We start from the raw sequence: 72,089 nt of genomic DNA, 5'->3' as shown, positions 1-72,089 counted from the left end.
CATCACAGAAATAAATTCTATTTTAAAGTATATTAGAAAAGAAAACCATTATTTTAAATTGCAATAATATTTCACAATATTAGTTTTTTCTGTATTTGTAATTAAATAGAGCAGATAAAACTTTTGAATGCCAGTGTGTATATTTTTGCTAAAATAAGAAGGACGTGCATCATTTTGTCACAGAACAAGCGGACGGATTATGTCGAAAACTAGAGAAACCATGCGAGAAGCCAAAAGCACAGAAACCTTGGGACAAAGATGCATGGGAAATCTCTAAAGAATCCATAAAGATGGTGAAGAAGCTCGGAGCAGGGCAGTTTGGAGAGGTGTGGATGGGTGAGTAAAGGAAATGAAACCCTTAAGCTTGACAATGATTTACAAAAATATCTGGAATTCGCCTAAAGTCACAAACATGCGTTTACTCGCGGAGTGTTTCCCTCATCAGAAGTCCATTACATGTTCAACTTTGCTAAGCTACAGAAAAGCGCTGCTTCTTTATGGTCTTGTTATTCAAATTCCCTCCATCTCTAAGATTCCCCCAAGCGCTTGATCAAAAAAAAACCACCGTTTTATGTGCTCTTCAGTGGGCTTAGAAGTGACGTCCTTCGGTGTTTGTATCGATTAATCAAGCTCTTCTTTGAACATGTGTAGGCTTATTGTTATTATCTAATTCTTTGAGCCATAAAAGCTTTGACAACTCGCATTCAAATCTCGAGTCTTCCTGCTGTGGCTTCTGGCTGGCATGAATGGCTCCCTTATAGCTCAGACTGATAGTACACAGAGAACCGGCACAGACGCGACTCTTATCAGTCAGATCTGAGGAGGAAACTGCTATGCAACTGACGCAGGATTTGCATTTGGATTTCGTTATTATTCATGTGCCTCTTTCCCTTTCAGCCGACAAGATGAATTGCAGGAAGCGGCCTTAGCAAATATACAAATGGCTCTCGACCGCCCGTGGCCAAGATGTTTCCTTTGCCGCTCCGTGACCTTGCTGGCACAGCATTGCCAGTCCTTAAACACACTATAAGTCCGTATGATGACAGACGCACTCAACAGAAAGACTTCCTTCTGTTTTGGCGTGCCCCACTTTGTTACGTCTTAGCAAAACTTCGTCAAAAGTCCAGTAGAAAACTAGTAAGCAAACCACTTTAGGGTTGTCTGCAATTTTGAATGAACAAGGAAATGGCAGTTAAGTAGAACAAGGGATGAGCACAACACAGTGCAAGTTGTGCAACATATCTAATGACTTTTTCGCTTCTCTGTGGTCAGTAACCGTCCTTCACATAGTGGCGCTGTGTCATCACTTCTGAGAAATGTAGTTTATGGACAGCTGTGAGTTGCATAAGATCCTTGGGTGAAAAAAATGTGAGGATTCAGAGGAGTCAGTTCCTATAAAAGGTTTTTTGACAGTTAAATCTACGCTGATAAATTCTGTCGCACGGTTGCGTTTCTCACAAGGTTTCGTGTTAGACTCAGGCTTTAGTTCACTGTTTTGTGGCTGGACCACGACTGTGGAATTGGAACAGGAAGATTATTAATAACCACAGAGAAGTATCTTGCATGTTTAACTGTGGTTTCATTTTGTTCACAGCCTATTATAATAACAGCACAAAAGTGGCAGTAAAAACACTGAAGCCGGGCACAATGTCAGTGGAGGCTTTCCTGGAGGAGGCCAACCTGATGAAAACCCTACAGCACGACAGACTTGTGCGCCTCTATGCTGTCGTCACCAAAACTGAGCCCATCTACATCATCACAGAGTTTATGGCGAATGGTACAATACATATTCTTTTAAAAGGATAGTTCACCTAAAAATGAACATTCTGTCATTAATTACTCACCCTCAAGTCTTCCAAACCCATAAGACGTTCGCTCATCTTCAGAACACAAATTATGATATTTTTGATGAAATCCGAGAGCGTTCATAGCTCAGAAAGCTGTCAGATTTCATTTAAAATATCTTAATTTGTGTTCCAAAGAAGAATGAAGGTCTTACGGGTTTGGAACAACAATTAATGACAGAATTTTCATTTTTGGGTGAACTGTCCTTTTATAATTATTAAAATGAGAAAACAATGAGAGTTACAGTTTGATAATATTGTAAGAAAACAGTAACCTCTATAACTCTGTTTCTTCTTCTGCAGGAAGCTTATTGGACTTCTTGAAAAGTGCGGCTGGCTGCAAAGTACAGTTACCGAAGCTAATAGATTTTTCTGCACAGGTAAAAATATTGGTTCAAGCCATGAATTAGCCTTCTCTTCTCTTAGTCCTCCATTTCCGTATTTCTGGTGCAACTTTACAGGTTTTTGCATCATGACATCACTTTTTCCATTAGCTGAAGAAAAAGAGGAACAGATTCTATTGTCTATGCATGTTTGAAAATAGAGAAGAACCCAGCAGTAGATTTACAAATAGAAGTTGAAGTTAGAATTTCTTTATTATGTGACGAGCAGAATAAGGCTGCCGTGGCTTGTATTATTGAATTGGACAAATGAAAAAAAAAAGCCTGATTAAGGCATCATGGATGTCATACAGTATTTACAGTCATACCAGCTTCAAAAGACAGTCCTTTTGATTGTTTTTGTAAAACTAAATCTAAGGAAACTAAATCTAAGGATGACTATTAGTTTTCAGTATGAGTCCTTAGGACATAAAGTTTGCCTGGAATCTGATTTCTGGTGAAAAGGCACCAAATGGCAAAATTACACATCCTGTTTCAAAGAGTGAAAGAGGATGCCAATGGGGAAGTGAGACACCATAATTTTCCCTTTGTTAAAGCAACTTTTACTCTGTTAAAACTAAGTGAGAAATGTGACTACACCCATTTCTGAAGTGGAAAAAAACTGTAACCTGCTGATTTACTGTGATCTACCGTCTAATTTTTGTATTCACGTTCATGCACTACCGTTCAAAGGGCAAAGCTGACTTTACAGCAGCCATTACTCCAGTCTTCAGTGTCATATGATCAGATCTAATATGTTGGTTTAATGCTTTATTTCTTAATATTATCCATGTTGAAAACAGTTGAGCTACTTAATATTTTCTATTAATAGAACGTTCAAAAGAGAGCACTAATTTGAAATATTGTCTTTACTGTCATATACGTCCAGTTTAATGTATATGACAGTAAAGACATTAGTTAAATTATATTGTAAAAGTTAAATTACATGGTAAAGGCAATTCAGAGAATTGTTTCTAAACATTCTAAATGTATTGCTGAAACACATTACAAAGACTGTGAACTATGTAGCACTGAATTTTGGAGTTGTGTTCAGGATTTTTTGGGAGGCCCTAAAATCATAGGTGGTAAAGATACGTACTTGCAGTATTTAATAAGATATTAGCCTAATATTTCACTACCTGACCGGAAATGATAACAACAAACATGATTGTCAAGATTCTTGTCCTGGAAGTCCTGGTTTAGTTAAGCCAACCACAAATGCCTTTCCTCAGACAGTCTTTTGCACTCTTCTTCTTGATATGTTATAACTTTTGGCAGTCTATCCCTTACGAAAATTAACCATGGTTTTATTATAGTAGAAGTGTAGTAACTATGGTTAAGGGTTTGTACTCCGTACGTTATTAGTACAGCCTAAAACATGACAATACCTGACCATTTTCAGTAGCAATAATAAGCTAAATTTGCCATTTTCGTTCGGTTCGGTGTTTTTGTTTACATTTTGTTTACATTCTATGCCGCCACTTCCGCTGTAAACAATCAATGAAAGGATCGCTTTATGAATGCAATAATATGTTTTTTCTTTAACTGGGTACAATGAAAAATGGCAATTGTAAAAGCATAAACAAGGTACTTCCAACAGACCATGAATAAACCCCAAGACACGATTCTTTCCACGGTAATAAATGACGGGTGAAATATCACTGTAGTTATATCTGTGTTATGTAGCGAACGTTGCCTAAATAAAAAATGAATAACTCCCTCATTGTTTGATACTATTTAAAAGTGATTTCCATCATTTTGACAGTAAATACATTGTATTTACCTGTGAAAACAAACAAACCTAGAAAGAGACGTGAGGATTTGAAGAGAAAAACGAGATTCTTCTTCAGTGAATTATTAATGGGACATATCGTAAATTAAATCGGGAGAACAGACCACAAATGTGCATTAGTTCTTTTTCATTCTATAACAGCAAAATGCAAAGGGAAAAAAAAATAATCATGAGGGAAAGAACACATTGACTAAAAAGAGCTCTTGCCATAGATATTCTTGTTGTAACGTGACACGTTAAAATACCAGGCGTTACCCTGGTGAAGAAAACAGCATATGCTGGTAGGTATGTTTTGATGCTGGGATACTGGTTAGGTAGGTTTATGCTGGTCCTTAGCTGGTTTATGCTGGTCCTTAGCTGGTTTATGCTGGTCCTTGACCAGCAACATGACCAGCAAAAACCAGCAAAGGACCAGCTTAAACCAGCTAAGGACCAGCATAAACCAGCAAAAGACCAGCTTAAACCAGCATCAAAACCTACCTAACCAGCATCCCAGCATCAAAACATACCTACCAGCATATGCTGGTTTTTTCACCAGGGTACGTTATTCTCGTAATGTCTGAAAATAAAACATGAAGGAAAATCGACAGCTCATTCAGTCATAAAGACGGGCGAGCTTTATTATAAGACAGCCTCAGTAATAAGGTGGACTAAAGCGTATTAGCATCAGTGGTTCCCCCATTTAGTTTTACTGTCATTATTGTTAGTTTGCAAGCTAGCTATGCTTTCGTCACGTAAATTCATCTTACCTGGTTGCGATAATTTACAACGTACCTCGGTCATCCATTCAGGTTGTGGCGGTATTTCACAGTTGAGAGGCGGCAACTTATTTTGTTTACTTACCGTTTTTTTATCATCCAAATCTGACACGGTGGTTAATAACACATTTTTCTGTGGAGTGATAAACTCGAACGCATATTTGATATTGCTTTACACAGTCTTTAATTAAAAAAAACAAACAAACAAACATATGTTTATATGTCAGTGATGCTGAGTTTGTGTGTGTCTCTGCAGATAGCTGAAGGTATGGCCTACATTGAAAAGAAGAACTATATCCACCGAGACCTGAGAGCAGCTAATGTGCTGGTTTCAGACAGCCTGTTGTGCAAAATAGCTGATTTTGGCCTGGCCAGAGTAATTGAGGATGACCAGTACACAGCCAGAGAAGGTGAGTGTGACGCCTTTCAGTGGTTTAGCAGCACATTTATTTTCTACAGCACTACTACGTCAGATGCCTATCCAAACTGTGCCTGCTATGGCTGTTATGCATACTAATACTGTAATAGTTTTGAACCTGAATGATCTGTGTGAATTTGTGTGTTCCATGTCTCAGGAGCCAAATTTCCTATCAAATGGACAGCACCTGAGGCCATCAACTACGGTTCTTTCACCATCAAATCTGATATGTGGTCCTTTGGGGTTCTCCTGTATGAGATTATAACATACGGGAAAATTCCTTATCCAGGTAATATAATTGTGATAATGGCACCTTGATTACATTTGAGTTTAAAGCATTCCAACCGCAGTATATTGAGAGCTATCAGCATTACTCTGAGAGAGAGCTGAAGTGGAGTCGTAATGACAAAACAGATTGTTTTGTAAGGTCTTTGTCGACATCTACTGGTCAAATCGTGTTAGATACATTTGAGTGTTTCATGCTTGGGCAATTTGACACATCTGAAAGGTGAACTGTGTCATTTCTGTGATGCGAATGTTACAGAATGTAATTGTAAAAATAATGACTGGCATCCTAAGCATTCATTATATTTTTAGGTCTATATTAATTAAAGGAGAAGTCCATTATTCTTCCTCTAGTCTAAATGAAGAAATGTTATTAAAGCAAAAAAGCACTTGCCTTAAAGGAGAAGTCCACTTCAAAAACAAAGATTCACATATAATGTACTCCACCCCCTTTTCATCCAAGATGTTCATGTCTTTCTTTCTTCAGTCATAAAGAAAATATGTTTTTTGAGAAAAGCACTTCTGCATTTTTCTCTGTATAATGGACTGATATGGTGCCCCAATTTTGAACTTCCAAAAGGCAGTATAAATGTGGCTTCAAACGATCCCAAATGCGGTTGTAAACGATCCCAGCCGAGGAAGAAGGGTCTTATCTAGTGAAACGACCCGTTATTTTCATTAAAAAATACAATTTAAATAATTCTTATTCTGAAACTCTTGTCTTGCTCTCCCTGAACTCTGTGTATTCTGACTCAAGACAGTTAGGGTATGTTGAAAAACTCGTATTTTCTCCCTCAACTTCAAAAATAATTTCAAAATCATCCCACACCACTGCAGAAGTTCCGACCCAGTCTTTGCAAAGTGAACATGGTAAGAAGATCAAACACCTTTAACAAAAAAAGGTAAAACAGCAATATAGGATGATTTCGAAGTTGAGGGAGAACATGAGATGGGAGTTTTTCGATATACCCTAACTGTCATGAACCAGAAAAAAAAAACAGTCCAGGTAGAGTAAAACAGGATGAGCGTTTGGCATGAAAAAGTATATAAATTGTATTATTTTTATTAAAATAACCTATTATTACGCTAGATAAGACCCTTCTTTCTTGGCTGGGATCATTTACAACCACATTTGGGATTGTTTGAAGCCACATTTAAACTGCATTTTGCAAGTTCAAAATTGGGGCACCATAGCAGTCCATTATATGGAGAAAAATGCTGAAATGTTTTCCTCAAAAAACATAATTTCTTTACAACTGAAGAAAGAAAGACAAGAATATCTTGGATGACAAGGGGGTGGAGTACATAATATGTGAATCTTTGTTTTGGAAGTGGACTTCTCCTTTAAGGCAAGACACAATATAGGCAAAACCTTTCAGTTTTGCAATTTAGTGCTTTTTTGCTTCAATAACATTTCTTCATTTGGACTAGTGGAAAGATACCATCCAAAATACACATTTAATTGCCTAATTTATTGCACTGAGCCCGAAATGTCCCCTTTAGTCATACTTACATAAATCAAATATACAGCTTTATTCCTATTTGTATTCTGAAGGTTTTGTGGGGGGTTTGTTCATGTATCATTAACCTGATCCACATAACATTTTATTACAAAAAACATGGTGAAATTTTATTTTCTGATTTATGGAGTGGTAAAAATAGATTTCCAAAATCCCCTCTGTAACAATCATTCATATGTCAAAAAAAATGAAACAAGATTTTTAAACCCAGTTTAATCCAGTGTTACAATTACTGTTTTGAAAATGTATGCAAATGAATGCATATTTAATTAGATAATGTACCATTTGCGTATTTAAACTTCTGTCATCTTGTAGTATGATTAATCAACTAGGAAAGTATAGTGATATCTGTTAGTTAAAAATAGTTACAACACCTTTGGGGTCTTGCATCAAAAATATCTTTCTGAAACACTCTTTGTGACACTTACTACATCATTTACATCACTGAACCTTTCACTTCCTTCTTTTTTTCTTTACTTCAGGTATGAGTAACAGTGAAGTCATGAGCTCTGTTCAGAGAGGTTACCGGATGCCCCGTCCTGAAAACTGTCCCACTGAACTTTATGAGATCATGAACTCATGCTGGAAGAGCAAACCAGAAGACCGGCCCACATTTGACTATATTCAGAGTGTGCTAGATGACTTCTACACAGCCACTGAGGGCCAGTACCAGCAGCAGCCATGAGAATGCAAAATCATCCATCATATTTTTGTACAGTTTCAAGATGATCAAAAGATCGTGTGATTTATCTGTGAATCAGTGTACTAATATATAACTAAAAATGGGATCAATCTGCTTACTTATGTGTAAGCAAGGTTCAGATTTTCTATTTCTGCTTCAAATTGAAGTTTTAATAGCCTTTTTGCTACTTTCGCTCTTCACGTTCAAATTTCAATTGCTGCATTTCAATTTGTAAATAATTGTATGTTTCAAAGTACCCTATCAGTTTAATTGTTATTTTTACACATGAAAGCATTTCTTTTTTTTTTTTTTTTGAAAAAACTGGAGTCTGGGGTTCCGCTATCGGGTCTGCAAATAAATTCTGAGAATGATTTTACTTTTAGGGCTGCCCAAGCTGTAAAGCTGTGTTTGGAAGCATATTTATTTTAAAAGGAGCTATAAATCTAAAATGAAATGTTTATTTACATACACAAAGGTAAATGCTTAAAATGACCATTGTAAAACACCAGTATCACACATTTTCTCAGATGGTATGAATAATATATAAATGACATTATACAGCTGCCTATATATTTTTGTAAAAGGGTCCTTAAAAAGGTTGATCATATTTTGAGGTTTTTGGGAACAAAAGGTTTAAAAACCTCTGGTCTAAATGTAAATAATTGGATGACTAAATGAAATCCATGCACTGTAAACCACTGTAAAAAGAGTGTGATCTTGACATTTTTTTTTTTTCGTATTACACATTTTAATAAACATATTGATGATGTTATAATAATGAACAGGGCAGAGGGCAATATTTTGTAATTAAGCATTTAAACTGCCCTCTCTTTGATTAGCTTAGAATTAAATGCTTTGTATATTTAAAATATGTTGTATATTTGTACATTATCTAGAAATCTAATAAAGAAGAAATTTTTCATGATTGGTAATGCAATTCTAGATTGTACAGAATTCTGGCTCATAAAATACAATGTTACCAGAACTAAGAAAAATACCTTGAAAGTAATTTATCTAAAAGTCTTCTATAAAGGAGTAGTTCACACTGGACCCTGGTGAAAAAAAACAGCATATGCTGGTAGGTATGTTTTGATGCTGGGATGCTGGTTAGGTAGGTTTTGATGCTGGTTTAAGCTGGTGCTTTGCTGGTTTTTGCTGGTCATGTTGCTGGTCAAGGACCAACATAAACCAGCAAAGGACCAGCTTAAACCAGCATCAAAACATACCTACCAGCATATGCCGGATTTTTCACCAGGGGAATAGTTACGTGATCATTTACTCACACTCAAGTTGTTTCAAACCTGTGGAGGTTGTTGAACACAAATGAGGAACAGACCCTCCTGAGAAAAAGGCAGCTAAAACCGGCCTAAGCTGCCTGGATGGTTTTAGCAGGTCATCCAGCCTGGTTTTAGCTGGTCATAGCTAGTCAGCAGGCTGGTTTTAGAGGGGTTTGGGCCACTTCCTTAGCTGGTCAGGCTGGGAGACCAGCTGGAACAACCTGCTAAAACCAGCCTGACCAGCCTAGCCAGCGTGGGAAACCATCTTAAACCAGCCAACCAGCCTGTTTTTTTTTTTTTTTTTTTTTTTTTTTTAAGCGGGGAAAATTGTTTGGATACCTGAGTTTTTTAAAAATATCTTCTTTTGTGTTAAGCAGAAAAAATAAACTAAAACATTTTTGGTGAACTCTACATTTAAGTCACGTCCTCTCTAAGTCCAGCCCATTCGTGGTCATGTGACCATTTCAAGATGGCCGCGCCCTTTAGTTTGGAGGCGTGACGTTTTCATTTTGTTATAACACAGTGTCAAGCAAGGTAAAACAGCTTCTCAAGCCTGCAAACTTTTATTCAAGCTCTTCTTTGACGCTGGCAATAATGGATAAGGACAGTCTGATTCTGTAAGTTAATGATGAATGAATGCTGGTTGACGTGGTTTAATGATTTCATAATACGTGTTGTTGTAGAAGCAGAGCTTACTGACATGATAAATTAATTCTGTAATCTTGAATTCTGTAATACGACTGACATCCGTGCTATAATACAAACAGGTAATACAAATTAGCTAGTTGCTATTGTGAGAAAAGTAGCATGTAATGCAGTTTCGTAACTAAACTGTGAGACTCATAATCAGCCGCTTCAACCGTCAAATTTGTTGTCTTTAATATATGTATTTTTTTAATGTATGCAAATGTACCTTGGACGTAATTATACAGTTCAAAGTGTTAAAATGTCATATATAAGTTTAAAAAAAAATGCAATAATAATTATAAATGTTTTAAAATAACAAAATAAATTCTACTGTATAAAAGAGCATTTTATCTCAGCATTGATAATACAATTATTATATATAATTATAGATTTAAATTATATTTACATTTTAATGCACAACACATACACTACCGTTTAGAAGTTTGTAATTATCTTGTCATTTGTTTGTAATATTGTCGCAGTTGAAAACAATTTTGCTGCTTAATGTTTTGTGGACACTTTTATATAGATTTGTTGAAGAATATATAGTTTTAAAAAATTTAAATAGAGTTGAACAAAAAAAATTGTAGCAATGTAAAAAATATTCACTGTTTTGTTCCATTTTGATCCAATTTAATTCTTAAAAAAAATAAAAAATAAATCTAACCAAATTTTTAATGGTAGTGTTTATCTGCATACTAGGACACTCATATTCAGCCGCTTCAACCGTCAAATTTGTTGTCTTTAATATATGTATTTCCCTAATGTGTGCAAATGTACCTTTGATGTAATTATACAGTTCAAAGTGTTAAAATGTCACAAATAAAGTAAAAAAAAAAAGCAATAATAATTATAAATGTCTTAAAATAGCAAAATAAATTCTACTGTAAAAAAGAGCATTTTATCTCAGCATTGATAATACAATTATTATATATAATTATAGATTTAAATTAGATTTACATTTTAATGTACAACACACACTACCGTTCAGAAGTTTGTAATTATTTTGTCATTTGTCTGTAGTATTGTCGCAGTTGAGAACAATTTTGCTGCTTAATGTTTTGTGGACACTTTTTTATATAGATTTGTTGAAGAATAGGTCGTTTTTAAAAGTTAAAATAGAGTTGAATAAAATAAAATATTCACTGTTTTGGTCCATTTTGATCCAATTGAATTCTTTAAAAAAAAAAAAAAAAAAATCTAACCTCAAATTTTTGAATGGTAGTGTTTATCTGCATGGCTTTGTAATTTAGACAACGGGGTGTGTTTTGTGTGGTTCTCTCTGCACAAATGCTTATCAAACTGTGAAGAAAGAGTAAACCGTTAGTCTCCTGATCTCAAAAGCCCTTATCTACTCTCTTCACTTGGTGTTAAAAACATCTGTGAAACCTGATGATCACATCCAAAGGGAGGGGCTTCAGAGTACAAATGATGCATGAATTCCACTACAGATTTTAATAATTACTGAAAAGTAATGTGTGAATTGGTAATAGATGTATTTCAACTCTGCTGTTTTCTATCTCAGCCCCAAAGACTTTCCTGAGCTGAAGAACGACACATTCCTAAGAGCTGCTCGAGGAGAAGAAATTGAGCACATTCCAGTGTGGTGCATGAGACAGGCTGGCCGCTATTTGCCAGGTTCGTACTAATCTTAGGTGCTAATAAATATGTGATCGCTTTTTATTCACTATATGCACTGTATTTATTATCTAGTGTCTCTGTGGCTCTTTTAACAGAGTTTAGGGAATCGAGGGCAGGGAAGGATTTCTTTGAGACATGCCGCTCTCCTGAAGCTTGCTGTGAGCTTACGCTACAGGTCAGCACCACTGAGCACATTCTTTCTTACTTGCTTCTTTATATAGTATACTGAGTTTTAAAACTGTCTCAATTTTCTGTTTTAGCCACTCAGACGATTCCCATTTGATGCTGCCATCATCTTCTCTGACATCTTGGTTGTGCCTCAGGTAAATGACGTTCATAATTTGATGAATTGCCAATGAACATTAGCGTGCATGTCTATTCATATATATAATGTGTATGACCAGGCAATGGGAATGGAGGTTCAGATGTGTCCCGGAAAGGGCCCCACATTCCCAGAACCACTAAAGGAGCCTGAAGATCTGCAGAGACTGAAGACAAAAGTGGATGTGTTTTCTGAGCTCGACTATGTGTTTAAAGCCATCACACTGACACGACACAGAATAGAGGGGAAAGTTCCTCTCATTGGATTCACTGGAGCTCCGGTGAGCAAAAAAAAAAAAAAAAAAAAAAAATTATGGTTTCCACAAAAATATTAAGCAGCACTGCTGTTTTTAACGTTAATAGTAAGAAATGTGTCTTGAGCGCCAAATCAGCGTTTTAGAATGATTTCTGAAGGATCATGTGATGCTGATGCGCAAAATTCAGATTTGCCATCCCACAAATAGATTAAATTTTTAGTATATTAAAATTATAAAATAACTAGTGCTGTCAAATGATTAATCGCATCTAAAATAGAAGCTTTTGTTTACGTAATATATGTATGTGTACTGTGTACATACGTTATGTTTACATAAATACACAAGCACGTATGTATATTTAAGAAAAATTTTATGTTTATATATTAAAAATATTTAATTATATATTCATTATATGAATATAAATATATACATGTAAATACATGCAAATATTTTCAACATATATACTGTATGTGTGTGTATTTATACATAAAAAAATATACACAGCGCACACATATTGTGTAAACAAAAATTTTTATTTTGGATGTGAATAATCACAATTAATCATTTGAAACAACTATTTTGAAACATAATATTTCACAATATTACTGTTTTTATGGAATTTTTATCAAATAAATGTAGCTTTGGTGAGCATAAGAGACTTCTTTCAACAACAAAACGCAAAAATTTTTGAAAGGTAATGTACATTAATGGTCTCTATCATTATTTTTGGTGTTTCTGAATGGCAGTGGACTCTAATGTCCTACATGATTGAAGGAGGAGGCTCTACGACGCACTCAAAGGCTAAACGCTGGCTCTACAGGTATCCTGAAGCCAGCCACAAACTCCTGAGCCAGCTAACAGACGTCATAGTGGAGTATCTTCTCGGGCAGGTGAAAGCCGGAGCTCAGGTGAGAGTTCAACTGAATTGAGATCGAGGAGGAGAACAGTTTAAAAATCTGTAGCACCATTAAGATGTTCAGTGAAGTTTTTACAGACACAGAACGTAACGTACAGTCAATTTTTACTCATTTCCTTAATGTGTTTTTCCTTTAGGCTCTGCAGGTTTTCGAGTCTCATACTGGTTGTTTGGGCCCAGTGGAGTTTAAAGAGTTTTCTCTGCCTTATCTGAGAGACATTGCTCGCCGTGTTAAAGACAAGATCAAAGAATCTGGTTTGGACAATGTCCCTATGGTGAGTAAAGTCAAAGTCCCTTTAAAAAAGTCTGTTCACTCGGCGACCACAATTGTGACGCCTCCAGGCAGCACATCCAAGACCAAGTCCTATCTAAATGAATGGGATGTCCTGGAATCTCAAAAACAGCTCACTGAACTTTCAATTAAATTACATATTTTAAATCAGTGACAAAATCTGAAATGAACTGCCCCATGAATCTTGTTTCTTATGCTCAAATAGCATTTAAAAAGCTTATTTTTCAGGCTAGACCAGCCAATGTGCATGCGTAGTCATAATGCGCTCATGGCTGGTCTAGTCTTAGGTTTCTATGGGAACCAGAGCTTCTAATGTCCGCTGCAGTGATGCAATTACTTTACCAATCAGCGATCGGCTCTTTCATTTAAAAGGTGGGACTGCTGCGCCATATTGTGTGTTGCAGGTTTTCCCATTCATAAATATAGTAGTGAACCGTCTTTGTATTTCTAGTCTTTGGTGAAGTATGACATACTTATATATCTTGAACTTGGACACCCTTTTTAGTTTTTAGCTTTAACTATAAATTACAAAGTAACACTTAAAGGGATAGCTCACCCAAAAATGTAAATTACCCCATAATTTACTTACCCACAAACCATCCTAGGTTTATATGACTTTCTTCTTTCAGAAGAATACAGTTGGAGTTTTATTCAAAAATGTCCTGGCTTTTCCAAGCTTTATAATGACAGTGAATGGGTGTTATTATTTTTAAGTCTAAAAAAGTCCATCCATCCATCATAAAAGGTACTCCACTTGGCTCTGCGGAGTTAAAAAAGGCCTTCTGAATCAATGCATTTGTGTGAGGAAAAATATCCATATTTAAAACTTTATAAACCGTAATTCTAGCACATGATGTGGGACGTAGGCGAACGTGGAAGTGACAAATGCGGAAGCATAGAGGAGAGGGCAAAACAAAAAAACGGTCATGAATTAAAATTACAAAAGAAGGATTTGTGAAGAAAAATGTTTGAGGATTTCAGTATAAGCCACGAAGAGACAGGTTTTCCTTTGCTTTAAACAAAACTTGGTTGTCGTGAGACTAGCATGGTCTTACTAAAGCTTGCGCTACGCATACGTCCTACGACGTCCACTGCAACGCCACTCTCTCGTGAAAGACAGTTAGCGGAAGCTGGATATTACAGTTTATAATGTTTTAAATATAGATAATTTTCTTACGCATAGTCATTACTTCAGAAGGCCTTTATTAACCCGTGTGGAGTACTTTTTATGATGGATGGATGCACTTAATTTTGCTTAAAAATTTTGACAGCCATTATAATGCTTTAAGAGCTTTTTTTATATATATAACTCAGATTGTATGCATCTGAAAGAAGAAAGTTACATACACCTAGGATGGCTCGAGGGTTATTGTGTGTGTGTGTGTATATATAATTATGTAGCAACAATGGTTAATGTTCATTCAGCTAGTTAGAAATGCCTTAAAATTATATTTTCATGTATTCATACTAAAATATAAACAAACTATTAAGCTGTTAAGCATTATATAATTTCTTTATTGACTTTAATTCTTTAAAATTATTAAATAGTGCTAACATTTTCTTTTTGAGCACATGTGTCCATAGACCAGCCATGTTACACTCTGCACACTACACATGCACACTTGTAATAACACCATTTGCCACTAGTTGTCAGTATCAGGTCAGGTTTTCTTGCTGGCATCTCTTTTGAAAGTTAGTCCTAATGAGAATCTTTTTCAATAATCCCTCAGCTCCTCTCTAACTTTTGTCTTTTCTGTTTCATTTGCAGATCGTTTTTGCTAAAGATGGTCATTATGGGCTTGAGGACCTCTCTGAGTCTGGTTATGAAGTCGTGGGTCTCGACTGGACCATAGATCCGCGCTCAGCACGGTCAGTCACAGAGATATGATGCAACTTTGTTGTCAGAGTTTGTTTTCTGATTTCAGTGTTCACATCCATAAGCAATTCTCGCTTCCAGATCCTGTAGGTCTACTAAAGGTTTGTTCTTTGGTAGTTGTTTCAAAGAACTGAAACTCACATTTGTATAGGTGTGATTTTTGGCCTCTTCTTTCAGGCAGATTTGCTCCAGATTGTTCAGGTTTATTAGATGACACTTGTGCAGAACATATTTCAAATAGCGTCACAGCTGGAGTCAGATCACAGCTTTTGTTGGCCCATTATAAGAAGTTTTCTTTTTTGTTCTTTAGCCCTGTTTTTAGGATCACTGACCTGCTGGGAGATTGAATTTCTTCAAGTTTCAAGTTTAGGGGTTCAAGTGCGTAGCGTTGAAACCCTATTGTAGTTGTCAGAATGGTCACGCATTAGCGATTTCCACGTTAAACCGATTGTGCAGACCAAAACCTAAGTTGTAGAGACTTGAAACTTGGACAGGTGGTGGTACTCACACCGCTGACAACGTGACCAATCGGCCTGACGGAGGCGCTACAGTGATGGAAAGTGCAAAATCGCTCATAATTCCTAGATCGTCAGTTGCAGGCTCAAGTGTCTTATGCCGTTGAAATCCCTGGCTCATGCCGGACAAAACACATGCCTCAGATTTATTCCTGAGCCTAGTGAAATTTTCAATTTTCATTTTTTGGAAAACCTACTTTTGTAAACTAGTTTTTAGGTTTTTCACTCTATCGGAACCACCCAGTGCAGAAAGGTTCTCTGAAGAGTGAACATCAATAATTATCAAAAAAAGTTGAACCTTCGACTCAAAAGGGATGGCAAAACGTTTGAAGGGTAAGGGCCACTTTTAGTAAAATGCCTATAACTCCTAAAAGGAATGAGATATCTTCACCAAACCAGCACGCTTATGTAGAAGCTCACGCTGAGGTCACAGGAAAAAAAAATAGCCACTTGGTGGCGCTATAAGAGGGAAAAAAACATAAAAATGGCTGTAACTGCACAACAATTTGTCCTGTCAACATGAAAATCATTGTGCGCAGTCTTGGTCAAGTGCCACAAGTGTCTATGGAGATATTTGCGTATCTCAAAAAAACATGGCCGCCATTGGCCGATGAAGTTTGAGCACAAGGTTAACAAAATCTCGGATCAGAACAAAACTCGGTGGGCCTGTTTGACTGTTTGAGAAATTTGAAAGAACCACTAGGGGGCAGTAGTGGCCACTGGGGGTGCAGTATCGCATTTTTTGAGGGCGTAAATGATTGTACATTGCGAAGTTTTTCGCACATACATAATCGATATTTGTATCGTATGATAGACCTCCTCGTTCCAAACAACTTTGCCTCTAGAACCACCGCTGTCAATCAAACCGTTTTTAAATGATTGAGAAGATGTGAAAAACCTACTTTTGCGAACTAGTCCTAGGTTTCTCGCTCAGTCTGGGAAAAAAAACACTGCAGTGTAATTCTCTAGACTCTCTAGGTCAATAATGATCAAAAACATGTTGAAATTTTCCCTTTGGGAAGCTATAATGGGGTCCTTTAGAAAAGGGGCCTTTCCAAATATACCCAAAAGCCTATAAAGCCTAAACAAAAACTCAAGACTTCACAAAACCCGCTGAGCACATGCGACAGGTGATTCTAAACAAGCATGCAAAGTTTCAGGGAGACTGAACCACAGCTGGTGCTATAACAGTCATAAATGTTATAAAAATATCCTATTTCTGTGGTAAATCACCTGGACTTGACAATAATGCTTTTTTAATAATTGTTGTAGGGGGTTACAGGCTTGCTAAATAGTTCCTTATATGCTTAAATACCTAAAGTGCAACTATATTTTTTTGTTGTTTAAACAGATTGTCTTTCACTGTTTGTGTTTTTCAGTATCAGGACTGGAGGAAAAGTTAGTTTGCAAGGCAACATGGATCCTTGCGCTCTTTACGCCACAAAGGTGAGGAAAGGAACATCAAAACGCACAGAATCATGGATCCTTTGAAACCCAACCAGTTCTCTGCATCATTTCAGTTTGGTATACACTGTATAGAAGTGTTTTGTGTTTCAAAGGGATTACTTTACTTCTGGTTAGTCCATTTCAAAATAAAGAAGCCATTTTGTTTTTACAAATTTAGGCCCTGCTGGAAATATGAGCCGTAAGAGCAGCTGTTTTCCACACCGAGCCGTCTTTGGCTTTCATTGCTCATTCATTACAAGCATGGCTTTCATAGCATTGTCTCGATGCCTCCGAAATACATTTTTTCCATCATCATTTCAGAAGTTATGGGGGTGTTTGAAAAACCGTAGCTTGTAGATTTGAACCAGTTGACAAAGCTGATATATGATATCCAACCCAGACTTTCTCTTTGTTTATGTGTGATCAGGAGCGCATATCAGAGATTGTGAAGAGGATGTTGGAGGGTTTTGGCACCAAGGGCTACATCGCTAATCTGGGTCACGGCCTGTACCCTGATATGGACCCAGAAAATGTGGGCGCATTCGTAGAGGCAGTTCACGCCCACTCTCGCCAGCTCCTCAACCGCAAATAAGAAGCTGCTCTCCCATCAGAAGAACTAAAGCACAAGAGAAACAACAACAGTTGGTGTGCAGAGCTATAGCATTAGATATGTTACAGGGTAAACCTGTCTCAAAAGAAAATGTCTTGTTGTATTTCACTACAAAATTAAAAGAAAAAGGAAAATATTTTTGCTTAAAGAAAAAGGACCATTAACCATTAAGATTTTACATTTTCAGACTTTACCTCCCAAATTGTTTTTACAATAATGCAAAAAAGTTTTCATATACAGTACCATAATGTGAATACACTACCATTCAATTTCAGTAAAATTTGTAATGTTTTTTTTAAAGAATTATCTTATGCTCATCAAAGTTCCATTTATTTGATCAAAAATACAGGAAAAAATGAAATAGTATTGCAATTTAAAATAATAGTTTTCTATTTTAATATACTCAATATAGATTTTATTTCTGTGATGAAAAGCTGATTTTTCATCAGCCATTACCCCAGTTGTCAGATCCTTCAGAAATCATTCTAATATGCTGATTTATTATCAATGTTGAAAACCGTTGTGCTGCTTAATATTGTTTTGGAACTTGTAATACTTTTTTAAGGATTCTTAATGAATAAAAACTTTTAAAAGAACAGTGTTTATTCAATGAGTAAAGTCTTTACTATCATTTTCTATCAATTTAACACATCCATGCTGAATAAAGGTAAGAATTTATTTCAAACAAATGAAGAAAGAAAAAAAATCACTAACCTCAAACTTTGAACGGTATTCTATTTTAAAGAAATGCTGTTCTTTTAAACATTTTATTCATCAGAGAATCCTGAAAAAAGTATCACGGGTTACAAAAAAAATATTTCGCAGCACAACTGTTTGAAACATTGATAATAAATCAGCATGTTAGAATGATTTCTGAAGAATCATGTGACACTGAAGACTGGAGTGATGATGTTGAAAATTCAGCTTTGCATCACAAGAATAAATTCTATTTTAAAGTATATTAAAATAGAAAACCACTATTTTAAATTGTAATAATATTTCCTACTGTTTTTTCTGTATTTTTAATTAAATAAATGCAGCTTTGATGCGCAGAAAAAGACTTCCTTAAAAATACCCTGTTATTTAAAAAAGGATAGCTCACCTTAATTCATGCTGATTTTAGTTTTAAAAAACGCTGTTTTTAAAATGCTGTATTACTGTAATGATCATAATGATATAGACAAAGTAAAACCTCAAGATGCATTATAGTAATGAGAATTTGGGGGTAAAATATGCCTAAATGCCATATATCTTAATTGTCTGAAATGTAGGCTTCGTGTTTTTAATGCAAAATATAATTTCTTTTTTTCTCTCCTAATGATTTTGTGGTGAAACGTGACCCAGATATTTCCTGACAGGCTTTTGAGAGATTCGCCCAAAAGGCTGGTCCCGACTCATTTCAATGATTATGTAGGCCGTCTTTCTATTTTACCTACTTTTTCTAACGGCTCCACACCAATCCATCTAATCTTTAATATAATTTTCAGTCGAAACATGTCTTTCTCAGTTGGATTGATGTGTTTTCATTAGAGCCGTCGCACTGTTACGATCACTGAAGAATGTGGAATAAGTGAAGTAGGATAAAATCTGATTAAATACGAAGCGCTGTATGGGTTTGTTTTTAACGCAGTACCATAGTAACATCTGGGCTGAGACTGTCTCCACTGGAACTGTGACTGACGCTAATGAACCTCTGAGAATGTGTGTACATATCAATGGATCTTTTTATATGAAGCGAAATAAAGAGTGATCCTTTTAAGACAAACAGCCCTCAGGGGAATTTCTCCGAGCTGAATGTCACATACCTAAATCATGTGCAACCATTTTTTTTCTATTCCCTTTGTTTTGCACGAGTCTTTCGGTGGGGGGTTTCGCTCTCTTGATCTATGATTACTGTCTCTCTTACTGCCTTTCACATTTAGTAATAGAAATGTTAATCCCAGAGGACGTAATACCAAACAACGAATAAGCACCCTGGGTAAGCAAATCCTTAAATCCAGTTGTTTTTTTGTTTTGGGGAGGGTGGCAGTGGGATTCCCCAGCAACACATCATGTGACGCGACACATGCGAGGTGTTTTGAAGAACCCTGAACTTCAAAACAAGGATTTATTGGAATTACTCTACATTTTTCAATCGTGTTAGTGCTTTCTGAAGCTCATTTGTGTATACGAAACGGCATAGTTTTGATATAGGCTTGCAAATCCGTCATTTGTTAGCATAACAGAATGATTACTAATTCATTTTCGGTTCAAGTTGTTTACTGTCTGTTTTACAAGCAACCGCAGACCGTAAATTGAAACAACATGATGGATGTTTTTCCACACTCGCATATGGGCATTTAGTGTGAAATGGTGGCAGCTGCAACCCTCTTTTACCCTCATCCGCCGGTGTGCGGTGTTGTCGATGCGGGATAAGTCTGGCCTTGATTGTGTGTTAGGTGCGGTAAGCCCTGCTGAAAGAAGAAACGTCCTGTAATCAATTTGCTGATTAGTGTTTTTGGATTTTTAAGCCCCTGTCGCTCGCCGCTAGTTCATGTCCGTGGAGCACAGCTGTGATTGGGGGGCTGGGCCCGTTTCCTAGTGAGGCTCGAGCGCATACACACACGTGCACACACTTATTCCGCGATACCTCAAGGGGCTCCTGGTATTATTTTTAATTGCAACAATGAATCCACTAAAAAAAAAAAAAAAGCTGAATTCCCCAAGGTCTCCTTTAGGAAGCCACAAGGGGGATGAAAGTGGGGGTTTGGGCTCAATCTCTCAGCAAATCAGCAGGCCTGAAAATCCAATATGTTCCTGAAGACAGCAGGCTGTACATCATTTGTCAGGTCCTGGCACTATCACTGCTTTATCAGATGGGAGGGTTTTGGGGGGCTTGGCTTAAGATTGATTTGAAATTTTGGGGACGGATTTCAAGTTGGTGTCAGTATGGTGGAATCCATCTTTTAAAATCGAAATGATTGATCATTAATAATTTGTTAACACCCAATTTTATACAAAAGGTGTGATCACGTAAGTGAATTTTTGTTGGGCGAAAAGGTCTATTGTCTATAATAGCAATGTATGAAGCAGGGCTGCAGTGATTCTTCAATTCTATTACAGTATTAGGATTTTTACAAATCATCGATTGCATTTTGCTCATGTCGACTAATTGGCAAAATACCGGAAGTGGCACATTCCACATTTTAAACAAATCATGTGTAAACAATCATCAGGCCCTCAGCGCCCTCTGCAGTCATTTGTTATAAAGCATCATGTATATTAGCTCTTGTTTATAATACAGTAGTCAACATTTGAAATCATGAAAGGATCAAAACCTTTAGTTAAATTTGTCCTAAGACCAAAAAGAATACCCGTGCTTGTCTTAGGACAACGTTGAAATGACAAACGTCAAATGTTGACTACTGTACATTATGTATTTTAACAGTTTTGTTGAATAAAACTGTATGGTTTTGATACTTTATTATCGGTTGTCTACAATCTAAGTATTATTGCTAATATATGTTATATTTTTTATTACTACAAAAAAAAATTAGAATTACCTGATAACTCAATTAATTAATCTTTAAAATACCTCTCGGGCATGCAAGTGCATCTTATCTCTTTGAATGGGGAAACATCAAATTCTCCAAAATTGTTTACTAAGCTTACGATTAAATTTCATGTTTGAAAACACCGATTAAATTTAACGACAACAGTCTCATAAAGCTTTTTCTTATGTTTGAATACCATAAAAAAGGCTTGTTTTTGATGCCAGACCAGCCGATGCACATGCGCAGTCATGAATGTGAGTTTGCAAATGGCAGCTGCAGTGACGTGATGACTTTACTAATCAACAATTGGCTCTTTCATTTAGAAGGCGGGGCTTATTCACCATATTGGGCGTTGCGCTTTCTCCAATTCTTAAGTAATAGGAGTGCACAGTCTTCCGATATATAAAGTCTTTGAACACAGCTAATATGTTTTTTTTTTTTTTTTTTTTTTTTTTGTATTTAATTAATTTAATTTTATGTAGATTTTATTTAACCATACTTTACAGACAAGACCGGGGGATGCCAAAAAAATAAAATAAAATTATTTACAATGCCTGCATGTTCTTGTCAGACTATTTCTCCATCATTACCTTCTCTGTAGCCCAACGTCCCTGGTTAATTATTTACAATGGACTTGCCCATTTTCCACAAGTTGATATGATTTTTTAGGGTCTTAATGAAAAGTCTATAATATACTTTGGTTAAAAATTCTTAATGATAGTATAAAACAATACCTTTTTTACCTTGTCAAAATCAGCTCTGCAAAAATCATCTTATTCTGGTCGAGGTTGTTTCAAATGTTAATGAGCTCTGCTCGCCCCGCCCCTCTCTTCTCTCTGTGAAGTGACGAACCTGTTTACTATAGCTGCATTTAGCCACTAACCTTGCTAACTAGCACGTTAATAGGAAAGGCAATCGCAAAGATTCATAAAAAAAACCCTTCTACTCACTTCTGCTGTAAGTAAAGCTGGATCACGAATGATTCGCGCAAACATAGACTGATATATGTAGATCGGGAGGCGCATTCCCTTCACAAACAAATGTAATCCACTGCATCTTCAATCTGAGATATTCTTGTCTAACTTACATCCAAACAATGGAGGTTGGACTGTTACAGCTGATCTGAGGTAAGACGCTCATGTCAATCAACTATCGTGGGAGCGGCCTCTGTGGGTGTGACGCCACACCGACAGGCATCTGAGAATGGCTCGATTTAAGAAAGGGGATATTATTTTTACAGATTAATTAAAAACCACTGCATGGATTTTTATCATTATAGGGTAGATTTGTACATACCCTGCCAACACACATTAATGTTCAAACAACATGTAAAAGCGAACTTTGCATCCAATGACCCCTTTAAGGCAAGTCATTTCACTTGGCGGCCATCTTTGAAACGCCTCTCGGGCAGGCAAGTGCATCTCCAAAACTGTTCACCAAGCTATGAATAAATTTCATATTTGAAATCACCAATGAAATCTGACAACAAACTGCCTCATAAATATTGTTCCTTATGCTCCAATAGCGTTAAAAAAAAGCTTATTTTTCAGACGAGATCAGTCAGTGCACTTTACCGATTAGCGATTGGCTCATTTTTTCCGAAGGTGGGGATTCATAGCCATAATGAGTGTTGCATTTTTCCCCATTCAAAACTATAGGAGTGACATGTCTACAGTCTTTGCTTTAGCAAGTACGAAAACAAAGCCAAAACCTAGATATTTTAGGCAATATAGAATATGACATATGGTCACTCAAATTAAATCTCAACAGCCATTCAATGCCATTATAAGGCTTGAAAGAGCCAGGACATTTTTAACATAACTGATTGTATTTGTCTGAAAGAACTGAGTCATATAAACCTAGCATGGCTTGAGGGTGAGTAAATCATTTTTTGGGTAATCTATCTCTTTTAGATGGCGATGTGAAGTCCACTTTTAGCATGCTAAATCCAAAGTTTTCATTTAAAAAGTATGTGTACTTTTAACACAATACTTTGTATTAGCTTTGCATCAAAGTACAAAAAAACTAGTTAACACTGCTATGGGTTTGTTCTGGCTGTAAATTTGACATTGTTCTCTCTTCTGACTGCCGTTATCAATCTGTCACTATTTTTTTCCTCTTTCTGAAGAGGATAAACAGAGAAAAACGGTGCTGTTGGATTCTTGGAACTCCACTTAGCCAGTCAAACTTGAGGACTGGAAGTAATTTATATACATTTACATTAACCACTGTATGAATGAACTAATTAACAATGAGTATATTTATAGATTTACATAAACCTTGATTAATGAATGATGCAATTGTTGATAAAAAGTGTAAGCAACTACACATATCACAGCTGTTCAGCATGATCTTTCATTGCGTTTATTGCAAAATGTTCTTTCTTCCGTAATCCACTACAGCTCTCCATTCCCACTCAGCCCACCCCACCTCCCACCTAAAAAAAGTCCCAAGCTGCCCCACCCCTCCATACCCAGTCTTCCGACACCCCAATTACAGAGGGATTCTGGGAAAATCAGAGCAGCAGAACAAAGCTCTGCAAATCAGCTCCCCTATGAACACAATATGTGATTACGCTGACAGCAGAACCTGCCATGCAGGGTGCAAAGGACAAAGCTTCCTCTTGCTGCACAAACCTGCCCAGAAGCACAACAGTTCTCCAAACTGCCTGACAGGATCCTGTGCTCCATGACTGCGTTTAGACGTCGTCCTTCTGACGATGGGCCGGGTTCTAATTAAAGAAAAGCCTCCGTAACATTGTTACACTTATAAACAATGCTTGTTTTCCCCCGCCAAGCCCAACACCTACTCCTCGCTCCAATCTGACAGGCTCAGCCCGCGCTGGAAGCTCACAACAAGGTGGGAAAGCCAATTACTCGTCTCTCTTTTCCTGGCGTGTCACTTCTGCTAAATCACTGAGCTAAGGAAATGCCTTCTCTTTGCGGCGTGTCTAACAGAGCCAACCCCATCCATATTTCAGCCGGCAGCACTGCCATGCTTGACAAACACTTACTCAGTGGTCCTCACAGGAGCGCGGCGCTGCATTGGGTCCAAGACACAATGAAGAGCAGCAGCTGTGAGGGACCCTGATGGATGGGATAGTTTGTATAAGCAGGCCCAAAGAGCATTGTTCCTGTCGACTGCATCTCTAACACAGTCGATCACTCTGACACGAGGTTTTCCTGGAGTTTATTGTGATTCAGACACTGACTTTCCAAAGAGGAGACAGGAGGAGAGCTGGAGATGTAGTCTCGACGAGATGTGTATCATACTTTTTTTGCCTTAACTGCAGTGATATTTCTGACCTCATCACATCAAAATTGGAGACATGTGTTAGCATACAGACTAGCATACACCCTCAAAGCTAAAAAAAAAAAAAAAACTTCAAGTCAGGTTCTGATTCGTAATCACAACATTGTCTAATGAAATCAAATACACATACGGTTAGGACAATATCTATGCTGTGATTTCAGCTATACCTGCATGTAAAATAGAGTTAGAAGCAACAGAATATCTCATTTTAACTTAAAAGTGCTGCTCCTCTCTGCCGCTCGCTGAACAGAGCAGATGCAGAGATAGATGTGTCCACGCCGGGAAAGCAAGACCTCGTGTTCGTGCGGCAGTACCGGAGAGTCTCAGAAACTAAATAAGGTTTGTCCAAGAAGTTGCTAGATTGTTGCTAGGTGCTTTTTTGGAAAAAAAAGTCACGAAGAGGGTCTGAAAAGTCGCTAAGTTGGCAACACTGATCAGGGCAGGTCTAAGGTAAGACGCCAGTGTCAATCAACTGTCGTGGGAGTGGCCTCTGTCGGAGTGTCGCCACACAGACAAGAAGCTGAGAATGGCTTGATTTGAAAAAGGGGATATTGTTTTTACAAACTAAATAAAAATCCACCCAGTGGTTTTTATTTACACTGCCAACACACATTTATGTTCAAACATGTAACATGTAAACAGTCTCACTTATTAAACGTTTTGATTTTCTAAGCGGTGTAGTGTCATACGCTCAGTCCCCACCCAAGACCACTGAAGGCCTGTCCCATCTTAGCATATTTTACACTTTCAGCAGGTATGATAATTATCGTATTTGTACGATAATTTTGATTGGCATTAAATCTGTACCACAAAAGGAACCCCTCAATATCTGGCAACATGCAGGCTTCCGATGACAGCGACTCAGAAGTGGGGTTTTGAGCTTCCCACTAAGATAGCCTAGTTATTTTTGTATTGTGGTAATTTGCAGGTTATGTCAAAAAGTTGTCGGTCCAGATAAATAGCTCTATTCTGTACGTTTGACTCATGTATGATTATTTTTTTCCAAAAACGATCATTTTTAAGATTCTGGTACGATACTTGGTTATTTCCAATTTGGCAGAGCAGTAGCAGCTGTAGCGACAACAATGTCTCGTAAGAAATGCAAGTATTTTGTAGTTGTGAACATAAGAGTCCTAATTTTCTCTCAACATTAGAGCCACTGAGGACGCAGTGGATTAGTTTCATTCTTGATGGTAACACACCACCAAATACACAAAAAAGGCAGGAAGAGACATGCACCTGAAAGAGCTGTTTTTGACACGGTAAAAAGTGTTGTTTTAGGACTTTAGGAATTTTAGCCAAAATATTTAGCATTTCATGTAGACCCTAAAGAATCATACCAAGGTCATTCCACAAAATCTGTGCCTTTTGCATCCCTAAGAAATAATCAAAAAGATGTAATATAACAACAAATAAACAATACTATCTATGCTCATCAATATTACATACAAATTCAAACATTATTTTAAATAATTTAAAAGCTGATTTATGCTGATAAGATTTTGTGGCCTGTCCCTCACTTTGACTTTTAATTTGCAAACTGAAAGAAAAATCACATTTGCATATTGTTCTTAATGTAGGCTCACTGTCAAACTATGTTTTTGCCATAAGTATGCATTTTTGTTTCTATAAAATATAAATAATTTTATTGGTGTCCCCTGAGTTCATTTCAGCCTTGTTACCCTCATCAAAAAAAACCTTGCAAAATACATTTAAGTGACAACACTTCTGGGAAGTTACATCATCTCTCATCCAGGATTCCAACACCTAAAACACCTAAAACATAAGTAACATAAGTACATAACTCTCACTCCTCTATAATGTTCTATTTTTGATGATTTATAAGGCTTGACTGAGGAGAGACATCAAGTGATGTCAATCTTGTTGCCATTTTTAAAAATGTAAATTAAAACAATTGTTTCTTACATTTAATATAATCAATATCTACAAGTAAAATCCTTTGAAAGTGTACAATTTGTGCTTTTGCGAACTTGACTATTAGCTAGCAATTAGCAAATTTGTTTGAAATCGTCAAACCTGTTACCGTCAACCTATTACTTTTTAAGAGTAACAGGGATGACATTGATTAGGTTTGACCCTATTTTTAAAGATTGTCTGTGTAAAATTCAAACATTGGTCACCCTTGGTATACTATTGAGCTAATGCCTGTATCATGGCATATGAGTTCTAATTAAATCTATCTTGTAAAGTTGTGTCGGTAACAGGGTTGACAAAAATACCAAAACATGAGGTAGTCATAAAATAATAAATTACATAGTCTAAGATGGCACAATACAGTTTCACAGATATTTCAAAAATAGTAACATTTTTTCACTTTTTCCAAGTGGAAAAGGCACCCGTTTCATGGAATGACCCACAACTTGTGAAAAATGGGCATCCAGTGTCTTTTTTTAATGTTGATTTCAAAAATAATTGTGCTGCTTAATATTTTTGTGAAAAAAGAAATATATTTCTTTTGCAGACTTATTTGATGGATAGAAAGTTCAAACAACGTTTATTTAACATAGTTTTTTTTGTTTTGAACAATGTGAATGTTTGAACAGTGTCTATTTACTTGCAGCCCCGATAGAAGTAAATGCTATTATTGTAAGAGTTTCATTTAATGGGTTTAGCATCTGCACAACTATTTGGTATTACTGTACTGTAATTAAAATAAAAAAATAAAAAAAACCCTTCAATGCGCCAAATTCCTGTTTCAAAACGAAATGCGTCATCCCAGGCATAAAAGTTGCACTTGAGCTAGCTGTATATCATTACATTTAAAAAGAGGCAAAGACGTGTTTCACACTTTATTCATAGAAAAGCACTGAAATTCAACACAAATCATATAAAATGGTAGTAGCATTACATAAATAGTAATAAATTTTTGTTTATAGACATTAGCTCAAGAGGTTGCACAAACAAAAAGTGTTGATGAACTATACTTTTGTGGCAACAAATACTGGATACCTTTTTATAATTCAGTAGCACAAAGAGGCGACAAACACTTTCCCTTAAATTAAAACGAAACGAAATCAAACAGTAGATGAACTAGTGAACAATCTCTACCAGCGATTATTTTTTTCCTTCTAAACTCTAGGGACAGATCAAAACACTGGTACAGTTAACACATACAGACACTTAAGAGTATGGAAGAGAGAAATCAAAAGCCAGAGGAGGTTATTCTCTTTTTGCAATGCCATTGGACCAACTAGTTAGCTACAGAAAATGCTCGTTTTTTTACCTTTTTGTTTCGTTTTTTTCTTTTTTATATATTTTTATGTTTTTTTTGTAATCGAACAGGCAGCACTATTATCATTCTGTAGATGTGTGTTTATAAAAAAAAGAAAAGAAAGAAACAAAGAAAAAGAAAAAAGTAAAGATTTCCCTAATCTGCGAGCTTTCTCTCAGGTCCGCTTGAGGAACAAAGGCTGCATAACGTGACTAACACCTTGCGGTTCGAGTATGCCACAGCTGAGACAACTAGTATGAATTTTAGAAAACGAAACCCGTGAACAAAACCAACTGAAAATGGAAACCAGCAAACCATAGAAATTAATCAACCTTAACCAACAACATAGAGAAATCTCCTCAAGATTTAGCCATTAATGAAGCATCTATCAAAGTCTCAATTAGGCAATGGTAAGTCGCAACCTCAAAACCTTATTGCCCCCAAAAAGCCCCAATACAAGATAGTCACGACCCTGAAGGACGTGGACCGCGTCAAAGCGATGGAGAATAGAATAGCAGGCGCCCTTCATCCTTGTTCGGGCCAGTCGAAGGCGTAGGTCCGTTTTCTCTGTGCCGTACTCCACTGACATTGGCAACACAATGTCCTGAAACACATGCAGTGCTTTCAGAGAAGACTATAAGGCTTCAAAGTAAAGAGTTGTACGTAGATCAAAGGCAAAGTCCATCCAAAACTCGAAGCTCGTGCAGATTACTTTACTTACAAGATACAAACGGTTGAATTTTGGGAGAGCGCCCCCACCCCCCGAGCCAAACAAGGAGAAAAGACGGAGGAAGATCGGGGTGAAGAGGGCAAATCGTGAAGTGGTTCTGCATAGTCTGTTCATAAACATTTGTCCTCTCCTTTCTCCTTCTTTACATGCTTCCTCTTGCAAAAATGTTTTACAAAAAAAACAAAAATAATAATAATAATAAAAGAGGATACAAATAAAACAGTAAATCAGAAATGTACACAGGAGCACCTGAGAAATGTTTCTGAAGTCTTTCCTCTTACGGTCGTCACATTCCCAGCCCAACAAATTCAAGTATCCGAAAAGAAAAACATACAGTTATCATAAATAATTATAACTTTACAATTTTTTGAATTGACACTTTCATATTTACAATATCTTAAATGCTTATGCTACTATTTTTTTCTGTTTTGTTTCTTTAAGTGATTCCCTGAGAACGGAGTTGAGCATCTCTTTTCTCGTTTCCTCTCTTCTCGTTTTCCTTCAGATGGAAGCCGCGGAGTGCATTCTAAGTGTTCGGATCCACTGGGGCACTTGTGGAGGGCGGAGGTCATGGAATGTGGAAGATATTACGGTACACTTTAAAGCCAGCTAATTCCTTGTTCTGCCAATGTTGCGTCAAATGCATCTATACAATTCGCCTAATTTGTACGCAGTAAGTAATTGCTGATTCGAATGCGTCATGTAGGGGGTGGAATTTAATGAAGTGCTAGTACATATATATTATTACTGCTACTCAATCTCACACAAGTCTTTTCGTTTCTGTTTTCGTTTTTCCACTGAGAGGTAACGGAGAAACACGTATGGCTGATATTGATGGGTATATATATCTCTGTTGCGTACAAATTCAGCAAGACCAGGAAGGATTGAGCACACGGGTATTCTCGCACGCTGAACTTTCGAACGGAGATTAGGATGAGCCAACAGTAACAAACACAGGAGAGAGGGGAGGGCTCACGTCTTGTGGCTCGCTTGAGTCGTGGTTAGGAGGTTCGGCAGAGTACGAGTTTGAGGTGATGTGCCCGTCTCACTCTTAAAACCAGGCCTTTTCCAGAGAGAGAGAGAGAGAGAGAGTTAAAGCTGATCCGTAAAATACGATCGAGGTATGACGATAACACTGTGTGCGAGTGTTTCAGGAATGACCGTTTTGATTCGAGTGTTCAAGCCCCTTCCAAAACCAACCAAACGCCTCCCCCACGCTCAAAATTGACCACGTAATCATTTGGTTTCTCTTTTATGTGCCACGTTTACATTTTTATCACAACATCTTGATTGAACGAAATCAAGAACGAGCCAAAACAAAAACATAAATGGTCATAATTACAGTTGTTCTTCTCCCCTCCACAGGTTCGACCTGGTAGAATAACTTAGTGAACACGAATCGTTCACAATAAAAACGACAAAACAGATCAAAACAAATGAATAAAACTGAAAAATTCACCAAAAAAAGGAAGAATAAAATAATGCCTTAAATAAACCAAGGATGAAGGAAAAAACGAGGTTCAACCGAAACGTTCCCGTACCAACATCATGAGTTTCTTCTTGCCCTTATAGATCTGTTTGAGGTTGTCTATAAACTGGGCGAACTGAATGTGGCCATCTTGGGCCAAAAGAAAGGTCTCACGGGCCTTACTGAGGAACTCTATGAACTCTCCGTAGTGGCGTGGGCTGATGTGTGTGAGGCGGGAGTGGGTGGTGTTGATGTAGGCGCTGATGGTGGCGTCCAGGAGCTGTCTCAGCGGGGCTTTGTCAGTGCTCATAAGCTTGCCCGAGTTGCGTCTGCCAGGGATGCCGGCCAAGCCGGGGGCCGTCATCGTGCAGCGCCGCAAAATGTCCGAGAGCACCGTGGCGCAGTGAACGCTCTTGACCACCAGGGGGATGATGGCGGCCAGCTCGTTCTTGCCCAGCGAGTGGCTGAGAGCACAAGCCCACAGCACGTCGTTGATGGCCGGATGCGTGTCTTGGTTGTAGGCCAGGTTCAAGTGGGTCATGGCGAGAGACGCCAGTTTGAAGGCTCGAAGGGGGTAGCCGCGGTGCTCCATGTAGCGGGCGATGGTGAAGAGCTGAGAGTAGGTCATGCCCGTGGAGGCGGCGTCGATGACTATCTGGTAAGCCGTCTCGAAGGCGATGTGGTCCTTCTCGCAGAGGGTGAGGGCAGATAGGGCGCAGTTCTGGGGGTCCTTCATGGCACACTGCAGGGCCAGGGTGCGTGCGCAGCTGGCCAGCTCTTCCCGCTGTGGGTAGTCGAGGCTCAGGCGCAGGATGGTGTTGTGGGACATCACTGTGGCTGCCACTATGCTGGTTGCCTCAGTGGGGGTGAAGAGAGTGTACCAGCTCTGCAATATGCTAATCAAAGCTCTCAGACCTGCAGTGAGACAAAAGAACCAATCAGAACAAGTTTTTCTGTGCTTCTACATGCATTTAGTAACTACGTGATAAACTACCCAAGTCATTCAACATCCAACTACCCAAGTCATGTCCAATTTCAGTGAAACATTTAAGTAGATTAAAAGGATAATTAACCCAAAAATGAAAATTCTGTCTTTAATTAGTCACCTTCATCTTGTTCCAAACCTGCAAGAACTTCGTTCATCTTCAGAACACAAATATATTTTTGATGAAATCCAAGAGCTTTCTGACCCTGCATAGACAGCAACGCAACTACCACGTAAGCCAAGAAAGGTAGTAAAGACATTGTTAAAGTAGTCCATCTGACTAGGGCTGCCCTCAACTAAAGATTTTTCTGGTCAACTAGTAGTCGTTCATTTTAAGCATTAGTCGACTATTAGTTGTACGTTTATTAATAAACCATACAAATCATAATAATGCGCCTTTTAATTGCCTACATAGCCTAATAAGTGCTCAAGCTAGTGCACACTAAAAAATGCTTGCCACAGCAAGGAAAAACAGCAAGGAAACTGCGTTAACGTTTTAACAATTTATTGATAAACTAGCGCTTTATTTTCTGACACATCATATCCGCAGTATTGACGCACCTGTACGCATGTTTCACACAGATTACATAATGTGAGAATATGTTTTCTATTTGAATTGGTACATTTCGCTCTCTATATATAGATTTTTCATGTCTATAAGACAAGTATACACAGAGTTCTGAAATTTTGTGCTCAAGTTCACAGAAAACGAGACAGCAGAAAGCGCATTCTGTTTGCTTTTATTATTTTACAAAAGCGTAACGTTTTGTTGTCATTCTGAGTGCACACAAATTAACAGAGTCTTTACAGATTCAAAATATGTATTACTTTTATGTGTATGACCAAAAATTAGTATTTTAAGAGCAAGTGACTGCACCAGCACATCCATCTGTCATGCAGTAAGCACGCTACTACTCAGCTTCCACACTCCACAGACACATTTTTTTAGGTTAACATTAGATTGAGCTGCCATGTAAAGTTGATACTACATACATGTGAAAAGCCATATTCGAGGCTGATGAATGATACGCGAGCATTTGGATGTCCTGCCTGATGTACTATATTACCACGTAATCTAGCCGTTAACTGCATGACTTTGCCTCTTCCTGTTTTTTTCTAAGCAACTAATAAAATTGTGGTTGACTAAGCCTCTTTTCGTTGACTAATGGTTAGTCAACTATTAGGGGGCAGCCCCAGTAAGGACATAGATGAAATAGTCCATGTGACATCAGTGGTTCAACCGTAATTTTATAACGCTATGAGAATACTTTTTGTGTGCAAAGAAAACAAAAATAACAACTTTATTCAACAATTTCTTTTCTTTGTGCACACAAAGAAGCACAGATGTCACATGGACTATTTTAACAATGTCCTTACTACCTTTTCGGTTGCGTTGCTGTCTTTGCAGGAAGAGAAAGCTCTTGGATTTCATTAAAACATAGTCTTAGTTTGTGTTTTAAAGATGAACGAAGGCCTTATGGGTATGGAACGACATGAGGGTGAGTAATTAATGAGTGAATTTTCATTTTTGGGTGAACTATCCCTTTAAATACACATTGGGCGTCACCTAAGTCTGACGATGTATACGCAGAGGTCAGCTGTAGTCTGATTAATGTGTATAATAAAGACAAAGCTGAGCTAGTCTCATTATTTAGGTCAGCCAGCTTGAGTTCGACAAAATGGATTTCAGTCAAACCACAGGGTTTGCATGACATTTTAAAAAGACAAAACTATTAAAGTGCACATCAGTGTCTTAAATAAAATTAGTGTTCATTTAAACCTGGCAGGAAAAAGACATTAGAAAATCAATTTGATACAGACCGACTTCAGTAGCACATGTGACTAGCCAGCGAACCATCTCCCGCCGCCTCCAGTTGAGTGTGGAGAGAGTCATCCTCATCACCTGCAGAGAAATGTCATATTGCATTAGATACACAAAAGATGCAGGATAGTGTACTGGAACAAATACATACAGTGTACATAAAAACACTGAAAATGACTAAAAATAAGAACCAGACAATAAAAGGTTTAAATTGAAATGATATTTTACAATATTACTGTATCTTTACTGTATTAAATAAATGCAGCCTTGGTGAATATAATAAACTTCTGTCAAAAGCATATTTCTAAAAAGCCCAAAAAAGGTTTATATGCAGAGAAACACAGGAAAATGGGGCCAAAATCTGTGTGGGTCACTACCCTACGCGATCACAACATGCATAGTTGGTGCAGGAACAAAATTAACCACATAAGGATCAATTTAGATTTACCTGAAGGCCGAGCTCCAGCGCTACATTGAGCAGTGTGATGTCAGGAGGGTTATCTGCAGGAGTAGCGATCTTAAAGGCATCCTGGGCCAGTTTGAAGATGAGGGAAGAGGAGTGGATGTGCTTCTGAATGGCCTCCAAAACAGTCCGCAATCTCAACATGTCACCTAAGACAAAACACAGACTTCTCTTAGCTAAACACTGGCACAGCACATTAAAGTTTGTTTAAAGTGAACCTCACATGTGACCCGCTGTGAGCGATCTCACTCACCCTTAGCAGCAGTAAGCATGGTGGAGGCTAATTCGCACTGCTGAGACTCCAGGTGGCCCAGTGTGAACCAGCGTGGGTATCTGCTGGGCACTATGGAGATGCCATGGTGAGGGTGTCCTACATCACCTGAGGGAGCCGTGGACTCCAGTACTGGAAGCCTGCGGCGAACATAATTATTCAGGATTAGTCACACATATAAGACTCTATAAGCTTTTTTTCCATTCATTTTCTGTTGCTTCTGTTTTCTACAGCCAAAGTAGAAAAGCAGAATACTGTGTGCTACGTCCATACACTGGCTCTGGTTTCCACTAGCTCTGTCTGATGGCAAGTGATTAGAAATAGCGCTCTACGCTCTGCTACTCTTGTCTGAGTGAACATATTAGACCACACTAGCTTAGACTCACAGAAGGTGCGCAGAGGGAGCTGTGCTATTGATTGTGTATTAGTGAGGACTGTGATGAGCTAGACTCGGATAATGATGCCTCAGTGCAGATATACAGTAATAAGGTCCCACAGAGGCTTTATATGGAGTCAGAGAGCATAACTTGCACATCACGTGGAGATTCAGTGTAATGTGAGGAAATGTGTTTAATAACTAAAGGTGAAAACAATGCATTTTGAATGAACATGAAAAACATGACAAAGAAAAGAACATCCAACATTCTTTTGCAAGTTGCCACATGATGGTGTGACTTATAAATGCAAATTTTCTTTCCAGTTTTGAAGTAAACTACTTTTGAAAGTAGTACTGTTTAGGTTAGTAAGGGTTTTATTTTTTTTATTTTTTTCAGCAATGATACACTAAATTGCTCAGAACTGACACTTTTCAACATTAATGATAATAATAAGAGCAGCAAATCAGCATATGTGACCTTGGACAGCATAAGGGTCATAAGGGTCTTTTTTTTGATGTATACATCTGAAAGCTGAATAAATGAGCTTTCCATTTATGTATGATTTGTTAGGATAGGACAATTATTTGAAAACCTATATTAAACAAAAAAATATATATATAAAAAAATAAATAAAAAAAAAAAAAAAAAAAAAAAAAAAATACTAAGAAAAATCAACCTTTAAAGTTGTCCAAATGAAGTTCTTAGCAATGCATATTACTAACCAAGAATTAAGTTAATATATTTAAGGTAGGAAATTTACAAAATATCTTCATGGAACATGATCTTTACTTAACATCCTAATGATTTTTGGCATAAAAGAAAAATCGATAATTTTGACCCATAAAATGTATTTTTGGCTACTGCTACAAATATACCCTTGCTATTTAAGTTGGGTTTTGTGGTCCAGGATGACATATTAGAATGACATCTAAAAGATGACATGACACTGAACACTGGAGAAATGGCTGCTGAAAATTCAGCTTTGAAATTACAAATTATATTTTAAAACTTATTAAAATAAAAAAAACAGTTATTTAAGATTTGTAATAATATTTCACAACTACAATGTTTAACTATTTTTTTAGTCAAACAAATACAAACTTGGTGAGCATAAAACTCTTTAAAACATTACAAAAGGACTCATCCCATTTTTTTTTCCATTTTTTTCTTTTAAGTAAAAAAAAAAATAAACTACAGAATTTACCTACAGCCAGAAACGACATTTGCTACTTGCTAGTAAGTTGCAGGTATATTAGGGGGAGACACTTTTTAACATTGATGATAATAATTATAAGAGCAGCAAATCAGCATATTAGAATGATTTCTAAAAGACCATGTGACACTGAACACTGGAATAATGGCTGTTTAAAATTCAGCTTTAATATCACAGGAATAAATTACATTTTTTACAATAATACTATTTAACTGTATTTTTAATCAAACAAATACAGCCTTGTTGAGCATAAGAGTCTTTAAATCCATTTTTAAAAAAAGATTGAGAAAAAAAAGGAAGTTGGGGCATTACAAAGGGCTCATACCATTTTTTAAAAGGAAAAACAAATAATAAACTACATAACTTATTTATGCCACAGCCAAAACCACATTTGCTACCTGCGAGTAAGTTAAAGGTGTTTTAGGGGGAGGGGCATTGTCATCCTAGAAAACATTTGATTGGACGTCAGCACAGTACAAGATGAGTCAGCAATAGTTTTGGTCTGTTTTCCCACGTATGAAACACTGTACATTTTGTGAAAAATGAGCTAAAAATGAATTTTAGAAACATTTATTTTTTGTTTTTTTTGACAGTGTAGAGCTGACAGGAAGCAAAGTGGGAGCAGAGAGAGAGGGGGGCGGGATCGGAAAAGGTCCCGCTATCGGCGCAGACTACATTTAGGATTTCAAAGGGTTAGAGTTCACCCAAAAATGAAAATTCTGTCATTCATTATTCACCCTCATGCTATTCCAAACCCTTCACTCATCTTCGGAACACAATTTAAGATATTTATAACAAAGGTCTTACAGGTTTGGAACGACATGAGGGTGAGTAATTAATGACAGAATTTTCATTTTTGGGTGAACTATCCCTTTAACATGTACAGACATCAAAGCTAATACACATGGAGAGAATGGAGAGAAAGAGTCTTACCTCATTGCACGAAGGCCTAGTTTGTACGCCAGGTCGGTGTCATGCGGCAGGAGGGCGGTGAAGAGATACTTGGCGAACGTGTGCATGGGAACGCTCTCTCTGTGGATGACCTCCCCCAGACCACTGAAGGGACCACCTGGACATATGGAGAAGGGCACATCAGAATTGCACTGTCCATAATATCAGATTGCAGCGTTGAGTCAGGCTTGATGGACAGGAGGCTGGTGAGTCAGTGAGGGCACGCAAAGCAAGTGAGAGAGAGAAATCTGAGTGGAGCGTATCGCTGGGACGGCTGGGGAGGACGATGAGAAGGCAAACAGGCGGCAAGGCCTCATGGGCTTTGACAGAGTCTGTCCTCCCTAGTAGCAGCGCAGATGTCTGCTCTAAGGTTACACCGCGTGTCAGTGGGAGGCTCAGATGCAGGGTGGCCTGTTTTGGGGAAGGGAGTTGGGGACACTGCAGAGGCCAGCCTGCAGATCTTTTTACAGGCATAGCGCTCCCTCTCTCACACACACACTCACATACATCCAGGCTAGAGTTGGGGAGGAGGAAAAGATAAAAGTAGACAGAGATCCACATGGGGGAAAAAGGTTGTGGGAAAAGCAAAAGAACAGAAAGGGGAGGAAACAGCTCCACACAGGGAGGATAGTGCCTACGGGGTGATGACAAGAGCAAAAGGTTGAAAAGTAAACGTGATATTGAGAACAAAGAGTTTGTACCTTCTAAAAGGAGGATGGCTTGTTTGCGGAGTGTCTGCACCAATACGTCATCCAGCTCCATCTCTTGCAGCTTGGCCACAATCTGCTCCTCGTTCCGGCACACCTTGTCCTGGGCATACAGGCCCTCGGGCATTAGCCGCTGCTGCCCCATACCCATTAGCGCCACCTCTAGCGCCAGCGCCAGGTACGACTCCCCTCCATCTGGGCATCCCCACACCGGCACATGCTGGTACACTGGAGGCTTGGGCTCACCGGAATCTATTAGGACACAACACTTTGTCAATGGGTTTTGTCAATGTCAATTTACAGCTTGCAGAAAATGTTCTTTTTGCAGAGAAAAAGCAGTAAAGAAGTTTTAGAAAATATAAAAATGCGAAGCTAAAAACGAGGCAAGTACATGCACTACCAGTCAAAAGTTTTTGATTTTTAGATTTTAGAAGATTTTTAATGCTTTTTTTATTTATTTTATTTTAAAGAAGCCTCTTCTGCTCACCAAGCCTGCATTTATTTGATCTAAAGTACAGAAAAAAAAAAAAAAAACAAAACAGTAATTGTGCAATTGTGATTATTGTGAAATATTTTTTATTATTTAAAATAACTGTTTTCTATTTGAATACATTTTAAAATGCAATTTATTCCTGTGATTTCAAAGCTGATTTTTTAACATCATTACTCCAGTCTTCTAATATGCTTTTGATATGCTTCTAATATGCTTTAGCATGCTGATTTTAAGAAATATATTAATATTATTATTATTATTATTATTATTATTATTCAATATTTAAAACAGTTGAGTACATTTTTTCAGGATTTTTTTGATGAATAGAAAGATCAAACATCTACAAGCATTTATCTGAAATTAAAAGCTTTTGTAACATTATACACTGTACTTGCTTGGAGTCAGTAATAATAATAATAATAATAATAATAATAATAATAATAATATTATATATATATATATATATATATATATATATATATATATATATTTTTTTTTTTTTTTTTTTTTTTTCAGAATATTAGAATGATTTTTAATGAATGAATTTTTAATGAATTTTAAAAATTCAGCTTTGAAATCACAGGAATAAATCACATTGTAAAATATATTCAAATTTAAAACAGTTATTTTAAATAGTAAAATTATTTAAATGTTACTGCTTTTGCTGTACTTTGGATCAAATAAATATACACTACAGTTCAAAAGTTTCAGCACGGTGCGACTTTTAAAATGTTAGTCTCTTATGCTCACTAAGGCTGCATTTATCTGAACAAATGTACAGTAAAACTGTAATATTGTGAAGTATTACTACATAAAATGATTATTTTCATACAGTTTAAAATATAGATGGCAAAGCTGAATTTTCAGTTTTCAGCATCACACAATCCTTCAAAAATCATTCTAATATGATCTGGAGGTCAAGGAACATTTCTTATCAGTAATTAATATTGTTGATACTTTTTTCATGATTCTTCAAATGAATAGATGGTTCAAAAGAACACAATATATTTATTTTTTTTTGTTACAATTTAAGTCTTCACCCTTGCTAAATAAAGTATTTCTTTCAAAAAAAACAAAACAAAACAAAACAAAACAAAAAAAAATCCCTTACTGACCCCAAACTTACGTATAACATGTATAAACACCACAGACTAAGTCATCTGTATCAATGTCTAAGGATATCTACATGGAAACTGAGGAAAAACACCATCTGTTTGCTAAGAATTTAGACCCTCATCACCAGCTCACTTAAATCCCCCTAGCAAATTTATCCTGTTGGCCTGTTTGTACAGTGGGCAACGGACAGGGATCAATGGGTTCACCACCATGCTACACTGGAAAATAACATCTCTACTGGTTCATCAGAAAACAAAAAAATGCACAAAAAACAATTTAACCAAGTTATGGTGTCCTTTCCAGAGATTTGGTTTACAGTAATCCGCCTGAGTTGTAAAGCAAAGAAGTTAGAGAAAGCATTGTTTTGGCTTTCCACACTGCTGCTGCCGCCGCTACAGCTGCTGTTGCTGGTCCTGCTAAGCTAAGATCCTGACCTTCGGACATGCTGATTGGATAAAACCAAGAGTCCGCCCCCATCCCAGCACATGCCAGATGTTTCCAACTGTGCAACAGAGTCAAACAAAGAGCTATGCTCTCTAGCACACACACAAACATACAGTGTAACGCACAACAGGCGCACACACAAGCCAACACGACCGCTACAGCGCCGTGGCCAAAAGGGGAGCGCTACGACGGGACAGGCGCACAGATATGCACAAACTCTTCCAAGTCACAGTACCATTTGCCAGTATTATTCAGGCACACAATGCCTCTCTGTGGGTTCCTCACTACAGGAATACAATGGCCGACACTTTCCATTGGCCTGAGCTGGGAGGGATGTATGGAATGCAAATGCTGATTGATTTTATACGTTTTACACCACTGAGTGGGCAGAATGACCTTTCTGATACAATAGCACCCCTTAACACTGCTCAGAAAAGGAGGGCAATTGTAAAGAGCGAGGAGATGGGGCTCCAGCAGACTGAATGAAGCTCTCAAAGACACAGGCCAGTTGCTGAGCGAGGAACCGAATAATGCCCAAGGCGTCTCGGAGAGTCGTAAAAGGACAGAAGCCCAATGACAGCCTATAATTGTGTACCTCCGGTATCCATGGTATTGTCATCCTCCACTCGACACGTCTCTGTGAGGGTAGCGAAAAGGCAGCCAATGGGGTCGAGGGGGTGGCCCACCCAGCCCTCCAGATTGGTGGTGTTGGTCATTCCCCTCTGCAGCAGCTCTGAGAAAACAACGGGAGATATTTACTTGTATTAAACGCTCAAGCACACAATTACAGTGTATAAAATTCCCTGAGAAAACTGAAAGTCCTGCAGTACAAACATTAAATCTTCCGATGTCTACAAACTGGGGTAAGGTCGTATGTTATCCAAAGCAGAACAATGTGTGTTACCTTTCTTTTGATGCTTGTATATGTCTAACTGCCGTTGCTGTTGGAGCCGGAGGGTGTTGATTATGGCAACAGCCAGACGCAAGGCTTCTCTAGGATAACCATGGGAACGCAGAGCATCCACCCTGGCGCATGCTGTAGGCACGTGATCTGGAACAAGTCACATGACACAATATAAACATGACGGGGCTCCTCTCAGATGGGACGGTTTCAATTTCAGACTAAATTCTAATGGAAACTGCTGGATCATGCACAAGTCAAAACAGACAGATAACTACACACAGCAGGAAAGGTCAAAGCCACTAGAGGGCAAGTCAAAAAAGCATAATGGCTAAAGCTAACACTTCCGTTTTGGCAGTATGTGGGAAAGGAGACCAGAGGCCGTTTTTTTACTACACTGAATACAAAGCATTTTTAAGGAAACAGCTTATCATTTAATGAACCGACAGCGTATCTGCTAACCTTCAATATGTTTTACACCAAACAATACTTTTGGATTGAACTATTTTTAGAGTTTACCACAAAAAAAGTGCTGTTTTATAAGAGAAGTCACAGACGTCCAAAGTGGGACGCTTACGTCACTTCTCATTTATTCCTATGGTATCCGTAAATGGCGACTGACTGTCGTACAACTCTGATTGAAATTCAATGACGTTAAGGCTGTGATGTGATTGGTTATTAAGGGACACATGATCCAAGTTAGCCATTACACTTTCTCCAGCACTAAGTAATACAGACCCTCTCATCTCCCTATAGTAAGACAATCTCTGGGAAGGGTCTTACTGAAAGCCACATTCCCTCTTAGACTTGAAGGGATAGTTCACCCAAAAATGAAAGGAAAAAAAAAAAATTGACCTTTGTTTATCTACACAAATTAAGCTATTTCTGATGAAATCCCAACTACCAATCCGCAACTACCACATCCAAGGCCCAAAAAGGTAGTAAGGACATTGATAAAATAGTCCATTTGACATCAGTGGTTCAACCGTAATGTTATGAAGCTACAACAATACTTTTTGTGCACAAAGAAAACAAAAATAATGACTTTAGAACCTGTAGAACCCGGATGTATTAGCGTCTACGCCAACAATAACACTGTTTATTTTAAGTGCATACTGCAGGTACGTCATCTGTTGATATAAACGTTCAAGCACAGGTTGATTCTAAATGGCTGTCAATGTTTTATTGTTTATTACTATCTCTGCCATTATTGTTATGGTGTGAACTTCCCTATTCTATAGAAATAGAGTGATTATTAAAACTTCACAGTGGTGTGAACATGCCTTTATTATTCAAAAACTCCCTACTGGCTGCTCTGAACTGAATCAACATGGACAAACAGAACCTGAAATGGCTGAAAAGTATGTAAATGCATACCCAGCCACAGTGGCAGGCCCTGGGGGTTGAAGAGCAGGCTCTCTCCCTCTCTCTGGTAGGCCGGGGACATGTAGAAGTCACTACTGATAATTCTCTGCAAATGACTATCCTGCCAGTGCAGGTCACAAGCCTCCATTGCTCTCGTGAACACAGTTCTTCTAGGCCGGGCCAGTGAGTCTACGCCGAGTAAAACATAGTTATGTGAGCAACAGACATTGAGATAAGTGGATAATTTCAGGTTTGGAGCAAGTGAACGGAGGCTTACCCTGAGCCAGGTTGCTCTGTGGCAGAGCGTTGGTGATGTTGGGCAGCTCGCTGCCGTAATTGCCGTCCTCTAGAGGGCAGATGTCCATGTCTCCCCATTTCTTCAGCTGTCTCAGCCAGCCGCTCTTCTCTTCGCTTTTACAGTGCGGGTTCAGCACGATACACACCCACAACGCACCTGCAAACCCACAGTGCACAAACCTTTTTAGAAACTCAAGTGTGAGCGAGACAGAAACTAAAAAGGTAAAATGAGCATAAAAAGAATAAAGGAGATATTGAATTTTAGGTTGCCTATTTTTATACACTTTTTAACCGGTCTTAAACGCAGCTTTTGATTCGCTCCTAAATGTGAAAAAGCAGCCCATTTAATAGATGAGCCTCTAGTGCATCAACGTCAAAAACTGGCACTGGGGAGCATATGAAATTTGGCAGGTGTAGGGTTGTCTGGTGGGCTTGTGTAACTGGCGATGCCTTTTTGTATCTAGGTAACAGATGGCTGGCCTGCGTCTTTTTCCATTGCTGTCATGTACATGCAGCCCTGATTGGCCAAACTGCTGAGCTCCGGCCAATCAGAGTAGCTGTCAACTAAAACACTGAACTGTCTTGCACATTTATTAGACGCTCCGGTCACAGTGATGCGCCTGCTCTTGTGAAATCAGAATGCGTGGTCAACCTGGCATGTGCGCCTTGTTTACAGCTACAACCGTTTCGAAGGAAAAGGAAGCCAGAGACGCAGCTCTCAAATGAGCCTCTTCAGGATGTGCTCTCATCAACCTCTTTAAATGGCCCGATCAATAGAAGGCAGCTTTAAAGCTCATTGATCCTGGCCCTTTCATGCCATCCCGATAGAGGTGGGCGGCCGGTCCTCTGCATGTGCCGCAGACTAAGTCAGTCGTACGCTGATCCAGTTGCCTTGACTGAACTGCTGCAGGTCAGACGGTGCCATGCACGAATGTGCTTAAGGCTAAGAATATTGAACCAACGAGCAGAAGAGTAAGTACTAATGATTAAGGTTCAGGTTTGTAGAACTACAGAAGAGGGATGATATGTCAGTGTTCAAATACGAATGCTTAGAAAAATGTGATTTAGCCTAGTAGGACATGTTCCTGGGTCACCATGTGATCTGCATCCTATCAAACAGCCATAGGCCAAACCTTCTAACCAACCCCTGAAATCTCTGATTGCTTGATAACAATGTTGTTACAGGACAAACAAGCATGATGACTTAGAAACGTGCCCTACAGGTTAAGAAGATAAACTCACCTAGCTCATCCCAGAGTTGCCTGCATTTGTCAGTCATGCCTGTGCCCTGCTGTCGCCACAGAGATAGGCGCGGGTCCGCCATGAACTGCTCCGTGATGAGCGTAAGCATCCGCGCCCCGTTTGAGTCACGCATCCTCAGCATTTCCCTCACCTGCACAAAAATCCTGGTTTAACCTCATGCATCAAATAGAAGACTGACACGCACCTGTATCTCACACAAATCAGCATCATATTTTGAAGAACAAAGCAAGTAATTAGTGCATAAAGCATCTTATGTAAGTGTTTTAGCTGAAAGGACTACGAGATCAGAATGCTTATGCATGTGTTTGAGCACTATATTCAACATCAATAATCAAAGGCTGTAGTGCAGTCCTTCAAATCTTCAGATAGCAGACAGGTAAAGCAATGAACTGTGCTGGCTATTGAAAATAAGAGGCAGCTTGACATTTAATTAAAATACATTGATTTAAATGGGCCTCCTAGGATTTCATGGGCCCATAATTCACCATAATAGCACATTTCGCACTGAGCATTTCACACACACACACACAAAAAGCGAGAGCGTCTCACCTTGGCAAACATGGAGTTGAGCTGCTTGCCTGAGCCATAGTATCCTCCCTGAGAGAGGAACTGCTTGACCTGTTCCCTCACTTGCTCCTCGTCCAGGTGCCAGCAGTTCTCATCATCAATACTGGCCCCTGCTGTGGGATCCGGGGCCCCTGGGAGAGAAATACAGCCGGTTAACTTTGGATACTTTCAGCAATAACATATATCATTTATCGGTGGAAAAACAGAGCTTGGGTTACAAGCTTATGCAATTCAACAATAGCCAGAAAAAATCTGCTTGTACACATTAACACTTTGAAAAACAGCACTTCCTGAGCCTGCTTACTCTAAACCACAGGCGAAATCAATAATATCACTTCCTTTTGGCAGAATACCCATATTTTTTTTTTTACCATTACATACTGAGGTGAGTCAAATCATAGCTATCAAGGCTTGATTCTTAAAAGATTGCTTTCCACTGCGATTTGCAAAAGGAAAAAAGGAAAGAAAAGCCAAATGCATTAGAGGCAATCACTTTATCTGAGGAAGGTCTTACTGTATTTCCAATATGTCGATGCACTTTAGGTTTACAACCCCCCCATTCCAGAACAAAACACATCAGCACATTCAGCCCTATTGAATTCCACTTAAAGACACCATGAAGCTGCTTCATATACAGACTGCATCGAGAGCTGATCTGCCTATTGGCCCCCTTTGGGTGCCCCTGCGGGTATTAAACATATATAAACGCTATATATGGAAGCGGAATGCTTGATTCTGCATTGCTTGCACGTTTCCCTGTCCTTGGCATGTGTTATATGATAAGAAGATCCATCTTGAGTTAGAGATTAGCTCTTAAAAGGCTTGGGTGGACTTAGGGGAGCAATAACAACTTACATACACTAGATTATCATCAGTGTGTGACATAAGCACTGGTGTTATATACTATGAGCGTATAGGATATCTATGGAGCCAGCTGTGCTGGATGTAAAGTGCTTTGAAATAAGAGCGCTTGTTGTAATGCGTTAGATTGCGGTAGACTGTAACCCTGTTCAGCATAATAGTAAATTATTAGTGTACTTAATGGCTTTATAATGGCTGCAATGGGCTGGTGAGGTGCAAACTGCTATAAACAGAAGGTGCTGTGTGTCCTTGTATAAGCAGGACTCTGGTGTAGGTGTCCTTTTGTACTTTTGATCCAACATCTTGGCAGGTTAACACATTCTGCGCATTCCGGATTCACTGATTAAACATTGATAAGGGGTTTCTGCCTGACCCCTTCATTCCTATTTTAAACAAGGTCAGAGTTCAAGAGGATGGACTTCCTGGTTTCAGAGGTTCCTTGGATAAACCACCAGGAAGAGGTGGAATTTATTTTTGCACAGTGTGTTGAATAAAGCTTTTGAAAGAGTGTAAACTCAATAGAAAGGTATTTTAATCATGTGACTCTTCGTTTACGCTGCTCACCGTGTACTTGGTTGATCTCAGAGTTGGAGGACAGGATTTCATCTGCCAGTTTTTGGGCGGTGGGCAGCACTTCCGTGTGGTGGGCTGTGATAAGGTACTGCACCAGCTTTTGCAGCTGGTCTCTGTTCATCTGGAAAAGTGTCTCTGAGATGGGCAGCCGCAGTTTGACTTGCTCGGGTTTGCGGATGCGGTATAAGGACAGCGCCACCACGTGCGCGCAATAGAAGATGTCTCGGTTGCCACAGCCGCACGTTACTGATGTGATCTTACAGCGGTCGAAGCTGATGGCCACCTTGTGTGTCGTCTCTGGCTCGGATTGCGTTGCCGGCTCCGTGACTGTGCCGCTGAGGTGAAAACCTGCATTGGAAGAGAGAGAGAAGAAAAATTAAACAATGACATTTGAAGTACTTTGACAAGCGTAAATGGATCTGGACGTTGTAAGTCAAGATTGTTAACCAGGAATCCATCTGATTGTTTGACTGTACAAGAGACTAGTTTGGTAGCTAGTGGTTACCAAACCACAAGATATGCGAGATGCTATCCAATTGCAGTGCTATCTCCAAATCCTAGTAGATCATGCTACAGTACAGCACTATAGGAAATTGGCTGCGGGAGGCCCTTAAACCATCATTTTACTCAAAATCCCCTCCAAAAATCTTGAAAAAGCCTTTTTGAAGACATCAGATGACTGCAATTAATATTAAACATACAAAGATGTTGCTCTGGTTTCAGTTTCTGCAATGTACCAAAAGAAATTAAAGCACGAAGAAAGACTGTATGCATGTCTTTGTGGCCAATAGGAGGGCTCATTCTTCACTTTGACTTTTAAATTATTAATGATGGAAGCCAAAGGAAGGGGGTTGGGGGATTAGAATTACTGTATCGCTCTAAAGCATTGCAATAGAGCCGTTCATCACAATGCACAGGAAGCTACATGGGTTCAGAGATCATTTGAATCTATGTAGGTTTACAAGTGACAGATTCAGGATCCCATGTATCCTTGCAGAGTCAACAGCTGAGATGATTCAGGGAACAGGCTGTCGACAGGAACAAGCAGGGCGAGTCTCATTTGTTACCACCCCATATGCCCACAAATGGGTCCAGATGATGAATAAAGCCTCCGTGACCAGAACAAACTGCACCAGAGCAAGGAGGTGTCTTTACATGTGCCCACATATATATTATATACACACACACACATGTGCGGGGAAACAGACAACCGCACACATCACAATTAATTCTAGGGTTCGGCTGGTGCGACAGGGGTGCCTAATAAGCATGAGCAAAGCCGGCTGTTCCCTTGCCAAATCCCACAAAAGGCTTTTCCAGACGAGTTCTTCTGAGAAGTCGGCCCCCTCCTCAGCCCCGAGATTTTGGAGAAAAGAAATCCGACGTCCAATTTACTGCCAAACCCTTTCAGGCACAGCCAACACAACAGAGCCATCTGATTAAGGGGAGTTTATGGTGATGTCTGTTTTCATTTTGATAAAAGACAGAAAAGGAGAGGGAGTGCCCCTATGTGTTGCAAATTACTTTTGGCACAATGCGGAGTTCAAAGTGAATTTGGTTAGAGAGACAAATGTCCACAGGAGTGTGTAAGAAGGGAGTGCATTTATAAGGTTCATTTTTCTTTTGAGGACTATGGCGAGAATGATCAAACCGTGCGCTTTCGTTGGGCCGCAACTGACATTTCTTTATGAAGCTAGCGCAGCTCTTTTGCAGAACATGACTTATGGAAAGGTTTTATGACCTGTTTTTTTTGGGGGCAAAAACTTCAAACGTGCTAGGCCCAATGTATGTTTGCAAGGCAAACAATGGCTCATCTTGCACGCCACAACGTATGCAAAGACTGAATTGTTTTACATTTTGAAAATGCCCCAAGCAATGAGGGTGCCTTCATGTGAACCTTTGCATTATCAGATTATGCATTATCTTGGCCTATAAAAACTACAGCTGAGACTAAACAGGCCTGAATTTGAACTAGCTATCGTTGTCAGTTTTGCTTGATCTTTTCAACAGCCGAGTCGCATTAGTCACATGAAGGACACATCCCACCCAGTATCAAATGGAGCCGAGCGAGACTCCCTACAATGATAATGTTTAACCGTAATGGTGGCTGAAATAAGTACATTTCCCAGCTGCTTTTAAGAGGAGTCATTCTGCTGGCCCTGTGCTGTCCGAGTCCACTCCTCCTTTGTGTCATCCTTTATCAGATACCGGTTTTGCAGAGGGATGACTTGAGGCTTTTATGTTCAGAGTAAGAGAGAGAAACGGTACAAATAATCACACTTGTCCACTGAAATTGAATGCATTTAGGTGTTTAAAGATCCACTGAAGTGTCTTGAAACATGTGGTGACGTCATTTAAACTGAAACAGGAAAACAGGGCAGGACATATCGAGCAGCCCCACCCTCTTTTTTAAAATAGCCAATAGCGTTTCAGTCTGCTTAGGCCAGAGCCCTTGAGCTCGGTGAAGCCGCATTTAGACACAGTCTAAATGATATCCCCTAGATTCAATATGAAACTCTTACTAAAACAAAATAGTGATTATAATCATGTTGAGGCTGTGCAATTTTAAAAATGTTTAAAATATGCAGATTCGTGTATATTATCCACTCCGTGCGATCGCGTCTCTGGACCGAAGCCAAAGTTCGGAGCAGACCGCGTGCGCTGCCGCTGTTCTCTTAACACAATGCAAAACCGAAAGCATATTTACACTGTTTGAATCATTCCCTATCGCCTCTATTGTGCACTACATGCCATTCACTGTACAGAAAATACTAATTTTGATTTCATGGGGACTTTAAATATTGTACTAGTACCAATAATGACAATAGCCTCAGTAAGCACAGCTATCACAAAATGTGCTGATCAGTGACAGTGGATTTTTGAGCGACGCGTGTTAGGATCAGCCATGACGGTTGTCCATGACGTGATCCGTCGGTGAGGTTACGAAAGAGCAGATGAGCCCATAGGCTCATGTGACAGGGGTTGCATTGGAGAGAGCACGCATCTGCTACTGATGGACATGAAGAGCCCTCCTTGTCTTTTTATTCTCTCTCTCATATCGCTATCCCCCCCGCCCCCCAACCCTCTCCACCAGGGCTTTTGTTGCTCAGATGCAGCACTGAATGCTGCTCCACCATGCTCTCCACAACTGCTCTTTTCAGGCTAACCTCCATCATGGTGTGAGCATAGATGGGACCCTCCCCCCCCCACCTTCAGAGGCTTTTCGATCATTTTATACCTGGGTGAGAGGAAGGGGGACGGGTGAGAGAAAGATGAACTGTGCTGGGAAATGGAGCGAGGATGGATGTCATAAGCAGATGGAGTGCTGTCAGTCAAAATGAGCCATGCAACGTCATCCAGAAGAAAATAATGACACTGCTGTAGTTAATATCAGTCATTCTGACCACACAAAGAAACTCTTGAGCGTGCCTGTTGTGTCCGCACCAGGCACAACAGATGATTTCGTCATTTTGCAGAGGCCTGGTAAGCTGTACACAAGTTTTAAAATCTATTCACACCAAGAACGATAATTATATTAGTGTCGTTACCAACGCACAGTAACAATCTGTTCATTATTAGTGTGTGGTGCAGCTGTGTCGTTTGCTGCTTTAACTGTTTTCTGTTTCAGGTGGATTCTGATTGGCTGTCAACGTTCCTCTGGAGTGTATTTTGCTATTCGCATAGAACTGAAATGATTATTATAATTTTGTATTAAAGTGATAATTCACCCAAAACTGAAAATTATGTCAATAACTTCTCACTCCCATGTCGTTCCAAAACCATAAGACCTTTGTTTATCTTCAGAACAAAAATTAAGATATTTTTAATTAAATCCAAGAGTATTCAGCATCAGGGTTGCCAGGTTTTCACAAAACCCGCCCAATTGCTACCCAAAACTAGCCCAATCAAGTTTCGAAGGGGGTCCACCGGTAAAAATCACATTCTCGGGGGTAAAATATACTCCTTTTGGAGTGGTTCCCCTTGTAAAATATGCATTCCAGGGGATAAATATCCCATTTTTGGGGCTTCAATCTTTGGAGATGAAAAACATCCCCAACACAACTGACACGTTCAAGACACAGAAAGGCTGTAAGGGCTGACACGGAAGAGAAGACATTGTTGAATAAAGTCATTATTTTTGTTTTCTTTGCACACAAAAAGTATTCTCATAGCTTCATAAATTTAAGGTTGAACAACTAATTATACATGGACTATTTTAACAATGTCCTTACTACCTTTCCGGGGCTTAAACGTGTTGGTTGCACTGCTGTCCATGCAGGGTCAGAAAGCTCTCGGGTTTCATCAAAAAAAATCTTAATTTGTGTTTCAAAGATGAACAAAGGTCTTGTGGGGCTGGAAAGAAATAGCAATACAGGAATAGCATAAAAAACAATGACAAACAATAAACTCTTAGTAATGTGAACTTTAAACTGCCAGCAAAGGAAACTAGGTGAGTGACAAAAGTAGAAGAAACTAGAACGTCAAACCAAACTCCAACGGCTGAAAAGTGCTAAAAACAGATGTGCTTCCTTTCCTCATTCAAACAAAAACCTTCAAAAGTAACTTCAAATGGTTGTTCTTACACATTTAGTCCATAAAACAGAGTTTGGGTGAAGTACGCAAGTAGCGTATCTCTGGGGAAGGAACATTGCCCTCCGTGTCACCGTCCATATGACAGGAGACTGTTTTCTCTCAGGGAACTACCCCTCTTGGGTCGACTCTAATCGCGGCGCCAAGCTTCGTGGCATCATCGCGACACAACAGAGTCAGCCGGCCACGTTACGAATCTCTGTGTATGTGTAACAGTCATAATTAATCCGCTGGCGATGCCTGCTAATGCACGCTCATCCAGCCTGGGCTTTCGGAGTCATTTTAGCCACTGAGCTCCAATGGCCATCTGTTGGGGAGGGAGGCGTATAGGGGGAGCTCACATCGCTACGATGGCCACTGATCAGGGAACAGGAGAGGAGTACCCCTCTTTCATTCATTTACTCATAGCCTCACTCTATCCGCGCCATCTGCCACCCCTCGGACACGCCCACTCGAGAGTCTTTCGGCCAATCATGGCCGAGTCCCCACACACTCTTAAACCATTAACCTCTAATCAGCCGTGGAGGCCAAACGGGGTCCCGTACGGCAGGCACCGGGCCAACGCCGCATGCACTAGAGCCAACCCCCCCTCCCGCTCTTTCCCTCCCCTCCTCTCCATCTTCCATCTGTCCCAGCAGCAATATGGTTAACACCGCATCAGCATCCTAACTCCCCCACCCATATATCTCCACACAACAGACATGCATATGCACAGGCACACACATTCAGAGCATGCACAGGGGCTTCTATCTGGCCTGATAAAGGCTTGATTGATTCATTTGTGATGTCCCTCAAACAGCAGCCCCCCGAGTCATTTGTCACGATCACACATAATTGATTTCTGATCCAGCGAATTGTGAACCTCGAGAAAGAGGCGCGCGGGGCTCAATCAGCGGCCCTTTCAGCGGGCTAGCGCCGAGCAGCAGGTCTGACGTCCATGGAAATAGCAGATAAGACCCGGAGAGGAGTATGTGGTCTCCATTAGACCGAGCCGTGCGCATTGTGCGCGAATTGAAGGGGGGAAATTAAAGCTGGGCTAATCATACAGCGCCGGGTAGTTCAAAACCAACAATTTAGCATCTGATGCAAACTAGCCCCGGCTGAAGAGCCTTTATTCTCGGATAATTCACCCGGCGAAGGCTGAAAACAAGCCGGAGAGGCGGATGAATTTGAAGGCGAACGGGGCGAAAAGGAGGAGATGAATCGCACTTTTGGACAGGCCGTAAGCACAACCAGATGTCCTGCTTGAGATAAAAGCAGATGCACTTGAAGTGAAACCGTGCAGTGTGGAAAGAGAGGCGGGGGATATCCTTTCATTGTTATTTCTGTTCAAGGTTTTCTTCTATTGCATCTAAAAAAGCGAGCTGAATATGCATACGTTTCCATTCGCCTGCTCAATAGGGAAAGCATGCTTCTCCAAAACAGTGGAGCGCACGAGATTGTAATTCTTGAGCCGTTCTTGTCTATAAAAGAAAGCAAATATGCCTCGCAAACACATGACGCACAAAAGAACGACGCTCAAACGAGTCGCTGCGTTTTCTTTTGCTGGATAGATTGAAATGATGATCAAACAATGCCTGTCTCATGCAAAACAAGCCGTGTTATTAAACTACAGTCAGTATCAAGCCACTGTGCATGAAAAGAAAGCAGTTTTGGTATTGTTTTGTGGGCAGTCTGCATGCATAAGACAATCTGACAGCTAGGAAAGGTCACCGGCCTGCACATTCCCTGATCACTGATGGATTGTTTGTGAACAGCCAACCACCATCAGCCCTTGCGCATCAGCATGTGCCCTCCAAGACTTTCCGCAGCACTCTGGCCTTTTACCGCTCATTTCCCTAAATGCAGACTTGGTTGTGTTTAATATGCGAACATGTACAAACCATCTGCTGGCCTGCAATTGACAAGCAGCAGTCTGCAGGACACAATGGCTCTTTTGAGCTCTGCTCACACTAGAAGCATAGCCTGCACTGATAGATAATACTGTAAGAAGCTTATATTTCATGACTCATCCATTCAAAACCAAAAAAAATCCCCAATCAATACTAGAAATGGAAAGAAAACCGATTGACCGAGGAAACGGCTTTGCACGTAACTCATGCGGGCCTCAAAGCGTCAAGTCTCTGTTCTGCTCTCCCACGGCATTCCATCTTAAACCGTTTCCTACGAGGAGGTATGACTTCAGTTTGCCCTGCAGCTGTAAAACCAGTATCAGATAAAAGACGGAAAAAAAAAAAAACTTCTGAGGACCAATAAGCTCACATCTGTTGTGTGCTTTGTGTTTTCATCTACAAGGTAAGAAAATGTCAATATGTACTCTGGGCTTGTCCCAGCAGCAATACCTCGCCTGCATTTCCTTCCTCTCCTGCTGCCTTCTAAACTAAACTATTCTTCCTCTCTCATATAAAGTAGGGATGCACTGATATATCAGTGACTGAAAAAAAAATGAAGAAATCTTTAACATCCAATAACAGAACTTGCAAAACCATTTCATATTTGTGTTTCCTAGTTGTACAAGTCCCTGCACTCTGAAGCAACCACTCTCTTGGTTTAGCGTATTAATAAAGAATGTTTTCCCATGTGGTGCCATTTAGTGAACATCTAATGTAATACATGAGAAGATTGTCTCTCATTTGAGAAGACAGAGAATCTGTTGCTAAACAACCTGCTAACCTTCTTTAAAAAACTACTTATTCTTAACAAAACTTATAGTGTTTTTATTAGTCAAAACTCATTTATTATATCAATTTGAGTTAATAAAAAAAATTAAACAATATTTTTTAAATAAACTGTTGGAGTGTAGATGCTATTTGTAAGGCTGCCAAATACTAACAGAATTTAATTATTCCAAACAAAGATTAAAGTCAGTTTCAGCCACAAATTTTGGTTTCAGCCAAGAATTTTCATTTCAATGTCCTGCTAATAAACAGGCCTTAATTGGGCTGAGAAAACCAAACCATAATATATTTAGAGTTTTCCATTATTCATTGTTAAAACACCACATCCAATCAGCCCCTCCTTACAATTTCCTGCAGAAAATACTCATCAAACCAAGCTAAGCATATGGACAAGGACAAAAAACAAGGGAGGGGGAATGCAAACACAAAGGAATCATTCCCAACAAGCCCTTGCAGCTTAGCTTTTGCATGCATTACGGTGATGAGACCCTGAAGGTGTGCACAGCTAAGGAATCAGCTGAGGCAGCAATGGCGGCATCTCTAATTACAATCGCTCCTCCTCCAACTATCCCCTCCGCCTTCTCCTTAAACTCCCCATTGTCTGTAGCCTCCCTCCCTCTGTCTCTCTCAGGAGTGCCTTTTGAGCTGGCATGCACCCGTTAGCCCTTCGCTGTGTTCCCCTCAGCACTCTTAATCTGGCCCTGACCTGCTTTATTCCCCCTGCACCGGCTGCCCACTGGGCCTCTGATTCACAGGCCCCCTTTGTTGTCGACGGGTCTGTCTAGGCCTCAGGCTGGGGCCTGGCCTGCCATTGTTGCCCACAAAGAGCCAGCAGCGGTTAGCAGGCGTCAGCTTGGAAGCAGGGTCCTGTGCGACCACCGCTGCTGGGAGATCGCCGGCCCAGACGGAGAGGAGAGGAGGAGGACAGGAACGGACAGATAGGAGATTGAGGAATGTAGAGTAGGGACGCTGCTGCCAGCACAAACTCAAGCACCCAAGAGGCCTGGAGTGCAATGGTGTTCTCTCAAAGCGAGACAATGTCCTATTGTAAGTGCAGAATGGTTGCCCCTGGTGCATTGTGATGATAGTTTTCCCAGCTTGGGGAAAAATAATCAAGATTAGGCAAAAAGCTAGAATGAAACATTTCAGATAAGAATTGCTGTGTACTGAAAATACCACATGAACAAAAATTTACCACTTTCTTTAATTTAACAAAAGCTAGTTGATCAAGACAGAGTGGCTAATACTGCATTATGTTCAATTGTGACTGAATAAATCATTGTTTAGTTCAGGTGTGCAATTATACTGCCACATTAAAATAAAAAGACTGAGCATGGGAGGGACTGCCGACCGCCTCCTTAAATGCCCCTCATTTAGGAACAACAAAAATATTCATCCCAAATAAGTAAAACAGCCTATTTCAGACTGGGCTGTTTAAAGGTTTTCATTGACATTCACATGCGCTCGCATTCAGAATAATAGGAAATGCTCTGTAAACAATACAACACAATGCACTTTAGCTGGGCTCTGTGTACAAAGAAAAGGCCTATTGCCAGATACCCATTCATTAAAACAGCCCTGAAGCTCTCAAAAGAGCAGCTCACCAATGACAACCTCTCTACGGCAAGCCAGGAGAGACACAAATGGTTGAGGGACAAACAGTTCCACAGAATAAGGTGAAATACATCGTATGTTATCGGTGTAGAAAAATAAAAATTCTTAAAATACAAGAAAGCACTTCAACACTTTTGTATTTTCTCCAAAGCTTTGACAATGCCCAATTGCACTTTATTCAGGCTTTATGAGACTGGACATTGACACAAGTGATTTAAAAAAAAGGCTTTGGCTGCTTTTAAAAGCAAGAACATCTGAGTAGCTTTTCGACTGTTAGGATCCGTCCTACAATGGCAGCTTGATTACTAAGTATGGCTCCTTTTCTTGAGAGTGTCAAAAAAGGAAAAGGCCATCTGAAAGGCACTTAAACACAAATTATGTAGATTTAAGCACTGCTTTTAGTAACCAAGGACAGCTGCATGAATATTCATATATCGCCCTCTGTCCCTGTTGGAGAGGGCAACCGAAGGAAGGTCTCTGTGAGAAAGCTGGCCAATAAGGTACTTGTGGTCTCTCAAGAAGTTCGGCAAACTCCACAGACGTGCCCTGCTGTTCAAAAACACAACAGCAAATGTCAGAAAGCACGGTTTGGGAGAATTCAAAGCACGTATGGAGACGTTCGGCATTGTTAAATGAGAATAAAACTATGGTGATGCAGTATCTACATACGCAGGCAACAATTACAGCTCGCACAATACAGCGTTTGTCACCTCGCTCTTTTGCCAAGGTCGTCACCGTCGCATACCTACTCGGGCCGGTGACAAAACATTGTGTGACTGGGGCTGAATGCAGAGTGCAGTAAAACAAAGAGCTTCACTTGTGCCAGCTGGACCCTTCGAAACTTGGCACCGCCACGGGCAAGCTGGAAAAACCCACCTTACCAGGTAGAGGCAGGGCCTTTGGAAGCTCTGCACATCCATCAACTCCAGAGCAGAGAAACACAAGTGCGGTTTGCAGGACCAAAAAAAAAAAAAACTCTCTCCCTCTCATTCAAATTGTTAATTTGAAGGATAAACAGGATAGAGACAGCTGGCACCTTTCTCTGGCCTGCTCCCGCAGCACTCACTGATGGAAAGTGAAGGGTGTTTCTTCTCCGCCTGAGATTAGAGGACCCAGCAGGGTCTGGCAGACCTTTAAACGAACCGCGGGCACACTAGCAACAACAAATACAAAACATACACTCCTAAACCAAAGCATTCTGGCCCCTTCCCTTGACCGCTATGAGGGAGGATGAAATTCTGTACACCCCACTCAAAAAATGCCACTCTTTGGGGTTTCCCGTTACATTGCTCTCTTGCAGTACTAGAGTTTTGTATGTTGGTGTACAATCCATAATGGTTTTTGTACGCAAGTATAGATATCTTTCCGGAGCATTTGTAAAGTGAAAACTCAGTTGTGAAAGGTTCTTTTATTCCATGAGGTAAACTGAGGAGGTGCTGCCCTACCAGAGGACCTGTTCAGACGGATCTCTGATAGAAAGCTTATGAAATGGAAGCCCGGAAGCGCATCCCACCGGCAGATTAAATGTCCGTCTTTTCTCAAAATAACCGCTTTGCGGATGTGAGTATGTGCAAAGAAAATCAACAATGCTAGAACATAAAAAAGAAGCAGGAGGAATGGATGATAGTTTTATCGACCTCTCCAGGGTGACGGGCTGGAATGGAAGCAGTCAATCCAGCAATGCGGCTCGCACAAACGTGGATCCTGAGTCAGCAGGAGGCATCTGCCAAGGCCCGGCGGAATCAGGCAGGGGGTGAGGGGTGGCAGGACACCCCATCTAGGGCCACGCGCCAAACATAATGACCCACACACACAACTGGCACAGCACTGGGTGGCAACAGGAGGGTTTTAGTGTGCGTGTGAGGCAGAGGAGGGGTATCCAGTGGAATGCGTTACTTGAATTCCACGGGCACACTGCCTCCTTTACCGCAGCCACAAAGAGCGGAGTGTGTGGACTTCACAGAGACGGAGGGACAGCGGGAGGAGGAGGGGAGGGAGGAAGACATCAATGGAGAAAACCGGGCACAGAGCCAAACTCCAGTATTACAATAGAGGAGGGACTAAAGTAAAAGAGCCAGAGTAGGGAGCTGAGGGAGGAGATGTAGGAACCAGGCCTGATGTCTCTTCCTGGGGTGATGGCAATTCTATTACCAGAGTGTGGATAGAGGTCCAATGAGACTCTCTAGAGGATGAGCCACGATGCTCAGATCAAATAATATCTACTTGAGGCTAACGAACAGTGAAGATTGAAGAAAAATGGTAGAATCATGAAAGGACAGGTGGAAGAAGAGAAACGTAGATGAGTTTACCATGGATGTATCTATAATTTGAGGTAGGGATACAAAACATATCTGTACTATATTAGTTAACAATTTACCATTTTTAATTCAGTTTTAATCAGTAAGTCATGATGTAACAAGTTGCAGCAGAACTTTTCTTCCACACGTGATTTAGGGCTGCACTGAAGCAACTGCATGCAATATGTCACAAAACGTACACAGCGTAACGAATTTCACATCTTGCGAAAACGTTCCCACAGGTATGTTTTCTACATCAGATCAGGTTAACTGATCAGTTAACAGCCATAGCATGAAAATGATCATCTCTGATTTTCTCTGGCAGTGAAGGAGCATCTGAGGAGCTCTTCGTCCGCACACCTGGACTTGGAAACATCAGCAGATATTTGATATCAATCTGCCACTTGAATAAATACGAATGTGACACCAATGTTAATCGATATTCCTCAACAAATCCAGTACAACAAGCAACGCTACAGCTACAGCTTCCTCTCTCCCAAGTGCTGATCCAGGTGTACAAAAATAAGCCCATCCAAGCACTTCCCATCGTAGCTGCAGAATAAGACAAAAATAGAGTGTTACAGATGATCCTGCCAAGCCGGCTGCAGCAGACACCGGTGCAGTCTGTCTCCCAAGGCTGGGAGCAGGTGCCGGAGAGCTAGCAGCACGAGGTTCCTCTCCGTCCCCTCTCCGCCAGGGCTTTATTTGCATGACCTCCGAGGTAAGTGGACCGAACGGCCTCACAAGCTCATAAAACAAGGCAGCTCCCTAGATCTTCCCGACTGCCGCAGTGCTGAGACAGACCAGATCGGCGGGTTCAGGAAACGCGGTGACAGCCAAATGCTCAAATCCAGGTGCACATGGTCTATGAAATTTGCACAGCTACAGCCTGAAACACTAAAAACAATATAAACAAAGCAAAAGCCTTGTACTGATGCAAACAACCTCAGCACTCTTTCCCGACATGCTCCACTCCATTGTGTTTGACATGTACAAGCAAAGTCCCATCTGTGCTGTAGCTAGGCTGTTCAACACAGCTCATTACTCTCGATCTCACTCGTATTACGCGGACAGAACATGAGTTATGACCACGGCACTGGACTCTGGGACCTAAGGGTCACGGGCATGAATCTTCATTGGGCTGCTTTTTCGTGTCCTTGAGACTAGGCTTCATTTTCATAGAAAGAGCTTGCTTCGGTTAATCAGCGACATTTACAAGTTTAAGCAAGCATAGCTCCTTCAACTATTTCTTAACTTAGATTCTTTCAGCAATGTTCCTCATAAATTCTGTTAGGACTAATCCTGTTATACAATAAAGGGAATGCATGACAAGCTGGTTTTGTGCTCTGAAGGAAGCTTAAAGTAATAAGGAGACGGGGCAGGCCTAGCAGGGATACAGGCAATGAAACTGTCACTGTAGCGTGGTCTGACGTGGTTTGTCTTAGCTGTATGTGCGGGGGTCCTCATTTGGGCATCTCTTTCTTTAAAGTCGCCCCAGGGAAAGAGGAAGGTTTTAATCAGCGCATGAAGGCAGATCCATCAGATATGCTAATCAGAGATCTTACCTGAACAAATACCCTCAAGAGCAGTCTCATCCATCTTAATTGGGGGAGGGCTCGTTAATAATGCAAGGAAGGAGGCTCGGAAAAGAAATATTAATGGAAGGATGAGAGAAGGGGGTGGGGGCGCTGTCTTTTCTGTCTAATCAGCACAGACTGAGGAAAATTCAACAACATTTCTCAATCAAGAAAGACGAGGCAAATCTTTTGAGCATCTCAGGGCACCTATCAAGAAGGTCTGGTACTGTTACTATGAGCGCATTAGAACAACAGGGTCTAACGAAACACTTGACTGATTGGAACACAGTCTTGTCCCAAAACCAGAATTGCTAATACAGGTAAAATGTCACGGTTCTCTGTCATCATTTTAAAACCTCAGCACAGAGATGGATCTATTTATTCATTTGAAAATATTATAATTAAAAATTAACTAATTTAATGAGTAAATAATGCATTAAATCAGCATGTAACCTTGAAATATTTATAAGTAAACATTGTTTTAAAAAGGTCAAGTAAAAACCAACATGAAAAATAAATTCTAATTTAATTCAAATAGTGAATGGGTTATATACAGAAGTCGAGCAAAGAGCCCTGCCATTATAATCAACTTAAGTCAAAGCAAAGCCAATGTATAAATGATAAATGGCCCATATTAATATTTTACTCTATTTTGTCTAAATAAATGTAAAACATTAAAAAAACTACCTTGTTTTAAATGCTACAAGTGAATTTACGCATTAAAAATGACACTGTACAATTTGAAAAGTGGATTCATTTTGAGATGAGGTAAATATTAAATTTAAAAGTGTTACATTTTAGATGATGACAAAGGTACGGTTTGGGAAGGTATGGGGAAAAATGAGCATGTACAACATACTGACAAAAACTCTTAATGTTGGACAATATGGTACAAATGCATTGTGCAACCTAGGCTCATTGTAAATGTGTGCCTCGAGTCTATATACATTTCTGCAAAACTGAAAAAACATCTATATGTACAAATCACTGCAGTTTCCATTTGTAATGAACACTAGAGGCAGTAAAACTCTCACAACTTTTATTCCTTTTCACACAAAGTATGACTTACAGGTACAGAGTTTTCATTAATAAAGCCTAATTTTCACACAATTGCTTGCAGAGTATTATGTAATGCCTTCGAAACAATTTTAACATCCTGTGCAATTTGAAAACTGATACTTCTGAACAAGAGTTTTCTAGTTCAGCAGGTTTGCTCAACACGGCATTGCACTTAAAAGATGAACAGCTCCAGTACCTCGTCAAACTATGATTCGACAAAACAGCTCAAACCCGCAACATAAAGTTAAAATAGCACGGCTGTATCAACAAATTTTTATTTTACTTTTGCATTTGTTAACACTATCGGCTAGGTTTAGAATTGAGGTATGGTGTAGGGGATATTTTCAACACGACAGAGTATTAACCTTTAGCGACGCTACCTGGAAATCTGAATTCTGAACAGCCGCAATATGTACCTCAAGCAGTGTAAGAAAAACACAGCAATACGTGCCTGTACCAACGTAATTAAAACGTGCCACAGTCAAGTATTAAATGCGTTTTAGCGCCACTCTCTGGACATTTCACTTTGAAACTGCCACGAAACGTGTAGTAAGGTGTTGCAGAAATGTATATAGAGGAACATGAGCATGGGTTAATATTGTGCATCCCTAGTAGGCAAAATATTTTGAGGCAATGGAAAGAGCAGGGTAGGTCTGAAATCTCTGAAATCAAGTAGGAATACATATTCTCTAACACAACGTAAACTCTAGCGTGTAGGCGCCCTTATGCTACAGATTATAGGACTTAACTTGGAATAGCCTGAGAAGTGCTCTTCAGTTTCGGTGTTAAAATAAAGCATACTGTATTAGAGAACGACATCTATATGCAGGTGCACACATGGATCTGCATCACTTTCATCTGGACATCACATTGGAATACATTATTCCATGACTGAAGCAAACTGCACGCTTTGAAGTCCAACCGAAAGACAGTGTGTTGCACAAAGAGGCTTCTAGGTTTACAACTGGGGGAATTGAGAGGCAGCCGTCCATTGTGGTGATCTATTGACTTCAAAGCCAGGGTGTGTTTATGACACATGCACGCACTATTCGAATCGGGCTGAACTCAGAGAGACTGTGGCACCCGAGGGAGAGGAGGGAAACCCCTTCAACTCCAGCCATGCTGAAACACAGTGAAATAATGCAGGAACTACATGAAAGGGATAAGGAAGAGAATGAGGGATCACTATTTCGACTCAAGCTGGTTTTAATTTGACAGTAGTCAAGGCCTGCAGCATCCTTGGTAAGTGATGTAACCATAAAGGTATTTTAGTACTTTACAAAAGGGACTACTAGCTAAGCTAAATCAGCCTTTTATGACAGCAACTCAAGATCTGCATCGGTAGACTTATTGATTAAATCAGAGCGCCTAGGGGTGGAGAGTGGGAGTGAACAATTGAAGGGTCCTGTTGACACGGTCCAATGGCTGTTTAGCCTTAGGGAGTTCCCAAGATTGGGCTTTTGTAATCAAGTGTACCGCTAACCTCCTCAGTTTACAGAAGACTGCAGAATTAGCTTCGCCATCTGAGAGGACAATGCAAGCTAGTGTTCATGACAGGTTACACATTGCAAATGGTGACTACAGACATGCCAGGTGCGAAATGGGGTCTCTATAAGCGGAACGTGATCCTAACCTTTATACCGGGTACATGGAACGAAAAGAGGCCAGATCTTATGAAACTATGACACAGGTGAAGATGATGTGGTCTCAAGCCACAAGGATGCCACAAAGGAAATAGTTGCCTGTTCATGAACAAGCATTATGAGCTTGACTTCCTGTGCAGGCAGCATATTGAAACCAGGTTCTTTTACAAGGCAATAGAAGTAAACACCAAGTGCTATGATTCATGGTAATGGTGTATTGTCTAGGCTAAAACACAGGGTTTTGTATGTTGTATTTGTGCCCAAGAGATTCTGGACCCCAGATGCTATGACTCAACCAGAAATCGTGACAATAGCCTCTAATAACTGATCCTTTTCATCACAACAAGAGCACAAGTTTCCAATCTGTGACAAAATAAACAAGCCTAAGGTGTTTTAAGTGGACTCGATGTTGTACACCGCAGAATAGCAATGCTGAAACACACACTCAAGACCTCCTGTTCATTTCAGCGCTTGCACTAGGGCATTGTCATCCTTGGAAAGAGATGAGCATGGTGGAGTGGGGACTGAGGGGCGTCTCCCTGTTGAAACTGGAATGGTAATGAGAGACCGAGACTCCAATCAAACTGAATTATCCCAGACAGGCCTCTTCAATCACTGGTTGATTTACCCCACTGACGTTTTCTCTCTTCCCCCCCCACTTCTACTTCTACTACTACTTCTTCTCCTCCTTTCACCCACCCGATGAAGGATAGCTGTCATGAATATTCCTTTAAAATCCCTCTTTAAATGAAACCCCAGCCCCAAGAGGACACCTGTTTTCATCCATGAGCGCAGTGAGTGGTGATGAGACCGGGGCCACAGCCATTGCCTTTCATTAGCTGGTCTTTGTGCTTTCCCGTCACGGCCACAATGATCCACCATTTACTGCTGATGAAAACAAATTGTGCACCGGGTGCTTCAATACAAGCCCAGATTGGCTAGCTCAAAATACAGCAAGACAAATCCATTACTCTGTAATATCTTTAGAATGGTAATAGTTTTATAAAGAAGGTAATGCTGCGCCACCGGCTCAATGTCAATATCTGAAGTCAACATGAGGGAAGGTGAGAGCAAACAAACGATTCACAAATAAAGAGCCACCGGTGTTAGCGTCATTATATCATTTAGAGCTTATGCTGCAGAACGGTGATTAGAATACAACTGGCGTAGAAAAAAAAAAAAAATTAAAACTTGTTTCAGTTAGACGGCATTGCTAATTTTTCATCTGGTTTGGGTTAAAACATTAGGTCCCACTTTATATTAGGTGGCCTTAACTACTATGCACTTACATTTAAATGAATCATTTGTGACCCTGGACCACAAAACCTTAAGTAATCTTAAGTAGCATGGACCAATAGCCAAAAGTACATTGTATGGGTCAAAATTCTCAATTAAAAAAAAAAAAGATATTTTGTAAATTTTTGATTAGTAATATGCACTGAACTTCATTTGGACAACTTTAAAAGCGATTTTCTCAAGATTTCGGGTTTTTTTTTTTTTTTGCACTCTCAGATTCCAGATATTCAAATAGTTGTATCTCGGGCAAATACTGTCCTATGCTAACAAAGCTTTCAGATGATGTATAAATCCCAATTTCAAAAAAATTGACACTTATGACTGGTTTTGTGGTCCAGGGTCACATTTGTTACAATGCGCTTATTGTGTACATGCATGTTTTTACATTGTACTTATATTTCCAGAAGTACCTGCAAGTAATTACATCTGTAATTGCATTTATAGTTGCACTGTTGACCCATCCTTTACACCTCAAGTCACTCTTAAACCTACCCATACCAGCAAACCTTTTCCATATCCCACCTCAACAGCAGCAAAAGTGTTTTGCAATACAATATGAACACAAATACATTGTACGTATTTTCTGATGCAAGTACATAGTAGTTAGGGATTGCTTTTGACCCTTTACCAGGCTGCAACTACGAAGTTTCTCTTCAGTTCTATCAGGATTACTTCCCAGTTATACTGACAGTCCCGTGTCTTTCAACCAAAGTGGAGAGGGCGTTCATTATACAGAAAAAAAAAGATGTCTTTCGAACAGAATCAGATCAGATAGTGTTTAATTGCAGTTTTCATGAGTTGTGCTTTAATGCCATTGTTGCAGGCTGGTTTTATCCAGTAGATAAGGCAGTGCGCTTTCAACACTGATTTACACTTTCTGACGCCGCCTGCCGTATTCTGCTGCCACAGCACAAAAAGTGCTTAGTGTTCCTTCCTTCTGAGGAGAAATTATACTAGGCAAAAAAATTGAATTTAAAATCAAAAGACGGCTGAGAAGTTGCTTTCGAGATGCTTAAGAAGTAACTGTGGTGCACTGGCGGACACGTTTATCTGAAAGGGTATCACGGATGCCCTTGCCTTACTCAAGGATGACAAACAAGTTAAAAACTTAAATTTTGTAAACTTTTACTCCCTTTGTCTCTGATGAGCTTTATTTGTTTTCCCCAGTGACCTCTGAGAAGTGTCCTCTGCATTTGTCTCTGGTGTAGGGCTCGGAGGACATCACCCCCACAAGACGAGCTGAGCCCGGGTCGGCGGCCCCCACTGCCTTTCTCCTGCAGCGTAACAATGGCTGCCCTCTGCGCTCTAGGGTGGAGGGCGCGCTGATCCTGTTACACCATGACAAGTACCACAATCCCCCATTGAAGAGCACATATTCTCCCCCCTCTGCCTATACAAGAGCCAAGCCTATTCATCGCATTGTTTTCTTTCCAGCACATGACTTCTGCGTTGGGCCTCAGCAAAGTCAGGTGCTCGAATATGACCTGGAAACCGCAGGTTGCCCATGCACTACGGAGCCCGATTCGCCTACGTTCGATATGTAAGGAGCCCCGAGCGAATCAATTGATTCTTGCGCCGGCGCTGTAGCTGGCTACTGGGGGTTACGAGAGACTAAAACCAATTATCTGAACTGTTATTTCTGCTGAACGGTGCAGAAGTCAAACTTCTGGGTCCCACAGCACTGGTTGTGGAGGACATGGCGAATTACACTTCCAGACCGCGTCTGCGAGTTTGGCAGGGAGCTAGGGTGCGGGCGTCCCGGGGAGGACTCTCAAGAGCGTGCGGCGCAGGGTGGAGCGGTCCAGACGTATGGCCCCATGGCTGTTGCACACATTAATCACGTTTGGAGAACGAGCGGATGGGAGGGGACGGGGTAGCCCCCTCTCTGCATGTTTGCATGTCTGCTGCTGCACTGACGTGTTCACTGTCAGTCCCAGAGTCAGGGAGGGCTGGAAGACTAATGAGGTGCTTCTCTTTTTCTCGCTCGCTCTTTCACATGTCTCTCTTGCCCTCCAGAGAAGGGCGGCTGGGGAGGTGGGGAGCAGGGGATGACAGGTTGGTTATTTACTCTGCCTTTCATATTTGCCTTTTAGTTCTGTCGTTTCCCCCTCTCTCCTCCAACCATTTTCCTGCAGTCATCTGTTCACTCAGCTGCCTGCGAGAAACCGGTGCCTAATGGGCCATATCAGCACAGCCACTGCAGGGAAACAGAGGCCTGTCATTAGGCTATATTGAAAAAGAAGCCAGTAGGCAGGGAGAGGGGGAGACGGAAAGCCATTGATATTTATATTGTGTGCACCTACCAGGGCACTAAGATCAGCATGTGACGCCTTCCTGCAAAACCCGCTTTGAAAAAGAGGAGCTATCAATATTTCATCAAGAATATCTTTTTAATGCTAAAAAAAAAAAAAAGGTGGTCCTGTCCGCGAGATGGGCGTACAAATGTAAGACTGGCTAATGAATAGTCCTTGTATTATTCAGTAGCCAAATCATTTTATGCCTCTCATATGTGAGTAATGATTGACAGAGAGAATGGGGATGGAAATACTTAATGCTAATCAAGCATAATAGAAAGTGCGGCCATCTGCAACTGCACGAACATGCCCGTTCCTTCCACCCCGATCACATGACAGAGAACATGTCGTGCTAAACATCAGCGGTGATCTTGAGGTGGAAGAAGATGTTCTTGTGAAACCCAGCTCTTGGTCTCTCTGATGTGCTTCTTCACGTGTTTTGCTTTCTTTCTCACTGTTAACCACTCGTGCACTATTCACTTCGGTTACTTGAGGGGGAGGCAGGATGTTTCAGAGGTGATGTGCTGGGGAGACGCAAGAACAAGAGTCATGTTTTCCACAAGATATGCAAAGTCACGGTGCTTTGTAAGTCAAAGAGAGGTCAAAGCCTTGAGTCATGAAACAACTTAAAGTCCAGAGAGATTAGGACAAAAGAAACAATATCCTAGAGTTTACTTTTGAGTAATGCACTGACCTTGCAGTGTGGTAATCGCAAGAAATTTTCAATATAGTATGTTCAGTAAAAGCTCCAAACAAACAAAAAGACAACGTCAGTTGATTATCTAAGATATGTACCTAAATGGTGCAGTTTTAGAGTTCTGGCAATCTACCTTGCTAATGTGTATTTAAGCTTTGGAGGCAATTAATGTTTATTCAGGGGAGCCGAGACTGACAGCCGCAAATTAGCATAACTCAGCCGTTCCACCCAATGGAAAAAGTGAAAACTGTAAGTGCTCATCCTCTTTTGAAAGTGCAGGGAGAAGGCAAGAACAAAAGGCACCTCGGTTAGTGGTGTGAAGGCGTTTGAAGTAGAGAATTCACATACTTTGGGCTTTATGCTCAAAGACCCATCAGCCCTTCAAAGACCCCTGCCAGACCTTCTAAAGCCCACTTGAGACAAATAATTAAATGCAAAAATAATGGATGTAGGCTGTGCTAAATTGTTGAAATCTGTGCAAAGACAGCTTGAGGTCTGCTCCACTTGTTTAAAAGAAGTCTAAAACTAAAATGCAACTTCTGGCATCAATTAATGGTATTTTAATCAAATCAAATCTGACCTTTGAACCAGTCAACCCAACGCCTAAGTGATCCAAACAACTGGATAACGCGAGCAGCTGAATAAATATTCACAGTCAGGTAGACTTCTACCATCTGTGTGCAAATCTAATTCTAAAGGCAGTAAAATGGCAGCAAGTAGGTTGCAATACCCGGTTCAATAACATCTTCAAAATAGATATAAAAGGATAAATCTAGATTAAAACACATCAAGTTCTTTAAAAAAAAACACACACACAATGACCCATTAACCTACATGAGGATAACAAAAAACTTGAATCAAATCCTGCTATTTTTTCCATGCTAGCAAGAATATGCTCTGTAAACAAGATCATGACGAATCAACCCGTGACTGAACTTTGGGCAGAAAGCAGCTAAATAAAAAGCAAAGGTTGCTGAAACAGACAGGTACAAATCAATAGCACAAGATGAAGCTATTCAATATGCAGAATTAAATAATGGAGAAAAAATGGCTTCAGAATCAATACGATCACGCAGAGACCTTTAAAGCACACAGTGCTAATGGTGGGGCCCTCAGTGCACCCGTGTGATTGGTGGCTGGCACGGAGTCAAGCTAAAAACAGGAACTGCAAAGGAAGGGTTCGTACGGCTAGAATAAACACATGTATGAAGTGATGGCTTTAAAAAGTCCACAGGCTCCCATGTGACATTTGCATAGAGGTTTGCACATTGCTAACTGCCACTGACTGGGGCCTCTTTCTTTCACCCTCTGGCAGGATATTTGACCTCATCTCCAATACACATTATCCTTCCTCTCTCGTCCAGACTGAGAAAATTAAGTTTCCATGTGAACTGGCCACAAAAACTCCCCGCACACAAAATCTCAGCTGGATGAAAGGCCTTGCATGGGGGAGGGTAGCTGCCTGAGTGCTGCTTGAGTTTCCTGCACTCCGCGTTTAGTGTTACAGCCCCAGATGTAAGGATTTTCCTCCACGTCTTTACAAATTGAAGGTAGGGGCCGTCCTCTATTTTCTGCCTGCCTAAACATAGCATGTCATACTATATGATTCCATTTCCTCTGCACAATCTCACCTCCAAACCAATTTTTCCCCCTTCCTCTGTTCTCGCTTGGCTGATTTGCCTTCTCCTTTCTCTCTTTTTGTTTCCTCTGGAATTCTCTTACATTTGTTAGGCAATTACAGCCAAATGAGGCCCTATTAGGCATGTCTGGAGGCCCCTTCTTTAAAGAGGAGCAACTCTCAGCGGCCTCTATCTCTGACAATGACACCCAAACAGAGAAGCAGGCAGGAGGGAGGAAAAAGAGAGAGAAAAGGGCCATGTCCCTCCCAGCGATCAAGTAAAAAAAAGGTTTACAGCACTTCCAAAAGCTTTGAAACATGTGTATCTTGTGTAAATCGGAGCTTTAAAGGCTCGCCAGCCATACTCCGCTCCTCCCAGTGCATAAAAGCATAAAAGTTCCATTAAAGCGACTACTTCATGACGAAATATCGACAAAATAATCAGCCGCCTGTGTGCAGAGATCAAAGAGGTAAAGCTTCTATCATAAGGGACCTTTAACAGCCAGCACTTTTAAACTAGGATTGTGAGGGGCAATAATGCATAATGAGCGAACGCGCGAGCGCGTGCAACTCACCGAGTTCCAATAAAACGCAGATAAGCCGCAGCAGGGAGACGAAGCTCGCTGCAAGCCCAGCTGCATGTGGGTAGGCTATGGACGGGAACCTTGCCCCTGGCTCAAAATCGGAGCTCCATTTTGCAGGAGCAGAGATACTGAACTAAACCAATTGCCCCAAACACAGCTGCGAAGCACACAGGGCTGAAAGCGCTTCGCTGATAAACTAAAATCAGAGGGTATGGGCCAGGCTGCAGTAAAATGCAAAGAGGGCAAGGTCGCAATTGATTTTCAGAGCCTGGGCGGGTGCCAGATCCACCGAGGGAATGAAAACACTCGTCACACTGTGTGAAAAACACATATAGCATAGCGATACACAGGCTCTTCCACGGGCGTACTTTCGTAAAACGAACCGTTTGTGGGACTGCGTCACTTTTCTTTTATCAAGTCTGAGCTCAGCGTTCGGAAACGAGGACCTGATCAAAGTCTCTGACAGGTCTTTTGTCCTGGAATGCAGCGAGTTGTTTTTCACCTTGCTCCAGTCGCCGCTGATTAGCTGACAAGGCGGCTAACCACCCTCTCCCCTATTTCCAAATTAATTTCCCTCCTTTGATAAAGACAAAGGGGGGGAAAAAGTGTTTAATGGCCGTGTCCTTCAAAACTAAGAGTGCTAATAAGTGTGAAAAGGAGATTTGTTTAAGTGATTTTCTTTGAGACTTGCAGGCATGGAATTAATTACCTTGATTAAATATTGTCTGTACGGCTGATGAAAGATAGAGCAGAATTAGCGGTCCCTTGTTGAACTTGTATGGTGCTGAATGAGATGTGTCCCGATTACAAAGACCAAAATGATGGTAACACTCAAAGGAGACAAAGAGCTAAAAACAGGCCTAGTGACATCACAGAGCAGCCACAGGCCTAATGGCTGCCATTCTCCAAACTCAAACAAACTGGCTTCAATCTATCTTCCACAATAACACTGTAATATATGTGTATTAAAGCCAAAGGACTGAGAAAGATCCATTTCCCAAAGTGAACAGGACTGTGTCCAATGGCAAAAGGAGTCTCCAAAACAACCTGAAGCCTTCTGAGTCACTTGGCAGAAGAGTAACATAACTCAATTCAATGCTTGCCTAGGTTTTACAGAGGCACTAAGGGAACTAAACAACCTCTCAGTGGCTCTTCCAGCCATAATCCCAGCGAACTTTTGCCTCCTAACCACAGAAGAAGGCTTTCTAAAGGCTTCACATCACAGCTTTGTGCTTCGTTGCGAAAAGCTATACTCTTAACCACCCTCCCACCCCCCAAACACACACAACGACAACCCCCCACCCTTCTGTGAATGGGGGGAGTTTTCTACAGCTGGGTAACAAAGCATGACCCAATAATCCTCAAGCCTGACTCAAAGCTAGAACCTCCTCTCTAAGGACTTTATAAGACACAGGCTGTGGGCCGGGGTGGGGTGGCTGAATTACACAAACCAGAATTAATTATTCTTATCAAATCGGTTTCCTGTAACAAGCTGTCCACGCATTAATATTTGGAGCATTCATGGGCTAACGATGAATTTAACATCTACCGCATCCTCAGGCTTTGGTGCTTCGCTATGGCTTCTGGAAAGAGTACAAATTATGTTGTGAACTTTCTGGCAAACTTCGGAGTAAGCCTGGCTTACCGTAAGTAAGCCTCTGTGTATGAATCTTAGCGAGTTTGCGTTTCGACGAACATGCTGAATAAACGTTAAAAGCGGTTTACGCTGTTATGGCGTCATTGAGAGTTTTAAACAGGTCTAAAGGAAACTGTGGCATTGATGAGTCAATAGTACAACAAAAACGGATACAAAAAGAGTTTACTCAAGCATGCACGGGTGGATCTTGTCATTGTATTAATGAGGGAAAAAAAAAAAAAACACACCCACACTGCACATTTTTGAGACTGCTCATGGTTAAGTAATAAACTCGCCTATCAGATGCATGTCCAGTTCTTAGTTTCCGCACGCAACAAAACGAAAAGAACACAATCTACACACACACAGCAAAACAGAATGCAATTAACCCTGCTTTATCTCAGTTTATCAAGTGGTGACATACTGTCAGATGCCTGATCTATGGAAGATCTATTCTCTCCAGTTTCTTTTACAATCTAAAAGACTGTGCTTATTCACACGTAAAGGTTAATGTTTAAAAACTCAATGCGAGTAGTACTCAGGTAACTCTAGAAACACTGTGCATTTTTGTTGTTATCTGCTCATCATCATCAGAATGTAACACTATTAAAATTGAGACATAGGCACTGTGCCTTTAAAATACAATAGCCACAAAAACAGTGAAGTCTAGAAACTTTTGAGGATATTGTGGAATATATAGTAACTTTAAAAACCAAAAAGTAACTTTTGCTAGACGTAAAAAAGGGGCTACACCGACTCATGAAGGGAGCTTTACAAGGTTGCTAAATAAGTGCCCATGTTATTTCATTACAGCCAGGTTATCACGTTTCCACTAACACTGGCCTTTTAAAGGGACACAGTGGATCTTTGTGGGAATAAATGAATCATGGCTTCTTTATTGAATTAGTTATATGTATACTTTCACTACTCTCATAACACCTACAATTATTGGAGATTTGGGGCTTCCTGTAAGTGCTTTTTTAAGAAAAGAAAGCTTACATTATAGGAAAATTGTGGCAGGTCTACTAAATGACAGATTTTCTGCTTTATACTGTTAGTATGTGCTATATAGGCTAAATATTTAATATTGCGAAAGGTGTTGTTGATCTTAACTAAAGCCTCAAGGCTCAAACATTATAAATGTCATATTGGGCCTTACAAGTGAGGTGCATTTACGACTTCAAACCAGCACTTAATTTATAATTTTGTGCTTTGGAAGCTTACAAAGGTCTGTGCGTGTTTTTTTTTTTTTTTTTTAAATCACTTTTCCCTTTCTTCCACGATAGTATTTTACCAGTATGTTTACTGAAGTGGAGCGAGTGGGGGAGGAAAATGTATAGACATTTGGGCAGCCATTGAAACTGCCTTCGTGCTCTAAATACCAAAGCCTTTTCGAGTTACTCTGACCATTTTTTCGATGTTGTACGTTTAAATGAAGCTTGAAAATGCTGTGGCCGTTTTCTATGGTTTAGAAAAACATCTTTACGCACCAAAAAACTGCCATTCGGCGAATACAGAAGCACTAGCCCGATGTGAGGGGGGTATTGAGCTATTGTGCTGTAGCCTCTACGAGGACAACCCAACGACACATTTAGCGAATAGTAGCACATTTTTTACTCATTTTAACGCTTATATCAACAAAGAGTCTTCGAAATAAAACAACAGAGGGCTAGATAAAGTGTAGGAACATGTTTTACCAGACGTTTTACTACAGCAAATACAAGTCCTTTGTCTTGACTAACCAGCAAATAAACAAAAGATATGGGATTTGGATTCAAGCGGATTACCCTGGACTTAATTATATCAAGAGACCCAACAACCATCAAGCAACCACACATACGTAAAGAAAAGCTAATATTTCGCCGAAAACAACTTTATAACTGGAACATTAGCAACAAAATAGCAGCGCTATGTGCTACAACAGAGATTCATTGTGACCAGCACGTTAGTCTTTTCTTCCCCGACCTGGGAAAGAATGTTCCGTTTCGACAGACCTCGTCGAGTTCGTTCAAATATACGCCATTTAATATCAACTTTGGTCTTTTCTGTAACTTATAAGGCGTGTAAGTGTTTTATGAAGTGTTGTATCCACAATGCAGCCACCGATTCCAGTGAATTCCACATTAAAGCCATTGCAACATACCCAACGGGAAGCCCTTTAATTTTTAAAACGTGCGCTCCGTTTCTTTCGCAATACGACAGGCATTTAAACGCTCCCTTACTGGCAGTGAGAAATCGCTGTATGTAGAAACAAAGCTGCTACATAAGAGTTTCTAAACGAGACCACTTCCATTTTTTTTTTTTCTCAAGAAAGTTCGTTTGCTGGAAAAGTGAAACGAATATTTCTGATGTAACTTTCAACGTACTCCGGACGGTTAAAGCGGCACTTACCGACTTGTAAGACGTTGTCCACACAACCGGTTTCCAAAAGCCGGATTCCCCGGCGGAAAGGCAGTCCATCTCCGGTACCCCCCGTCCCTGCGCTGCCTGTTGTGTTCGTAACCCCTCCGGGGACTGTACCAGATCCAACGGACGTGCTCGAGCCCACTACCGGACCCTCTTCACCCGCCACTCGGCACTGAAACGACGAATACATACATATTTCCCTTTCGTTCCTCGGGAACGACCAATACACGATACGGCGCTGAACCGGTTCGGGGATCCGCTCGAAGCGCTCCTCCACCCTCTCGAAGGCCCATTTCTCCGCTACGGCCTTCGCAGCGCAGTCCAGTAGAGATTCCGGGCAACGGAAACGAGAGTTCGGAAATCCCGGGCCAGGCCCCGGACCCGGTCCTCGAGGAGCGGGACGCAAACACGGACGCTTGCTAGCCGGGGGTAAGGAGAGGTGAAGCGGCGGCTGAGGCAATAGTTCTCCACGTCCCTCCGCCATGACAACCAAATAAACACTGAAGTGAGGACCGTGGCTCTAGAAGCGCACAGACGGAGGCACCGCACAACGGGAGGGTCGTCACTTCACATACGTCACTACCAATAACAAACGCGCTCCAGCCAATCGCGAGGACTCTCTGCACCGAGGTGATGCGCATGTGTGCGCTGTGAAATGACAGGCACGGTGTTGATCGGACGGGCTGGCTGTGACAAACTCCTCGTTATGTACAACTCATGCACTGTAAATTTGTGATCTGTTGCCGTGTGTTTTGTTTTTAAACAATGAGCCGTTGGCTCAAAAACCAGCAGTACCGGAGAGAACTGAGCGTTTGTTTTTAAAAGGGCACGTATTCGTTTCAGCACAACGATACAATCTGCATTCTCTGAATTTACAAGATGTGTGCAGTGCATGTTTTAGCCTTCAAGCGTTGTAAAAATGCGGAGAACTTTCCAGCTGCCCTTTGAGTTTGGTGTGACAAAAAGTTTGAAATGTTTCTATGATAATGTAACTCTTCACAGATGTCTACTACCCACCCTGGTGGCCAAGTATATAATGTCAGTTGATTGGTGCTGTCAAGGTCCATCTAATCATGATTAGAAATGTATGTACTTGTCAAAACTCATGTAGATATATATTAGAAACGTGTATTTGTTTCATGTATTGCACCTTGCAGATTTTTTTATTTTTATTTTTTTAATGAACTTGGGACTATGTTCACACATTGAAACATTTGAAGCCATTTTTAATTCCACATTGTAAGCAGAAATTTGTAGTTTACCTTTACAGTGTTGTTCAAAGTTTGTGGTTTTAAAAAAATATTCATTATTAATTTATTCATCATTGATTTGGCAAGGACAAATTAAAATAACCAAAAGCGACTGTAAAGACATTTCGATGTTGCATTACAATGCTACAATATGAAAAATCAATTGCAAATAAATGTGGTTCTTTTGCACCTTCCACCTTCCATTCATTCAAAGACATTGGCCAAAATGCATCACAAAAACACAAATATGTACAACTGTTTTCAACACTGATAATAATATGTGCTTCTAGAGCAGCAAATCAGCATATTCGAATGATTTATTAAGGATTGTGTAGACTGAAGACTGGAGCAATGACTGCTGAAACTTCAGCTGTGCCACCAGAGGAACA

The 72,089-nt window shown here is 40.1% G+C and overlaps 3 protein-coding genes across 4 annotated transcripts in view; 2 read left to right on the top strand and 1 right to left on the bottom strand.

Moving 5' to 3' along the window:
* lyn (LYN proto-oncogene, Src family tyrosine kinase) overlaps window positions 1-8,604 on the top strand; it is a 15,402-nt gene extending 6,798 nt beyond the window's left edge. For both annotated transcript variants that reach the window (XM_051128592.1, XM_051128583.1), the window contains exons 8-13: window positions 184-336; window positions 1,595-1,777; window positions 2,148-2,224; window positions 5,031-5,184; window positions 5,350-5,481; window positions 7,480-8,604. In XM_051128592.1, the coding sequence (XP_050984549.1) occupies window positions 184-336; window positions 1,595-1,777; window positions 2,148-2,224; window positions 5,031-5,184; window positions 5,350-5,481; window positions 7,480-7,682 (902 nt within the window). In that variant the 3' untranslated portion in view covers window positions 7,683-8,604. The remainder of the gene's footprint in view (window positions 1-183; window positions 337-1,594; window positions 1,778-2,147; window positions 2,225-5,030; window positions 5,185-5,349; window positions 5,482-7,479) is intronic.
* An 815-nt stretch (window positions 8,605-9,419) lies between these two features.
* On the top strand, window positions 9,420-19,326 carry urod (uroporphyrinogen decarboxylase). The gene is made up of 10 exons (XM_051128637.1): window positions 9,420-9,573; window positions 11,169-11,281; window positions 11,380-11,459; window positions 11,545-11,607; window positions 11,689-11,886; window positions 12,609-12,770; window positions 12,916-13,053; window positions 14,839-14,939; window positions 16,841-16,907; window positions 17,335-19,326. The coding sequence occupies exons 1-10, from the start codon at window positions 9,551-9,553 to the stop codon at window positions 17,497-17,499; spliced, it is 1,110 nt and encodes a 369-aa protein (XP_050984594.1). The 5' UTR covers window positions 9,420-9,550; the 3' UTR covers window positions 17,500-19,326.
* An 8,111-nt stretch (window positions 19,327-27,437) lies between these two features.
* On the bottom strand, window positions 27,438-71,008 carry zswim5 (zinc finger, SWIM-type containing 5). The gene is made up of 14 exons (XM_051128516.1): window positions 70,436-71,008; window positions 44,453-44,809; window positions 43,010-43,158; window positions 42,440-42,590; window positions 41,178-41,354; window positions 40,913-41,089; window positions 39,539-39,685; window positions 39,230-39,367; window positions 36,576-36,833; window positions 35,857-35,992; window positions 33,316-33,473; window positions 33,048-33,211; window positions 32,599-32,680; window positions 27,438-30,707 (listed from the first exon to the last, which is right to left on the bottom strand). Exons 1-14 carry the CDS (start codon window positions 70,932-70,934, stop codon window positions 29,845-29,847), a joined length of 3,456 nt encoding a protein of 1,151 aa, XP_050984473.1. The 5' UTR covers window positions 70,935-71,008; the 3' UTR covers window positions 27,438-29,844.
* Window positions 71,009-72,089: the final 1,081 nt, after the last annotated feature.

Source organism: Labeo rohita, chromosome 2, assembly GCF_022985175.1.
Source record: "Labeo rohita strain BAU-BD-2019 chromosome 2, IGBB_LRoh.1.0, whole genome shotgun sequence".
NCBI classification, from domain to species: Eukaryota; Metazoa; Chordata; class Actinopteri; order Cypriniformes; family Cyprinidae; genus Labeo; species Labeo rohita.
This window is presented reverse-complemented; position numbering and strand designations above follow the sequence as displayed.

Excerpts from the sequence above, each read along its gene's own strand:
- urod (XM_051128637.1), top strand. The coding sequence starts at position 9,551 with ATGGATAAGGACAGTCTGATTCT. Across the intron at positions 9,574-11,168 it reads GATAAGGACAGTCTGATTCT|CCCCAAAGACTTTCCTGAGC; the intron begins GTAAGTTAATGA and ends TTTCTATCTCAG. Across the intron at positions 16,908-17,334 it reads GCGCTCTTTACGCCACAAAG|GAGCGCATATCAGAGATTGT; the intron begins GTGAGGAAAGGA and ends ATGTGTGATCAG.
- zswim5 (XM_051128516.1), bottom strand. The coding sequence starts at position 70,934 with ATGGCGGAGGGACGTGGAGAACTATTGCCTCAGCCGCCGCTTCACCTC. Across the intron at positions 44,810-70,435 it reads GGACAACGTCTTACAAGTCG|GTTTTCACCTCAGCGGCACA; the intron begins GTAAGTGCCGCT and ends CTTCCAATGCAG. Across the intron at positions 41,090-41,177 it reads ACAGAGCAACCTGGCTCAGG|ACTCACTGGCCCGGCCTAGA; the intron begins GTAAGCCTCCGT and ends TACTCGGCGTAG.